This window comes from Mercenaria mercenaria, chromosome 4, assembly GCF_021730395.1.
Source record: "Mercenaria mercenaria strain notata chromosome 4, MADL_Memer_1, whole genome shotgun sequence".
NCBI lineage: Eukaryota > Metazoa > Mollusca > Bivalvia > Venerida > Veneridae > Mercenaria > Mercenaria mercenaria.
In genome coordinates this window covers 57,061,627-57,122,604 of record NC_069364.1, presented here as the reverse complement: position 1 = coordinate 57,122,604, position 60,978 = coordinate 57,061,627, and the positions used below count along the sequence as shown (strand labels likewise).

At 31.5% G+C, this 60,978-nt stretch overlaps 1 protein-coding gene and 1 long non-coding RNA gene across 2 annotated transcripts; one reads left to right on the top strand and one right to left on the bottom strand.

Annotated features, from left to right (window-relative positions):
- Positions 1-4,473: 4,473 nt before the first annotated feature.
- On the top strand, positions 4,474-49,340 carry LOC123565959 (uncharacterized). The gene is made up of 3 exons (XR_008370619.1): positions 4,474-4,566; positions 5,450-5,585; positions 49,247-49,340. It is a non-coding gene; the product is annotated as an uncharacterized LOC123565959 (long non-coding RNA).
- On the bottom strand, positions 7,199-52,417 carry LOC128556395 (uncharacterized). The gene is made up of 2 exons (XM_053541379.1): positions 52,325-52,417; positions 7,199-11,718 (listed from the first exon to the last, which is right to left on the bottom strand). The coding sequence occupies exon 2, from the start codon at positions 11,701-11,703 to the stop codon at positions 10,597-10,599; it is 1,107 nt and encodes a 368-aa protein (XP_053397354.1). The 5' UTR covers positions 11,704-11,718; positions 52,325-52,417; the 3' UTR covers positions 7,199-10,596.
- Positions 52,418-60,978: the final 8,561 nt, after the last annotated feature.

Genomic DNA, 60,978 nt, shown 5'->3' with positions numbered 1-60,978 from the left:
ACTGAGCTGAAGTCTTGCCTACATATGTAGACTATGGCAGTAAACAAGTGGCCAAAGTTTCAAAGCAATATGACAAACAGGTTAGGCAAAACATGGACTAGTATGAAAAAATTACTGATTTCAAAGTCCAAAAATGGCCATAATTCAGCAAAAAAGGTTGACATAGTTATGTTATCTTGCCTACAGAAGGAGATCATGACGACAAACAAGCTTCAAAGCAACATTTCAAATAGTTTTGACAAAACGTTGACATGAACGAAAAATGAGCCAATTTTCAAAGTACAAAAAGGGCCATAATTCAGCCAAATTAGTTGACAGAGTTATGTGCTCTTGTCTACAGATGGAAATCATGATGATAAACAAGTGTTTTAAAGCCACATGTCAAATAGTTTTGAAAAAAACATGGACTTGTACGAAAATTGTACCAATATCCAAGTAAAAAAAGGCCATAATTCAGCTAAAATAGTTGACAGAGTTATAGATTCTTGCCTACAGATAGAAATTATTATAATAAACAAGTGATAAAAGTTTCAAATCCATAGGTCAAACAGTTTAAACAAAATATGAACTGGTACGAAAAACTTAACCAGGATTTGTGAGTTAAAAGGCGGCATAATTCAGCCAAAATTATTGATGGAATTATGTACTCTTGCTTCGAATTTGATATGGTGATGTTACATCAGTTTTGAAAGTTTCAAAGCTTTATCTCAAAAGGTTTTGTCAAAATGTGGACTGGTACGAAAAACTTAACCAAGGTGTGACGCCGACGCCGACGCAGACGCCGTGGTGAGTAGGATAGCTCTATTTATTCTTCGAATAATCGAGCTAAAAATTAATTTATTAGTAATTAGAATCATCAAATATGATATCAGATGTAATGCTTAGCATTATATCAGATGTAATGCTTAGCATTATAATACGTCAGTTTGTTTTGATTCCTGCTTCACAGAATTTTGTGGAAAAATATGATAAAAAAATGTAAGAAATCATCATATTAAGGGAAAGTAATTCTTAAGAAAATACATCATTTTTACTTGGGTCCATATGACACATTAGCTTATATAAAATATTGTACAGATTGAACAGGAAAAGATCAATGTGGACTTTTGACCTTCAGGTGTTACCTTGACCTTTGCACTAGGGGTCTGGGTATTGCGTATGGCACATTGTTTCATTATGGTGAACATTATTGTCCAGTAATATTAAAATCCCTCCATTGATGACAGAGTTATCGACCAGAAAGAAAAAATATCCTATTGACCTTTGACAGAAAGCCATTTTCAGAAGCCATTCAAATGTTTATCTTCTTTAGTTACAGTGGTCCATGTGTGCTGTGGGCCGAAACCATTTCCTGGTTTTAGAAAGAGATCAATGTAAGGATGCTACAGACCAAGGTTGGTGGATATCTGGTTTGTAGTTTCTGAGAAGAAGACATCTAAATGAAATGTTCATGATGGATGATGCGCAATGGACGACGGACGATGGACGCCGGACAACCCACCGATACTAATTGCTAAAAAGCAGCATTTAACTGTATGTTTCCCTGAACTAATCCTCAATTCACTTATTAAGTTAAAATAGATACAAAACCAATGAACAATTATGTATGAAACAATGGATATTCTCTCTGACTTATCCAAACAGAGCAACGCTTTCTGCTGCTATGTGTCTGCATATAAACATGAATATGATTAAACACACAGTTCTTTTACATAAGAAGCCGTTAACACACGACTCATGTAACAGAAAAACATTTTGATAGGCTCTATATAGAGTTACCAATATATCATTAATTGTTAAAATTGTCACTGGTCCGTAGAAGTTCACAGCCAGTATAAATTTTAATCTAATATTTTAAGAATGACTAATGACAGCATCATGCACTACAAGAAATAAAATAGACCTTTTTACCCCAAGCTAATTCCTTAGCAATGGGAAACAATTTTCGCACATGCGCACTCTATGTAGGGCAAAAAGACATGACTGCACAATACAAATTACGTGAGAGTTATACTGTATTTCAATCTATTCGATCAATAATGGGTTTCTTTTATAGCAAATATCCGCTGAAAGACAAAGAAAAATATATTTAGATCTTTGCAAACCCACAGCTGATATATTTTAACAAGTGCGCATTAAGAAAATTGACAAAAAGCTGTTTTCCATGAATTAATAAAGTTTTTGTTCTATGTCCTTACATGATCTCACATAACTTGCAACCTGTCGCAATTAGCTTATATGGTACTTGAAATATAATTAAATGTCGCAGTTGAAAATAAAATGTTCAATTAACAAAGTTCAGCCTTTGATCTTTTTTATCCAATTGTACTGATCAGTTCATTCCGAATTTAAAGAAAAAATGAAATGAAATGAATAAATAGACCCCATAAGTATAATAAAAACTATCTTAAAACTGTTATTTTTTTGTTTCTATTGATTCTTCGAATTTGAAAGTTTTTATATGACAATATCGAATTGGTTCGGATGCGGTCAGATTTAATAGACATGTTGCGTGTGTTCATTCTAATTAAAACAATATTTGTTCAAATATTTTTTCCTTCTTTGTTTCTACTGGAAAATATCAACCAGATAAAAATCGATATCGCACAGCCAGGTGATTTCAAGGGGGATAATTTTACCGATAAGACGGCAAATTTTACCTAATTGTTGATCATGGAGGGGTGTTCTACATTTACATTCTTCATCTGTTCTACTTTTTGCGAAATTCAAGTTTATCATAAGTATTCTATCAAATTACAGATAATGACTTCTGCTCACGATACATTTTCGATATGAAAATGATCTAGCATGTAAACATAAGAAATAAAATAATTAGAGATTTTGTGTTTGTGTTTTCCTTCAGTGTGTAGTTATAGTCCTTGATTTGATTCATATCTTACGAATTTAGATATTTGTAACTACACTTTTACAGTTTTGAATGAAAATGTCCATTAATGTTCCAAAATGTATTTTTATTGAACTTGAAATACTAGGTACCTCGTAAAATGTTTATTTTTGAATCACAAAATGGCTACGCCACGTGATATATTAATCCGAGTGCGTTCTTATAATATGGCATTGATGACTGGATGCATTAATTTTGTTGAAGTACATCACACCAAAGCCATCTGATATGCCTTAGTAAATTTTATGATACGCTCTAATTAGGGGGCACCCCTGAAAGGATCCTGTGTCCTATGTTTTATTATGTCATTTGCATAATAGTTACGTAACGATTTCCGGTAGTACACTTGAAACAGCAACCTCAGTGACATGGAGCCGCGACCCCTGAATATGTAGATATCGGTTAGGTCGGAGAAAAATATATACAACAACTATTTGAAGTTATGGAAAAATAGATATAATGAAAAATATGACATTTCTAAATGTAAGGAACAAGTTTTTTGTGTGTATGATGTGTGGAAACGGACTGGAAATGCTTGTTCTTTTCTGACGAAAATATGAATAAAGCAGGCTTTGCAGGTAAGCGTACATGTCTTTAATCAAAGCATACTGTATGATAAATTACTTGACTGAAATCAACCATATAGTGGCAAAACAATTCGTAACAAAATGATGATTTTATGTAGGTTTCCTTATCGTTGAGAGTTCTTTTGCCACACGTAAAGAGCGCATGCGCGTTAAAATCAAAACATCGAGGAATTTGCATAGTTACCGTAGCTTGGGTAATAAGGTCTATAACATCCCAAGTTCATAATTTCACTCAACATCATTTAACACAATGCATACTAAGTTCAAAAATAAGTGCTACTCTCGACAAGTATAATTTTTTCTTGGGATTTTACGCCTGTTTCAACAGTATCTTTAATTTTGGTCTAACATCAAACAATGAAAGCTATTTCAAGTATATGTGGTCTGTCGCTAGCACTGTAACTTAACCCCTTATCCAAGATGGTTGTAGAGCTGCTTCTTTCCAGCATCACCTCGGATGCCTGGTAAGCAGAAGTGCCAGGTTGTGTGGACCCACCAGCCATAGTTGTCATGACAGTATTCGTGCTCCTGAGCTTGCTCAAACCCATGTCACGTAACTTTACCACATGGAAATTTTGTGAAACAAGTATATTTTCCGGCTTTATATCCCTGTGAATGATTATTGGATCTTGTGAGTGCACAGTGGCTTGTGATACCTTTAAGTAATAAGTAATAACAAATAAGTAATAACAAATAAGTCATAAGAAGTTACTAAAATGTCCCTCCATGGCTTCCGTATCTTTATCTCGAGTCGAAAGTTGCAATAATAAAAAAGTTACAAGACTTTTCTTACCTGAATTGGCGTAAATTTGTATGTGGTCAGCTCATTTGCGCCGGTTTTTCAAATTTGATGACGTTGCATTATTGGTTTCCCCACCGTAAATGTTTTGATAAAAAAAAAATCCGTTAAATCTCGTATAGTTCCGCTAATGTTTAATTATAGAATCGCGTCATCAGGGAAACCTCGTATCAATTTATTATAAATGCATAGTGAGTTCAGAGCATTTGAATTACTGCTCGGAAAAAAGTTATAGTTATCTAACACTGGAACTGCGAATTCATGTGATCATTAAGGTAATTTTACCTGATATGCGTGTGTCTGTAATGGAAAATAACACTAGGCCTATGTTTTTTTTGTTTTATTATTATTATTATTATTATTATTATTTTGTAATTTCCTATTATTTTCTTCAGTAAATCTATAGCTTCTTAAGGGGACGACAACACTAGAGTAGACCACTGGTAGCATACCTATGGTGGCATATTTCTGCCACGAGATAGCTAGGTAGCTATCGCGATACTTCAAAAAATTATCTTGATATTAAAGCCTAGTTTTCTGAAAAGATTATCTCAATAGCGGAAAGTTTCCTGGAAATATTTTTGCGATGATTTACATTATTTTCTCGATACTTTTTGTGTAAGTGCCCACAACTGCCATTTATTAGCTAGATTACTTTCTCGATACTTTCAGATATTATCTTGATATTTCGAACTTTTCTGAAAAGTTTATCGCAGTAGCCTAAAGTTTCCTGGAAATAAAAGTCGTATCGAGAAAAAATAATTTATTGCGATAATGTTTTCAGAAAAAATGCCTAACTTTGCTGGAAAGTTTGAAATATTATCGTGATAGTTACTGAGCATCTTATGGCAGTTCCAAGCGTTAACGCGAAATTTTGCGCTAAAACATTTTCAGGAAATGAATACCACTATCTAGAAAATATTATTTATTGCTGAAATGTTTTCAGAAAAAATACAAACATTTCCTGAAAAGTTATTCAAATTATTAAATTATCGTGATAGCTACCTAGCTATCATGTGGCAGAAATATGCCACCATACAGACCAGAAAGAAAATGCATGTTTAGGTGAATTGCGCGTTTGTATAAATTGACTGGATGGCCGTACGGGCCTCTCGGGGAATAATATGGACTTTTACTGCGTAATATCTAATATTGCAGCTTACGCAAACCAAGCACGTATAGATACCTTTACGCAAATACGCAGCTGCGTAGTGAAAATCTGACAACCATACACAATTAATTGGCTAGTGTCATGCAACGGCAACGGAGACGGCTTCATACATTATCATTGCAAGTAAGTGTGTTTTGTTATAACCTGAGTTTGTAATAAAAGTATAGCGAACATGTTTCTTATAGACATTATTTGTATAGCAAACTGATTTATATGATTAACTGATTTAACGTGCATTGAAATTCACCAATTGTCTTTGTAGTTTTATAACAATTTAGGTACAGTTTTGCAATTCATCTCATAATCCTACTATCTGATTGCTTATTTTGTAATAATCCTGACCATGTGAAATATTACAATCATACGCTGTCTAGGAGGAAATTTCTGTAACAAAATTATAATACAGTGTTAACAATTGATAAAATGCTTGTTGAGAAGTCGGAAAAATTACATTTTTCAAGCCTATATTAAAACTTTTGACTATGAATTTTTGTTTAACACTGCAGACGTAATTTGTCTCGCATAATGATCATTACTTTATCTTGAGCTCAGCGCGAAACTATTGTAAGGGTATATAAATAAAGAATAAGATATAATAGCTTCACGCTCAGCCTTCAATATCATAGATATATGTTATAACTGTACTTAAATGTATGAAATTATCAATTATTATTCCATAGAAAATAAAATCCAATAGAAATGCATTCATTATACCTAGTTAAATCTTACGCTATTGACACCGGCACAAGTCATACGATATTACAGTATTTGACAACCAATTCACGGTGAGATAAATATGCTCTTTCTATATAATTGGTGATTTAATATTTTCAATGCGTATTACGTAACTAAATTATATGTATAATATTTCGAAAGACCTTAAACAACACTTTTAAAATCATCAAAACAAGATTTCAGTGTAATACTTGGTTTTAGATGTCGTTTAGATAATATTATATCAACAATCCCGCTACGTTTAAATATTTGTTTTATGATTCAATATTGTTGGTACGAAATCTACCCAATGCTAATGTTAAAGCCTGAAATTTTCATAGTTTCGCACTTCGCCGTTGTGATCTCGCGCTTCGTCTTTCACGCTTCTCTGTCATGGGAAGGCGATACCCGAAGCGCGAGATCAAAATTACAAAGCACGAAATTGAGATTTTTTTTTTTCGAAATTTTCGCTTCACCATTGTGATGTTTAGCTTCACCATCGTGATTTCGCGCTTCACGCTTCACAATACGCAAAGTGCTCACAGCGCGAAGTCACGAGTAGTTAACCTCGTCTCTATAGCACAATTTTTTCTCTCTTTATCTATATAAACCGCCATTTTGTTTTTTGAGGAGTCAATTTTTGAAATCACTAGGGCGTGAACGGTATGTTTACGTATCTAGCAGACGATGACCTAACAATAGGGAGCTGTACCCTGAGGTGAGTCATCGAGAAACAATAGGGGGGTAGACGTGATCCAACACGTTCAGGGATAATAGTATAAACAATAGGTTGGATTCTATTAAAAACTGTTAAATATAAAAAAGGTAGTCCATTGTTAAACAATTAGTAAATCTCATTTTATATCCAAACGTTCAGATTACATATCATCTACCAAATCTATTCAATTTAAACAAAAAAGTCTATTATTATACCCAAGGTCAAAATACAATCGTTTGTACACAATTACAAAGCTTTTCGGCAATTTAGTTGAGAGGAATCAATAGGTCACAAGCTTAAAACGCAGGTAACTGATACATGCAGGTATGTCAGAATTCAAGGAAGTGTTCAACATTATGGTTCAGATACCAGTCAGACGGGTGCTTTCCAATGATGACGGTGCAAGCTCATATCTCCTCTTAGCGGTATATTTTGTAGCAGGACTATTTGACTTTTTCCTGTAAACATTCTATATTGCTCTAAGCTACAGAAAATTTAAAACGGACCACTTTATAGTTTTGATTACATTTATTCACTTTAATATATACACGCATAATTCAATATGATAGCACAATTGTATATGACAACTTAAGATACATGTCAAACAGAGTATTCAAAGTAAACAGATCTACAGTTAATGTGCAGTCATTGTTTTTCACTACATAATTAAAATCTGTAGGGATAAGAAACATATTTGTCTCTAATGACACGTTTGTCAAATACGAGTTTGTAGTCTTTTCGCTCAGATGTGGTCACCAGCTGTATATTGTCTCCGTCTCTTGTAATTTTATGGGCATCGACGACAGACACCGTGCCATTCTGTCGTTCTGTCACAAAGGTTTTCAAAACGTTAAAATTGACGTTGAGTTTGTTTTTGTAGTTAAGCGTGATGCCTTTAATCTTACAATGCGTTTTGTTACCATCTCTGTCCGCAGTCTTTAATTCGTACCCATAGTTTTTTGGCCCACCAGTAACAAAAGTCTCGATTTGATTGTACGGAACTTCGTTCGTCAAATCACCTAAATAGTCACCTAGTGGAGGCTTTGATTCTCCTGGTTTGGTAGTAAAAATAATGGAATCTGTGTCCGCATACAGAGCTCGTGGTCCTAGGTCATCTAAATACGAGTACAGTTTTAAGCGAGCTTGAGCAGTGGTATAAGCAGCAATGATGACACTGGTCTTTGAGCTGGATTCAACAAAGTCTTCTTTGTATTTCCACCGCATTTCTACGGTTTCTTCAGACACAAAGTTAATGGTAGTTACCTCTTCATAGTCTGATGTCAATTTGGCAAAATAAATCAAAGGTTCGTCTACAATATCCACTTGTTGCATATTGTTTTTTTTTTTGACCAAATTTACCCAAAAAGGAGTTCAACATGAATTTTGCTAAGGCTCTCAAACCTGGATTCTTTTTTATTTTGTTGTATTCTAACATAATACCCTCTCTCTCCTTGTAAAGGTCAATGTATTCCTGTTTTTGTTCTCGCGTTTGACACCAGTCTGGCCATCCACTAGCTTCTTGTTTCAATTTAAGGAACGTATTGACATATTCTGTAAACAGTCCACCTGTCTTTGTTTTCGGATCATATTGAGAAATTTGCTTAAAATGCCAAACTTCATAGATTTTTACAATACGATATCCTTTTTGAACAGCTACCTTTACTTCATCAGTTACCCATGTGCCTACGAAAGAACGTTCTTCGTCCGTATGATTACACGATTTCTGTTCAATTGTCTCTACACAAGTTCTACAGAGATGAAAAAGAAGCTTTCCATTGCTCTTGCATGGTAAAATAGGATGGAACAGACCTTTCGGTGGAATGACTTTACACTTGATGAGACCTTCATACTCATCTAACTCCTCAAAGTTTTCCGGGATAATATTGGGGTGACCTACGGGTATTTTCCCAGTTTTGTTAACCCAGGGGTACAGGGAAGTGACATCATAATAATTGATATGTTCAGTAGCAGAAGCCGCCTTGTACAAAGTATAGGCTTCAGTCCGTCCTCCGAAAAATGCATCACGTGGCTGTAATGGAGTGACCATATCTAGAGTTTCGATGTATGATCGCATGTCAGTATTTTCCTGAAACTGCTTATCAAACTCGGATTCCCAAATGGATCGGTATATGTAACCTTAACTTTCCAAGTACTTCTTCTTCTCTAATGTTTTGTCATAAAGTTCTCCCATGGTCATCTGATTTACTGGATTGACCGTTGACTTAGAATATTTATTTGGATTTCCATGCCAGAAATCGCCATGGAACTCCAGGACCACCTTTTGACCACTCTCCGTTTCATAATAGCCGTCTACTAAATATGGACCAATCGCTATTTCGTCACCATTTTTTGCATGCTGGATTCTGTGGTCTTCAATATGTGACAGATGCTTAATCCACTGAAGTGCCTTTATAGACTGATTTGGTTCTGGACGGTAACCATGGTGAGGAATCAGGGCAATAGTATCAGGCTGAAGAAAGTTGGTCCTAAACACTAAGTTACACACAGAAGCAATAGTAACAGATATTTGAAAAGGATCAATGCCAGTGACGTCAATGAAATCAGCTCTAAACTTCAAGCAACAACGTCTCAAAATGTCAACGTCAGACCTGCAGTAGGCTAAGAGTTCCTGTTGGAAGTCAAAGTGATCGTTTCTGTGGTCCTCGTACCATATCATAAATTGATCTCTGGCGTCCGTTTTCATACTGTCGGTGTGATAAAAAGTGATATCTGGCAAACTTTCTTGTACTACCGATTGATTTTCCTTCCGGTTGAACAGATGCGGAAAATACCCCTTTTTGAGTTCCTTTAACCCAAACATGGATGGTAATTTAGCGAGTGCCATAGGAAGAAAATTGATGGAATCGATCATTATTATTTTGCATGACTGCACAGACAGACACATGATCTTTGCGCCATTAGGTATTATATTAGGTACCATGGCGTGTCTGTACAGGTATTGTAGAATTGGGTATGAATCATACCCTTGAAAATTGTGACATATTACAGAACCATCATAGTTCTCTTCCGAAAATAACCATTCACAAAAATCGTTTAACGTAGTCGGACCCTGGAAAATGTTCTCACGCTGACCACACTCCTCATGACAAGAGTCCTTGTCCATACATGATGTACATACTTTCTGTGCAACGCACAAATTTGGTTTATGTTCGTAACTACCACAACTCGATTTGAAACAGTTTCGACATTCACCGTAAACGTCTGGCGTATAACCATTTTCACATTGTAACAAATCATCCTGTGTACATTCAAAATCAAAGAAAATGAATGTTTAAGCGTTTTCAATATCGTCCACAAGTTCTTCTTCGATGGACATCGGTTCTTCCTGTAGTTCTTTAACTTCCGGTATCATATAGCACTGGTGGCCTTTAGTGTAAAACTCTCTGCATGTATTGCAATAAATCTGTCCACACTTGTGCTTCTTATCTATATTTCTGTTTACGGTCTTGTCACAGCCACTACAGCGATAGATCTTTTGACATGTGGAGTTCCCCTTTGTTGTCGTTTTTTATGTAGCCTAAAACACTCTTGTCCACGAAAGAATCGATTACATATTTCACAATGAATCCAGTCTTCTTCTGCTTCGTCATGTACTTTTCGACAATGATAACACACATTGTTACATTTATGGTCTTCCTGGTGGTCATAACCTTTGTTACATTTTGTACAGAAGTGACTACTTTATAAGAAGGCTGCCATACTGGTAATGACGTCATAATGTTGGTCATGATAATACAAGTATATGTTTTTCTCAGTATCTGGTCCAGTGTAGATAATACTGTTGAAATGTTCTTGAGAAATAACATGAATCTGGCAGTCTGGTAGAATATCTTGAAATTTCTTTATTTTTGCCACCCCGCATCTTCCGGACGTAACTCCGGTTTCTTCATGGAGTTGTCGTGCCATCTCTTTTTGTATTTTATTACCATTTCTTATACTCCCCCATTTTTCATGTCCATCTAACTTGGCTTTGGCAGTGACAATAGCTGTAGCACAGCAGAGGTCATCATCATTTTGAATTTGGATGACGCATCTCTTGTCATGTAAAAATTTCTCTGTGTTCACGTGTTTACATCTTTTTCGAGTTCCCCCATCAGGCATGTCGACTACAGTGACTTCAAACAGCAGAGTTTCATCAATGGCAAAATCTTCGTTGGACTGCAGAACTCGTTCTAGTTCCGCCATAAACCTGTCTGTTTTCAGTTGAGTTATTGGTAGGAAAGGTATGACAATGGGGTAATCCAGCGAGGGAGTCTGCACCGTTAGTCTGACTAAATCCTTTGGCTTGGATTCTCTTGTTAAGTCCTCAAAGTTCGCTGAAAATAATTTTCTGAGAGTAGACAGTACATCTTCAGTTACTTCAGTATCTTGAAAGGTGAATTTATATGCAGACGCAGTCGTTCTAAATTTTGGAATACACTGTTCTTTCATCTTTGATATAGCGTAAAAATCCCTGGGATTATCATCTTTACGCAGTCGTTTTATGTAGCCATTGTCTGCTTTTTGATCTGAAGGTATTTTTTGTCCTCCACCCCCAATTTGATGTTTCTCTAGCCTATGTCGTTGTAGATTGTCGGGTCTACTAAAACAACGTCCACACTCGGAACAGTGGACGTTGCTCATTTTTCTATGTTTCTCCATATGACGATCCAAGTTGGCTTTTCGAGTAAATCTTGCATCGCAAATGTCACATCTGAAACATCGCCAATGATTTTCTACTCGTTGATGCTTCAGTAATTCACTCTTCTTGTCTGCAGTAAAATCGCACTCGGGACAATGGAACACCATATTGACTGGTTATGTCTGAAATTAAGAAGGAATAAATATCTTTAAAAGGAACTTATCTATTTTAGTAATACACATATTTCGTTCACTGTCCTGTCAGAATCTAAAACATGATACTAGGCGCGAGTAGTATAAGAATTGTTTGTGCGAAGTCAATCTAACCTCATTTGACCTTTTGACCCTTGGTCCGGACTGACCAATGCCGGACAATTTAAAATCCACAGGTTTTAAACCCAGTAAAAACCAACTAAGAAGTTTTAAATACATATGATATAGATGAGTTTACAAAATAAAATATATTGTTTGAAAGAAAGAAAATTTACAGATAATGTAAATCCTCACTTTGTTACAGCAAAAAACGGGAGGCTAATGATAAAAGCAAAATGTAAATCTTGCGGAAAAATGAAAGCAAAATTTGTTAAAAATACTATCAAAGCAGGTAATTTAGATATTCATAAAGCAATGTTACCTTTATTACCTAAAAAAGGTTTAACACTTCCAGGATATAACTATTGTGGACCAGGAAATCCTTTAGATAACGGACCTCCTGTCAACGAATTGGATGCAGTATGTATGGACCATGACTTTTGTTATGACAGTGGTGTAAAAAAAGGGTACATGCGACAAAAAAATGCTTTCCAATTTAAATAACACTAAATCAAAAACATTTGGAGAAAAGATTGCAAAACATTTAGTTGTAAAACCTGTAATTGAAACGAAATACAAACTTGGGTTGGGACAAAAACGAAAGTCAAAAAACGGGAAAAGGGGGTAGAGTATACCCCCGGAATCACATGGAGTGATGAATTAGCAGAAGAATTACACAAACCAATTAAAAGAAAATTTCAAAAACGAAGGGTAATAGTTAATGATATTGATGATACTTGGTCAGCTGATTTAGTTGACATGCAAGCTTTTTCAAAATATAATAAAGGAGTAAAGTACTTGTTAACCGTTATTGATATATTTAGTAAATATGCTTGGGTTATTCCATTAAAGAATAAAACCGGAGAATCTGTTACAGAAGCATTTGAAAAAATAATTTTAAAAGGGCGATTACCAATAAATTTATGGGTGGATGAAGGAAAAGAATTTTATAATAAAAAGTTTGAATCATTTTTGAATAAAAATAAAATTAACATGTACCATACATTTAATGAAGGAAAGGCTGTAGTTATTGAAAGATTTAATAGAACTTTAAAAAGAATAATGTGGAAATATTTTACAGCAAATAATACTTATACTTATTTAGATAAGTTGCAGGATATGGTTGGTAAATATAACAAAACAAAACATTCTAGTATAAAAATGACACCAACCGAAGCCAGTAAAAACTTAAATAAAGGTACTGTTTACTTTAATTTATATGGTGATTTAAAGATACCAAAGAGCAAAGCAAAATTTAAAATCGGTGATCGAGTTCGCTTAAGCAAACTTAAAAGACATTTCGAAAAAGGATATACACCAAACTGGACAGAGGAAATATTTATAATTTATAAAATTAATAATACAAATCCCAGAACATACTCTATTAAAGATTTAAATAATGAAATAGTTCAAGGTTCATTTTACGGACAAGAACTTTTACCTACTACACAAGAAGTTTTTAGAATTGAAAAAGTTATTAGACGAGACTATAAGAAAAAACAAGCTTTAGTAAAATGGAAAGGTTATAGTGAAAAATTTAATAGTTGGGTACCATTTAGTGAATTGAAAGAAATTTAATTTAGAAAATAAAAAAGTTTAATTATATAAATGAGCAATAAAAATCTAATTTCTAATAATAATGGAATAGAAACAATAGATCAATTAATTATTCACTTAACTAAACTAGCTGCTGCTTACAGAAAAAGTTATAAATTTTGTGGGAGAGTAAGTACTGGGTTATATATTACAGCAGGTGTCTTTGGTTGTTCAGCTGCATTAGCACTTGTTCCAGCTATTCCTGTATTTGTAGCAGTTGCTGGTGCTGTTCCATCAGTAATTACCATATTTACTAACAGACTAAAACTTGACGACAAGAAATTTATTTTAAAAACACATCATCACAAAATAAAACAACTTATAACAAAAGCACAGATTGGAAAAGTAAATAAAGAAGATCCAAATAAAGTTATTCAGGATATTTTTACAATACTATTAGAAATGCAGAAAGAAAAAAATTATTCAACACCTCTTGAAATGCATATGAAGGAATTTAAATTTAACGGATATAAAAGTAAAAAAGAAGAAGAGCTGTATTAACTTTAACTTTAATTAAAGATTTTTTCTATAAGTATTTTATATAAATGAGAAAAATTATATCAGTTGAAGGTAATATTGCATCAGGAAAAAGTACGTTTTTAGATATTATTAAAGAATATAATCCTAATTTTAATATAATTCCAGAACCAATTCACGAATGGCAAAATGTTATGGACTCTGATTATAATTCATATAACTTTTTTGAACTTGCTGCTCAAGAGCCTTCCAAATATTTATTTCCTTTTCAGCTAACAACTTTAAACAGTCATATAAAAATGTTAACTTTTGCTAAACAGTTTGATGGTATTTCTGTCCTTGAACGTTGTTATTTAACTAACAGTAACGTTTTTACAAAACAACATCACGACAACGGTGTTATAAATGACCCCGAGTGGGCAGTATACAATCTTTTCTTAACTGATCATATTATAAAACCATACGGAAAAAACCCAATTGATGGATTTGTTTATGTTAAAACCGACCCAGAAATATGTTTTAAAAGACTTCAAAAAGAAACAGAACGGAAGAAAACAAAGTTGGTTTAGATTATTTAGAAAAACTACACAAATTACACGAAGAATGGTTAAACAGAATGTTTCAAGAAGGTATTAAAATTTTAACAGTTGATAACAATTTAGAAAAAATGACTTTAAAATCTTATTCAAAAGATATAGATAATAGTAGTGTGTTTGTGAGAGATCCGCCACGACGGGAGTGGGAGCGGGGAGCAGGAGCAGGAGCGGAGCAGATTGCGTAATCAATTAATTAATTAATTAATTAGTTAATTAGATGCTTGGGGGAGATTGCATCATGCGGGTGTTGATTGCGCGATTTAATCTCATTTGCTGAGGGCAGAAAAAGTGTATTGAAAGGGATCAGGTGTTTTTGGCCACTGCTTATCTTGATCAATTAATTAATTATATATAATTAATAACGATTTTTTTATAAGGAGAAGGGGACACTTCGTCGGCTGTAGGGAGGGTTACAAAGAAAAAAAATGGTCCCGGAAAAAATTTCGAGATAGAAAAGGGAAGGGGGGGGCGCATCCTAGGGGTTTTCTTTTAAGGTTCACTATGCACAAGCTGTGGTAGATAACAAAAATTTACCCCAAGGGGGCCCTTGGGCTGCGGGTGCAAATGCACGAGAAGCGAACTTAAATTTTTAAATCAAATTTTTTATTTTTTTGGGCTTATTTTTGGGGGTGATGAATTCCAGAAAAAATTTGGTTTTTTTTGTGCGATTGTCTTGATATCATTAACAAATCTACAAAATGTAAAAATTAAAAAAGTGAATTTGGGATTTCAGAAAAAAAAAATGCACATGTTTTTTTAAAAGATTTTTTTTTAACAAACCAAATTATTCAAAATGAATTGATATCCCAAAATGAAGTTTTTGTTAAACTTTTGGGGTTTGTTATAAATGAAACTTAAGCTAGGGGCCCGTGGGGGATTTGTGCCCTAACCCTTTCCTCTCAAAAACAGTTTTTAAAGGGCCCACGGGTCAAAATTTATTTTGCGGGGTTTTCGTTCTATTTTCAAACTGGCCTTCTTATAGATTTTAATAAGGGGCTGATGGTTTGTTCACCATCATTATTTCCCCTTTTTCCGATGGGGTTTTTTTTGTTCCATCTTTAATGTTGCCCTTTTGGGGGGGGGGTGAAGTAAGTTAATATCAACATACAAAATCTTTAAAAACTTGCGCAGATGCACGGGCTTTTTTTCGCCATCTCGTCGTGCTTTTGGAAAAATTTTTTCTTTTGCTGCCGTTGTTCTATTGATGTTTTGGTCAATAATATTTTTAAAATTTAAAAAACACTTTTACCCACGCCAAACTAAAAAAAGACGCCCAAAAAAACCGCATAAAAATTGCTTCTTTCTTTTAAATGATTTTTTAAAACCGGGACTTACGTTTTTTTCCCCCTTCCTATAAAATATGTTAACAATATATTTTTTTCATTTTATGTTCGATTACATAAAACCCCCGACCCAATATTTTTGAATAAGCTTTTGTATTCAAAGCGGGCTTTTAAATTGGGATAACAAATTTAAAAATTTCATCTATCCCGGGAAAAAGACAAAAAAACAAATTTTAAAAGTGTTGTTAAAGTAACAGCATATTTTTTCCTTATTTTGCAAAAGATTTACACTGTTGAAAAATGTTTTTCAATAGGAAAAGTTTGTGAAACTAAAAACCCTTTGAGGTAATTTTTTTTAAAAAGTAGAAATTGTGGTCCTTTTGCAAAACCACCTTTTATAGGGAAAGTACTAAATTGGAAAATATTGCTTTTTATCAGGGCTGTACAGTTAGGGAAAACCCTTTAGGGGAAACAAACTTAGTCAGGGCCCATTAAATGCTTTTTTTTTTTTGGGGGCCCCAAAAATTTTTTTCCAAATAAAAAATAATCATATACAAAGGGAATAAAACATAATATTATACCCTTCAATTTTCCCCCAGCGTGAAGCCCCGTCAGGGAATCGAAAAACCCTTTTGCTTTTTAAAGTTTTAATACTTTAAAGCCCCCTTTCCCAAAATACTTTTATTTAAGCTACAAAATTATTTTTGAAAAAAAAGGGGCGAAATTGCAAAAGGTTTTTTCCCCTTTTGTGTCGTAAGGCTTTTTGGTACGTGAAAAATTCGTTGGGGGCACCTAATTTTAAAAGGGGAATTTTTAAATTTATCTCAGCACTTTTTTTTCTCGCCCACTTATCATCGTTAAACAAATTCGTCCCCCCTTGGGCCGCCAAGATAAAAAAAACCCCTCGTATTTTTTCAAAACCGTTTCTTTGTATACCCTTTAAAAAACAAAAACGCGTTTAAGCTCTTTTAGGGAAATCGAGTTTTCTTTTTTTTGTTATTAAAAAAACTTTCAAGATACCGGGAAAGGGAATACATAATTTAACCCAACATAAAATTTTGAAGAAACGGGGGCCCGGAAATTGCAAAGGCGTTTTTCCCCCTCTGTTTTACGAAGGAAATTTTGGGTTACGGGGAAAAATTCCCGCTGTGCACATAATTTTTAAAGAATGAAAAATTATTTTCAGCACTTTCTTTTTTCTCCCCCGCTTATCCCCCAAATAACCGAATTCATCCGCCGGGTTGCAAAGAATGGAAAAAATTTCGGATCAGTTCAAAAACCGTTTTTTTATTTTTTCGATTTTTTTTCCAGCCCCCCCTTTTGGTTTTCAAGTTTTTCCCATTGTGAAGGGGAAAAAGGGGGGCCGCAGGATTGTGTATTCAGTTTCCCCGAAGATATGTAAAAAAACGTAAAAATAAAAAAAAGGTCTGTCGTTTTAAACAGTCCCCGGCGACCCGTTGAGGATTCCCAAAAAGGGACCCAAATAGTGGCGGCAGATAAAAATGTGAAGTTTTATCAGATATATAAGATAAAAAATGTGCGGGTTATAAAGGTGCTTTTCTTTAACCGCAAGTATTTTAAAAAGTTTTTAAAATTTTGGCGCAAAACGTAGACATTTTCCCCTGGGGGGGCCCCGATGGGGAATCTCTCTCCCCCTCTCTCTCCCCCTTCCCCCTACCCCTCTCTCTCTCCCCTTCTTTTTTGAGTGTGCGAAAGGGCATTTAATTTTGTACGTGTAATATTGATTTTAGGGTTTGAACGCTGAAACAAAATTTTTAAAGTTTGCGTTTATCTATCACCGGTAAACAATCGATCCCGCAAAAGAATGGTTTCAGGGGCCTGGGCCCCACGAAAAAAAAAACACCGGGGGTTTTTTGGACGGCGTATTAAATTTGCGGGATAAATTTCTTGTCACTTTTTTAAATTTTGGGGGTTTGTTTTTTTTGTGTAAACCAAATCTGACATCACATTGGCGATTTTTTTTTCAAAAACTTTTCCCTAAAGCTTTTTGTAAAAATTTTATGCAAAGTTTTAAGCGCAAAAACGTTACAATCAATGGGTTTCAAGTCATCGTATATCGGGTAACTCTTTTTCGAGCGCATAGTCGCGGGGGAGGTTTGATTTTAAATTTTTTTTGGTTGTTTATTTTGTTAGAAAAAATATATTCTGTGACGCAAGCATTGTAGGAACAAAGTTTTTTCCCTTTAAATTTGGCAAGTATGTTTATTAGTGTTGGGGGTTCCAGAAAAAAAAGCAAAAACCGCTGTTTTTTCAAACAAAAATTAAAAAAAATATAAAAAGATCGGCCTTAATCTTTTGCAAGGATTATCGAAATTTCCGGCAAAACACTTTGGGGAAAAAAACCCCTTTAAAGAAAAATGGGCCAAAGAATTCAGTCTAAAAAAATCAAAAACCCGAACGTTTTTTTAAGAAAATTGATTCTGCGGGTTTATCGGAATGCTTGTTTAATAAGATATCAAATCCCAAAATTACCCAAGAAAAGTGATTGAGAATTATGGGGGAATCCAATAAAGAAACCCCAGTATTTACTGGGTTCTGCCCAAATGTCTCCCCGGGTATTTTTTTTTCCCTTTTTTCCCACTTTGAAAATTTCCAAATTTGAAAGAATTATGTAAAAAAATTTTGCTGTTGTTGAACTAAAACATGTTTTAATCGTTCAACAAATTTGGGCTTTTTTATTTTTAAAAAATATTAAAACCTAAAAACACATAATGGGATTTTCTTATTTTATATATAAAAAAATTTTTTAGAACTTTATTTGGGATTTTTAAAATGAAATTTTTAAATAAAAAAGGACATTTAAAAAGGGAAAATAAATAAGAAAAATTACATCAAAGTCCCCGAAAAACATCTTCCCCTTCAAAATTTTACTGAAAACATTCACAAAGACTTGGTAAAATTTTTATAAAAATAATAAAAGGGGGTATTGAAAATAAAAATTTAAAATAAAGAAATTAGTATAAAAAGTCACCGTAAAATCCCCCCCCCTTTACAATTTAGTGAAAAAGCCCATTAAAACTAAGAAAAATTTAAATAGCTCAAAATTTAAAAACTTTCATGCTAAAATTAAATTTTTGGGCGGGAAAAAAGCCCTTTTTTTAATTTTTCTTTTTTATTAAAGAAAAAAAAACCGTACTAAATTGGTTAAATTGGTTATTTAAAAAATATAACATAGCCCCATATTTTTTTTGTTTGGTTTACTTGGCCCAAGATCTTTCTAAAGCTTACCCCCTGCCCCGTTCCAAACCATTTATTAAATGCAAAAAGTGTTATTTTCAAAAAGGGACAGATTTAGAAATTCTCTTAAATTTTACAGTGTGCTTATTTTTCCCTGTTATTGCGTTCGAAACCTATGATTAATTTACGGAAAAATTTTTCATGCTCTCAATAGCATAATGTGCGATTATTACATAATGATGCTCATCAAAACAAATTTTTAAAAAAAAAAACACAAATAATGAATAAAAAAAAGAAAAAAAAGAAGAAGAAGAAAAAAACCCATTTCAAAAATAAATTTTTTCATGCCCATATTGTACATATCCTTTAATGCCAGAGCTGAACAACAAGTAGATAAAAAAAGCTATTAATTTTTAAACTTGTCGAATTGGAATATCTAAGCTTTTTTCCGATGTCTTGGGAAAACTGCTACGTGTTTATCTTTGGGTATTATTTCCTGTGTTTAAAAATTATAACAATTAATTAAAAAGGCAGTTTTATAAAATTTGAATTTGGGCCCGCCAAAATGGAGTTGTTTTTTATGTTTTTTCTAGAAAAACGGGAAATACCCTTTTTTTAAAACATTTTAGTTTTTTTTTTTGACTTTTTCATTTTCCCCGCCAGTTTCACATGTCATCAGTAGGGTGTAGCACTTCAAAGACGAACAGATGCCAAACGACAAAACTTTAAAAACCCAATTTTAAAAATTGCAAACGCACATCCTAAACCCCCATTCTCTATGTACCCTTTGCAACTTTTTAATCAGGGTTTTCGGGTACTAAAAAGGCTATGGAAATTTTAATTTTACTTAGAGTCTGACCCCAATAGGAAACATGGGCATTAGATTAAGACAGAAAATCTTGTCCCCTGATCATTTATTGATATCTTTTAAGTTATACAGTTTTGTGCTTTTCGGCCCGAGAAGGGGAGGGAAAGACCAAATATTGTGTTATTAAAGGCGGTTTAAAAACAAACCCCCGGGGTTCGATTTATCCCGTACTCCCCGTTTCGATGGAAGGTAAAAAAATTACTTCGCTGACATTTTAGGGCTTATCCCCCCCCCGTCTAAACGTCCCTGAAACGGGTGGGGAACAAACCGCTCTCTAAACCAAAATGTTGAAAAAATTTAAAAAAATTTAACGTTTTTCTGAAACCCGGGGTTATCCAAAAGAACTTGAAACACCCTAACCCCCTTTTGTGTACAACAAAAAGGTTCCCTGGGAAAGAAAAAACCAAGGAAGACGGGGACACTAGCGGGGAAAAGGTCAAAAGAAAAAGTTCGCTGACTTTATAGGGCTTATCCGCCCCCGTCAAAACTTTCCCTTAAAAAGGGTTTGCCCCTTACCGCTATCCGTGTTGGTAGAAAAACTGGTGTAAGTTTTAAAAAAGAAAAATTTTTGGATTCCTATTTAACACTTTTTTTATTCACTATCGGGCTCCAGGGTTTTTCGTTTTAATGTGCCAGTGGTTTTAAAAGGCTTTTTAAAAATTTTACTCACACCCCACCACCCAAAGGGCCCTTTCCCTTGTGTTTTTTTTAATGTATTTTATCTTTTTTTTATATTTTTTTAACAAAAGCTTAGTAATAAAAAACAATGAGCGTCGAGAAACATTCGACCCCTAAAAAAAAATTTTTTTTTTGAAACCCTTAACTGCATTTAAAAAACTATATTTTTTTTCCCCTAGGGTTTTTTTTACATTTTTTTTTAAATTTTTGAAATCGTTAAAAGTTGAAAACCCAAAACATTTTTATACCCTACATTTTCTTTTTAAAAAACTTGAATAGATTATTTTTTGGGGCACTTTAAATCTTGGTTCTTTTTCGAGAGATATACGGGACTTCTGCCTGGGGCATACCTCCATTGAAAAATTCTACTATAAATTTTATTGACACTCAAAAACGATGGTTTATTTATGTTTTAAACCCCTTTATTAAAAACAAATTAGTCTCAGATGTTAAAAAGGGAAAACTTAAAAGTAAAATCTATTCAAAAATTTCAATAAATTTTTAAAAAGCGAACTTCACTGACAATTATTTTTTCCCCCGGGGTATTTTGCGTGTATTTTTTTTTTCCCTGTCCCCCTTCTTTTTAAAACCCTTTGGGGCAATTCCATGACCCTGAACGACAGGGGTTTGAACGTGTTGAAAAATTTCATAAACCCTTTTCACTGTTTGGCCGGGAAACATTTTTTTTATCAAAATTTTGTAATTTGCATTGTTTAAGGAACAAAATGGTGAATTTTTTTTATTGTTTTCGCCGTCCTCGAAGACGTCCCCACAGTTTTTCTTCTAAGAAACTCTGGTAAATTTCAGGGGGTATCAGTGACTTACCCCATCTCATATACACCATTGTACATGGTATATCGCATGTCAAAAAGTCTGAGATCTTCTCTCCCCTTTCTCCCCCTTCTTTTCCCCCCTCCCCCTCTCTCTCTTTCCCCCAATTTTTTTTGGTTTTCAATGCGTTTCCCACCGATACGAAAACAAAAACATGACTAAAATCATCCATTTTCCCCCAATTAAATCAGGTTTTAAGGGTACCGAGAAGTTTATCCCTTATATAAATTAAAAAGGGTTTCCCATCCCATTAATTTTTAAAACCAAATTGACGAATCAAAACCCTTTATTCTCCCTGAAAAATTTTTTAATTTTTTTATCTTTTAAATAAAATTTTCGTTTGGATTGTTTGAACGGAGGAAACCGGGGTGTCAGGATTTTTGGTATTTTAAAGAAGATTTTTTGGCATTATGACAAAAAAAAAGGGTTTTTTTTAAGGAAAAAAGTAAAAAAAAACAAGTGAATTTCAATTGAAAATGAAGAAAAAAAAAAAATAAAAATTATTAATTTTTTGGGAAAACCTCAAACCCATCGCTTGAAAAAACTTTTTTTTTTCCTTTTTTTTCGATATCCCCCAGGGTCCCTTTTTTTTCCCGTTTTCATTTTGGGAAAGGGAAAATACTAAAATGTGGTAAATCTAGGATTTTTGCAGAATAAAATTCCTAAAAATGTTAATTAAAATTATTTCTTGATCAGATAAAACATTTTTTTTAAGGGGGTTTGGGAAAGGTAAATTGAAAAAAAAACTATTGTCAGAAGGAAAAATTTTTTTGGGACATTTTACTACAATTCAAAATAAGACTAAATGGGGCATAAAACATGAAATCAGATACGAATTTTCAAAAGTGTTTTTTTTTAAAAATTTTGACTTTTAGCCCAGTAAACATTTTTAAATTTATATTGGTCATACAGCAAAAAAACTTATATGGACCCGGAAAAAGGGGTGCTATGATATTTGATCTACATTTTATACAAAAAAATTTTGCCCCAAAAAATAATTGGTTTTCCCCCTCGTAAATTTTATTCCAATTTGCTTTGGAATGTTTCCGATATTTTTTAAATACTTTTATATATAAAAAAACCCTTTTTATTTTCGGCAAATAACAGTCAAACCTGTCCTTTAAGCCCCCCCTGGAAAACCCAAAATTTGTTTTTTATTGGGATTTGGTCTTTTTCCCCGGGTTAAATACACTGTAAATATTAAAAATGGGAAAAAAAACATGGGGTCTTTAGGCCAGGTGGTTTTTTCAGAGGTGGTCTTTAAACAATTTTTTAAAACGGGAGGTGTATTATTTCTAATTTTAAAATTTAAAATAACTTTTGTTTTGGGGATGAAACATTAGAAATTGTGTCAAAAAATTGTGATAATTTGAAAAAAATTTGTTAAAATACATGTACTAAAAATTTTAATTTTTCTTGTCCTTTTTCGGGGACGTAAAATTTTGGGTGAAACACGCATAATATAGAGGATTAAATTTTTGTTTCTGTGCGGGAAAAAAATAAAATGTCCTGTTGAATAAAGATTTATTTTAGAGAACTTTTTGCTCAAAAACCCGGGGCCCAATACGAGGGGAATCGTTTTTGATTTCCCAATGTAAAAAAAATTTTCTTTTATTTTTCGTTTTAAAAGGCCTACCTTCCGTCCCCGGGGGAAATGTTATCCCCCTTAAAAAATGATCCTTTTTTTCTAATTGGTCCCCTTTATTATGAAGTTAAAATTGTGCTTAGGCCCTTCATTATCCCCCCCAAAAAAAGAAAAAAACATATACCTTCCCTAAAAACCCAAACCCATCTATCAGATATTCACCCAAAACAGGGGGTTTTCATCATGCCAAGGGGATTATATTTTTTCTACAAAATATGGGGAGTTATTTTGAATAATGAGATTTAAAATTTTGTCAACAAAAAAAAAAAATTTAAAAAGAATTTTTATTTCAAAATAAAGTGTACTATGATTCTAAAAAAAAAATTTAAAGTTTAAAAAAAAATTCCCTTAGGGTGGCATCAAAGTTTTTGGGGGAAATTGTACTGTTTGCTACTGGGTTTTAAAACAAAAATTCAGGGCCCACAAAAATGAAAACAAAGGTGATAACTTTTCTCTGATTTTTTTCGATGACTTTTTTCCAAAAAAGGGGGTTTTCCCCACTTTTAACAGTGTCATTTTTAAAAACTTAAAAATTATGTATGGATACTTTTTGACATTTAAAATTCACTAACAGATAAAAAAAACGTTTATATTTTTCAGTAAATAAAATAGACAGGAGTTCGGATGGGGTTTTTTAAAAAATCCCGAGTACTTTGCACGGTGTTTTGATAAATCGCACCGGGAGGCACCGTGGTGTGGGGGTAGAGCGTCGGACTCCAAACCCCCTGGGTCGCGGGTTCGAATGCCGTCTGCAAAATTTTGCCCGCGACCTTCAAAATCCATTCTTTTTGAAGTGTATTTGGTCGAACTCAAAAAAAATAAAAAAATTGCATCCAACACGTTTGCCCATATTTTTTTTAAACCGATAAAATATAGGAACGATTTATTTTTCAAATTCAAAAATGCTTTTTTTAAATCAGTACCTCTTTAAATTTTGGAAAATTTTTTAAAAATAAAAAAAATTTGTGCAGGGGCCCCCTTTCTCACCGGTGTTAGTTGAATATAATTTTAAACCCACTTACTTTGCACATGTTATTCCAACACTAAAAAATTTTCTAAAATAAAAAACATTAAAAAAATACATTTTGAAAAACACAGCATTTCCAAAAATTTCCGGGAATTCTTTAATGGGGTTACCCTAGCTCCACTTTTGATTAGCTTTCAGAAAAAAATTTTTTGTCAATGTTCAAAACACGACCTGCAACATTGTATTTCTATAAAAACAAAAGGGGCAACCCCCCAAAAATTTTAAATTCTACGTTTAAAAATACTTAGCTTCTCCACGGGTAATGCGATCGGGGAAATATGACTTACGACAAACCCCCCTTTGTAAACCAAACGCGTCCAAAACCCCTTCTGTATTTTGGAAAAATTTGAATGAAAAGAGGGGGTTCAACTAATTCATGAATTTTTTAAAGAAGTTTTTGAATCGAAATAAAAATATGTTCCCTTTATTTTTTCAAGAATTTAAAAAATTTTGGCAATCGTTTGGGGGTGAGATTTATTAAAACACTCGTGGGTACTACTATTTTTAATTTCTATTCGTTTTGAAAAATTTCCCGCCTATGTTTTATTCCCCTGAAAAAATATAGCAAAATATTTTTATTGATATTAAAAGCAATACATTATAAGAAAAGCCCCTGCCCAAAGTATAGTATGCATCTATAAAAATTTTATTTTAAAAATGTTAAATGGGTGGAAAACTCTTGGGAAGTGGTTTTTTTTTCTTGGAAAAAAAGTTTCCCAACAATTGGTAAAGAAAATTATGGGGGTTTCTTTCAAATTTAAAGCGGCCACACATTTTGGGGTTTTGGGAAAAACTGAAGAAGACCCACAGGGCAGTTCTCCTGAACATTTTATAAAAGAGTGCCTAAAATTTAAATTTCTTACTTTTAAATTTCATTCTGTAAGAACTCTATTTTTCCCTTTTGTGCCCAAATGGGTTTCAAGTCAATTCCTTTAAATTAAAGTTTAATTTTTTAAAAATTATTTCCCCTTTTCCCTTACTGTTTTAATGACAATATTTTAAGAATTTTTTTGATTTTTCACCTTACCCCACCAAAGTGTTGTACAAAATAGTTAATAAAACATTTGGGCCCTAATGGACCCCTGTTGCAATATATTCTGATAGTGGGGGGGTTTGTAGGCAAAGGCCCAAAGTTTTTTCTTTTGGGTAATGTATACTAGAGTTCTGCTTAAACATAAGTACAATTTTTTTAAAATTTTAATTTGGTGATAATTTTTAAAATATTTTGGATCATTCAAGGTGATAAAACCCTTTCCCCCCGGGTTTTCAGAAGGTAGGAAACCCCTTTAAAACTGAAAATTTTTCCCCGAGTTGTATTTCTAGTTTTTTTTATTTTATTTTTTTCACAGGGGAAATTTTTTTTTTAACTGAAAAGGTTTTGGGGTTTTTATTTTTTAAAAAAAAAGTTATAGAGTATACAGTTTTAGGGTTTCCAAATCTTTTGGGGTTTCCTTTTCTTTAAAGCTTTCATCTATTTTTTTGGGAATTAAGGGAAGGTTAATTTTCATGGCCCCTAATTTTTTTCAAGTTTTGAACAGTCCCAAATTTCGACTATTGCAGATTTCCCCCCCTTTTTTAAAAATGATTTTCTTTAAAAAATTTACCCCCCCAGGTTTTTTCAAAAATTTTTCCACTGAAAAAAATAAAACTTGAAATTTATTTTTTACTCCCGGGGGTTTTATTTTTTTATTCGAGATGTTTGAAGGACGGAAAGTTTTTTAATTAAATTAATTTTTTATAATGAAACCCCCATAAAACCCGCTTTAAGACCTCCCGGACCGTTTTATTTAGTGTAAATATTAGTTTTCAAAACAGGATATTTTTTTTTTTTTAGTTTTTTTGTTCTTCTATAAATTTTAAATTTTTTATCATTGTAATAAATTAATATAAAAATTGATCTTTTTATTTCCCACTTACCACAGTTATTTTTTGGGACCAAAGGCATTTTCCCAATGAAAATTTTTAGTTCCAACCAAACGCCCAAAATTTTTCTTAAAATTTTAACAAAAAATCAGGTTGGGTTTGTTTAGGACATATTTTTTTTTAAAAATTGAAATATTTCATCGACCATTGTTTATTAAAAAATTATTTATTCAAAATTTTCCCAGCTTAATAAGAGTCAGGGTTTTAAAAACTCTATTAATACTTTTGATAATTTTCCCGGAAATTTTTAATTTGGTACAATATTTTTTTTTCCGTGAACATTTATTTTTTTATTTTCAGTTGTTTTTTTTTTTGCAAAACCCTTTTTTGACTTACCCTTTTTTGATTTAAACCAATTTTTTTTGCTAAATTTTTACAGAGCGAAACGTGGGTTTAAAACTTTAAAACCGCGTCATTAAAAATAAAACTTAATGGCAATTTCACAAACAGCAGGTGAAAAAGATACTAGTTTTGTGCTCACTGTTATCTCCCAAATACGGTTTATTCCTTTAACATGAAATGGCCCTAACTAAAATTTCTGACCACTTTTCTGACCCTTTTGGGGAAAAATAAATTTTCTACTTGACAAAAATGGCCAAATATATTTTGTTTGGGAAGGGGATTTAACTATAGTTTATTTAAATATTCAGTAATGTAAGAAAATCCCGTCAAAAATTTTTTACCCCAGTGGCACTATTCTTTAGAAAATTCGTCTATATTCATTGTCAATTTTAGGGTTTTAAAGTTAACCCTACATCTAGTTTCATAAAGTTAAGAAAATTGGTTTGTCCAGACTTGGACAGCCCTATTTGTCCCCCAGTCCGATGGCAAAATCAATCGAAAGGGCTTTTTTTGACAAAAGAAAGTTGCCAATTGAAAAAAATTTATAAGATTATTTATCAGAATCTGTCTGCTTTCAGCAAAGAAAATTTTTATGTTTCCCTTATTTATTTATTTATTATAGTGGGGGTTTTTTAAAGTTTGGAAAATATTTTCAAAAACAATTTAAAACGGGAGATATGCAAGGTTTACGAGACCAAGCCTAAGTGTCCCAAAAAATTTTAAAAGCAAAATTAAATTTGCGAAAACCCCTGTACGGTTTTTTTCCCTTTTTAATTTTCCCCCTTTCCCCCCCCGTGGAAAAAGTCCCATTTTTTTCAGCAAAATATATAATAAAATATTTACAAAGGCATGTGAAATTTTTGTTGCGTTTTCTGGGGGAAAGATGTTTTAAAAGTTAAAAGATTTAAAGTTCATATTTTTTAAAAGAAAAGAATGAAAAAAGTCCACAAAGTCATCTTTTTTGTTAACAAAAAAAGGGAAAAATTTTTCCCAATATATCAAGAAATGGTCCTTTAACTACTGTTTTATGCTTTTCAGACGCTAGCCCCTTTGGTTTAGTTTTTTTTCCATAATTTGTAGGGAATCTGAATAGGAAAAAAGTCCCAGGTCCTTAAAACCCGGTTTAAATACCAACATAATTTAATTTTAAAAGAAAAGGTGATACCCGGGCTGGTTTCACATTAAAAAAGGGTGTGATTAGGGCCCAAACAATTTAAATCCTTTCCCGGGAGAGAATGATTCCCAAAAACCCCGCTTTTAAAATTTCTTCTGTAATTAAAAAGAACCCAAAAATTGGGACACCTACGAATTTAAAAATGTTAAATTTTGGTGTTTAGTTTTGTATTTGCAAAAAAGATAGATGATAGATGTCCCAAAGACACAAATAAAATGAAACCTTATGTGTTTTTTGTCTTTTTCAACAATTCGACGACCATCTTTTTTAAAGTTTTTTTTTTTGTTTAAGATTTTTGTTTATGTAATTTTAGTTCCGCCTTCAAATTTCTGATTTTGGGACTTTTTTAAACGAATTTTTTTGGGATGATACCCCGACCTTGGTTTTAAAAGCCCTTTTTTTGATATACTTTCTGGGACTGTAACAGTTTTCACCAAATATTTTAATTTTAAACACATGTAAATTTTTAAACTGAGAAACCCAAAAAGGTGCGTGGGGTATACATTTTTGCATTTTTTTAGTTCATGGGGATTTAGATACTTTGATTTTTAAGCTTTAAAAAGAAACCCGCAATAATTGGGGGAAAATTTAAAAATTAAAATTATGTTGATAGGGGTTAAAGGGAACAGGGGTGCGGTTTTTTTTTTTTATTGCCCGTGTCAAAATATTGAAATTGAAGGCAGAAAGAAAAATTTAAAAACCATGCAAAAAGCGGGTCCTGTTTATTAAAAAACAAATGAAAATTAGTACTAAATTATCCCAAAAATATTGAACATATTTTTGGGTTAATTTTTTTCTGTGTGTAAAGCCCGTTCGCCTTTTTTCTGTCTGGTTTTTTTGTCCCGTCCTTATCCCCCCCCCATTGATCAAATAAGGGAAAAAACCCGCTGTTTAAATTTAAAAACCATTTTACTGGAAAAAATAGAACAAAGTAGAAGGGGTCTGAAAAAGAGCCGATCGTGGGAAATTTCCTACAGTTTCCGTAAGGAAGTTTGGTTTGGAAAAAAACATTACAGGCCCTATACCACTGTTTTAAAACCCCAAATTGGGCATAAATTTTTTCGAGTTTTTTAAAAAATAGTTCTTTTTTTTGTTTTTTTTTTCTCTATATGAATGGTCCCCTTTTTTCTTTTTTTTCAACTAATAGTTACAAAAAAATATTTTTTTAAATTATAAAAATTTTTTACTTTAAATTTTCCCTATTTAAATGGGAGAGTGGAAATGAACCCTGATATTTTACATAATAAAACACAAGAAAAGGCCATTCGGGGGGTGTGGTGTGAGTAAAATTTTAAAAAAGCTGAAAATCCCCCTTGGACATTAAAACGAAAAGCCCTGGGGCAGATAGTGAATAACTCAGTGTTAAGTATGGAAAACCAAACCCCTTTTTTTTTTAGACTTTCCCCCAGTTTTTAAATACCATTTTACCCCGTAGCGGTAAGTGTCCTACCCCTTTTCAGGGAAAGTTTAGACGGGGGGGGGTAAGCCCTATAAATGTCAGGAAAATTTCTTTTGTACCTTTCCCCATCGCTAGTGTTCCCCGTCTTCCTTCCTTGTTTTTTCTCCCCTTCCGCTCCCCCAGTTAACCTTTCCCTCCCGTTTTCACAAATTTTTTTGGGAAAAGTTTGGGTTTTACCCCCAAATTCTTGGAGTAACCCAAGGGTTTCCGAAACCGTTAAATTTAATGTAAAAATTTTTCAACATCCCGTTCAGATAGCGGTTAAAAAGGGGGGTCCCCCCCCGTTGTCCCCGGGACGTTTTTTAACCCGGGGCTGGGGTTTCCCCATTGTCCCGCCCAACCCCAAAAATTTTTTAAAACCCCCATTTTGCTAAAGGGAGTTTTCATAAATTAAATTTGTTTAGTTTTTAAACCCCGTTTTATTTTTAAAACCCCCCCAAAATTTTTTTTCGGGCCCTTGCCCTAAGTTTTCCACCAAAGGGCCCAAATTTTTATGGGGAATAAATTTTTTAAAAGAAAAAATTCAAATTTTTTAAATTTTTTTCCATTTTTGGGAAAAGGGGGGGAACAAGATCTTTTCCCCCCCCAATTTAAAAACTAACACCCTCCCCCCCGATGTCACCCCCTTTGCCCAATTTTAAATTCCAAGCCTTGTTGTTTTTCCCAAAATCAAAATTTACATGGTTTGAAAGGGGTTTTCATTAGAAAATGGTTTTTGGGATTCGTAGCCCCCCTTTGTTTTAATTTTTTTTAATGTCGCCCCCCCTGGTCCCATTGTTTCTTCCTTTAATGGGCCCCCCTTTTCTTTAAAAGTTAAAAATTTGTAAAACCCGTTTTTCAAAAATTGAAATTTTTCAAAGAAAAACTAAAAGGGGTTTTAAAAAATTCCATTAAGTATTTTTTTTTTTTCCCAAAAATAAAATATAAATTTTAAAAACTCCCCAATATTTTGGCTGCCCAATTTAATTTTATTAAAACGGTGGGGTTTTTAATTTTTTTTATAATTGTTTCTCAAGGGAAAAAATACCCAAAGGTAAAAACTATCAAGTTTCCCAAGCATCGAAGAATAAAATTTTGCCTTTTGGACAAAAAAAATTTATAATTCAAAAAATCTTATTTTTTTAAAATTTTTGGTTTTTCAAAAACCCGGCCCCCTTTAAAAATTCAATATTTCATGAAGTTTCTTTTACATTTTTTGGGGGGATTTCCCCCCTTTTCCCCCTTTTTTTTTCTTCCTTTTTTTAACAAATTTTGTTGGGTTTTCCTTTTTTTAAAAATTGTAAAAATGAGCAAACCAATTTAAAGTTAAAAAATTTTCCCCCCATTAGCAAACGCATTTATTTTAAAAAAATTCCCGTTTTTGAATTACCCTTCGGTTCAACCCGCATTAAAAAAAGGTTTAAAAAAGCACCCCCCCCCCAAATTTGCAATGCCCAAATCTTTTTCTTAATTTTTTTTCCCAACTCGCTTTTAAAATTTTGGTTTTTGGAAACAACCCCGGATTCCCCTTTTTAAATTAAAAGCCTGAACAAAGTTTAAACCCAAATAAATAAAAAGGGGATAGGTATATTTCTTTTAAAAAAAAACCAAGTGCAAAGGGCCAAATTTAAAAAAATTTTTCGGTTTTTTTTCTTAAAAAAAAAAACCGACATTTTTAAAAAAAGGGCTTTCCCGGTAATTAATTTTGCTGCAGCAGTTTTATTGGGGTAAAGCCAAAGAAAGGTTCCCCAGGTTTTTTTGAACCCCTTTTTCACCCCCCCCCTATTGCCGGGGAATTTTTTCCCTGTTTGACTTTGAACAAAAATTTCTTTCTAAAATTTTATTTTCATTTTTCAATTAAGGCCCCTTTAAAATTTTTTAAATTTAATATTAAATTTAACCCAATTCTATTGGGGATGGTTTTCAGTAAATTTTAAGGTTTTAAAAAAAAATGTTTGTCGGTGAAAAATTTGAATTTTAAGTTCTTTAAAAAAATTTTCCCTTTTTTAAAAGGGCCCAAAATTTCTTTTTAAAAAATCGGAAATAAACAAAAAATTTAAAAAGATATTTTTTTTTTATTTAAAATCCAAGGCTCATTTATGGTTTTTTTTTGAAAAAAAGGGGTTTAAATTTTAAATAATTTTAAAATTTTTTTTTTTAAGTTGAAAAGTTAAAAACCTTTTTTTTCAGTTTTTATTTTTAAAACCCAAATTTTAAATTTTCAATTTTTTGTTAAGGATATTTAAAAATTTTGGGGGACAGGCCAACCAAATTCCGGGTTTTTAAACAAAAAAGGGCCAAAATTTTTCCCCAAATAAACCTTTTTTTGGGGGGGTTTTTAAAAATTTTGGAAAATTTTTCATTAAAATTTTTCCCAAACACTTTTTTATAATTTTTTTTGGTTTTTTAAAAATTCCTATAACAAGGCAAAATCCAGTAATCCCAGGGAAACATTTCTTAAACCCCCTTTTGGTTTTTTGGAAATTTTTAAAACCTTGACTTTTTTTCTTAAAAATTTTTTTTTTGGGTTTTTTGCCGGGAAAAGTGTTTCCCTGGCCCCGGGAAATTTTTGATAAATTTCCCTTTCAAAATTAAAAGGGCCCATCTTTTATTTCATTTATTTTTTGTCTTGAAAAACAGCGGTTACTGCCCTTTTTTTTATCGGGGGAAACCCCCAACCTAAACACATACTTGCATTAACGGAACGCACTTCTTCATACAATCTTTCGTCACAGAAATATTTTATCTAACCAAAAAATCTTTCAAAACTTAAACCCTCCTTCCCCCGACCTTTTGCGCTCGCCCCAGGGTTCCCCCATATACAACTTTTAACCGATTTTATTGTAAACTTAGCGCTTAAAAAATTTTTCAAAAACTTTTTACAAAAAACTTTAAAGGATATGTTTTGAAAACTGATCCCCCAAAAAAAAAAAAAAAGGCTGGGCGATGGTGAAACAAAAAAACAAACAAAATTTAAAAAAGTGACAAGAATTGATCAGCAATTTTATAACGCCGTCCCAAAAATACCCCGAGATGTTTTTTTTTTTCGTACCCAGGCCTCGACCTATTTTTTTAGCGGGATCGATTCGTTTCCGGGATAGATAAAAAGCATATCTTTTTAAATTTTGTTTTTCCGCCTTCAAACATAAAATTAATTTTTACACGTACAAAAATTAAAATGCCCTTTCCAACACATCAGTAGACAAAGAGAGAGAGAGAGAGTTTCCCATCGGGGAAAATGTCTATCGTTTTACGCCAAAATAACACTATTTTCAAATACTTGCGGGTTTCGAAATGCCCCTTCATACCCCCCATTTTTTCTGATTAAAGTGAAAAACTTCACATTTTTATCTGCCCCCCACTATTTGCTCTAAGGGAATCCTCAAACCGGGGGGGCGTGGCCCCTGTTTTAAACGGGCCGACTGATTTTTTATCGCTATTTACATTACTTGCGGTAAAAAATGAATACACACTCCCGCGGCCCTCCCCCTTCACAGTTTGGGGAAAAATAAAAATCAACGGTCTGAAATGATCCGAGATATGTTTTCCATTTGGCCCCAGGCGGGTGAATTCTTTATTGATGATAAGCGGCGAGAAAAAAAGAAAGTGCTGAGATCATTTCATATCTTTAAACTATGGCAAAGCGAATTTTTCCCCTACAAATTTTGCCTTACGTACCAGAGAAATCGCCCTAGCAATGCGCCCCGTTTCTTCAAATTTTATGTTGCTTAAATCTTGTATTCTGCCAGGTATCTTGAAAGTATTATTATAAAAACCCAAACGCAAAGATTTTCTCGATTCCCTACGAGGGTTTAAAGCTGTTTAAAGTTTAGAGGGGTTTTACAAAGAAACGGTCTGAATAATACGGATGTTTTTCTTCCCTTTGGGCCCAGGCGGGAACGAATTTTTGTTTAACGATTTATAAGCGGCGATGAAAAAACAAAGTGCTGAGATACATTTAGAGCTTTTTTAAATTGGTGCGCAACGAAAATTTTTTACGTACAAATATGCCTTACGTACACCCAAAAAATTTCCCTTAAATGCGCGGTTTTTTCAATTTAAAAATTAGTGCTTATATTATGTTTTTTGTCAGGTATCTTGAAAATATTTCAATAACTTTAAACGCAAAGAATTCGATTCCAACGGGGCTTAAAGTTTGAAAGTTGGGGAGGGGATAATATTATTGTTTTTTTCTTAGTATTGTTATTTGTATTTGGATACATTTTTTGGGCGCAAAAGTAAAAAACCTGAACCCCATGACTAAAGTTTGCTTTCCCCCAAGGTTTTACGTAAATGTACAGCATGATAAATGTCAATATTTGCCATAAATTTCTTTCCCTTTAAAAAGGTTTTAACAAAAGGGGCCATCAAATTTTTACTTTTTAAAACCTACCTCAAAGGTTTTGAGGGTTTACAAACTTTACCTATTGTAAAAAATTGCAACAGTTTTAAATCTTTTTCAAAATGAGAAAAATTTTGCCCGTTTCTTTTAAAAAACACTTTTTAAAAAAATTTTTTTCTTGTCTTTTGCATTTTAGATGAAAAAATTTTTAAATTTGTTATCCGAAATTTTTTGCAGCCCTTGGGAATTTCAACGCTTATTCAAAGGTAGGGGCCGGGGTTGGGTGTAATTTGAACAATTAAAAAGAATAAAAAAATATTTTTAACATATTTATAGGAAAGGGGGGAGAAACCCGTAAGGGAAAAAGGTTCAAATATCAGTTCACGAAATGAAACATTTCAAAGCGGTTTTTTTGGGCGTCTTTTTTTTATTTTTGGCTGTGCTAAAGTGTTTTTACTTTTAAAAAATTTTTAGGGCAAAAACATTTAATAGAAAAATACGACAGCAAGAAAAACATTGCAACCACGACGAGAAAGGCGAAACAGCAGCTGCATCTGCGCAAGTTTAAAGATTTTGGGAGTTGATATTATCTGTACTTCACCGCAATAGGGGAACATTTTTAAAAATGGGAAAAAAAATCCCCATCCCGGGAAGAGGCATATAATGATGGTGAACAATTCCATCAGCCATTATTAAAATCTATAAGAAGGCCAGTTAGAAACATAGAACGCAACCAAGCAAAATAATTATAGACCGTGCCTTGAAATCTGTTTATGAGAGGTAGTGATATAGGTGCACAAATCCGCACGGCCCGTAGCTGAAGTTGCATTTATTAACAACCCGTAATGTTTAACAAAATCTTCATTATGCATATCTAACTTCATTGTGAATAATTAGTTCGTTTTAAAAAGCATCTTTTAAACAACATGTGCATTTTCTTTTCTGAAATCCAAATTCACATTTTAATTGTTTACATTCTGTCAGATTTGTTAATGATATCAGACATATCGCACAAAAAAACCATTGTCTCTGGAATTCATCACTCACAAAGTAAGCCAATAAAATAAAAATATGATAAAGTTGAAGTTCGCTTGCTCGTGCATTTCGCACCCGCAGCAAGCCGACCTTGCGGCGTATTCTATGTTATCTACCACAGCTTGTGCATAGTGAACCTTTAATGAAAACTCTAGCATGCGCACTCTCCTGCGTTGTCTGATCTCGAAATTCTTTCCGGCATCCATTTTTTTTTACTTTGTCTACGCTCCCTACAGCCGACGAAGTGTACACTTCTCCTTATAACAAAATCGTTATTAATTATATATAATTAATTAATTGATCAAGATAAGCAGTGGCCAAAAACACCTGATCCCTTTCAATACACTTTTTCTGCCCTCAGCAAATGAGATTAAATCGCGCAATCAACACCCGCATGATGCAATCTCCCCCAAGCATCTAATTAACTAATTAATTAATTAATTAATTGATTACGCAATCTGCTCCGCTCCTGCTCCTGCTCCCCGCTCCCACTCCCGTCGTGGCGGATCTCTCACAAACACACTACTGATAATATAAACAAATTTCTCAAATCAATATAATTTCATTAGGTGTGTTTTTAAAGATTTTTTTCTATAAGTATATTATATATAGATGGTTAATAGAAAGGTAGATAGAATGATTATGCCAAAATTATCTAGCACTTTAGGAGAAATAATGAATCCAGATAAAAATTCATATAAGAAAGTTCTTAAAAGAAGAAATGTTATTAAATCAAAACTTGATCAAATAGTTAGCGATGAATATAAAAATCATGTCATTGATAAATTACAAAATGTTATAGATCCTTATCTTTTAAAAAATAATTTATTTGAATGGGACTGTGGTTGTCTATTAACTGAAGAAGAAAATGCTGAAAGATTATGTGATTGTCCCAGACCAAATAATATTAGAAACAACCCTAAAAAGTTATTGTAACCGACTGTGATACTAATGAAGAAAAAACATATAAAAGCAATAATGCAGCGTCTAAAGACCTTGGTATTAATTCTGGGTTAATAACAATGTGCTGCAAAGGAGAAAACCGAGTAAAATGTGGAATATCAAAAACTAATGGAAAAGATATAGTTTAAATATTTAATTCTTCTTAAAGATAATTTAAAACTTTATTTATTTTATTATTTTTTTAATTATTTTTTTTTTAATTATTTTTTTAATCCTTTTTTGCTTAACGAATTTTATTTTCTAAATATAATATATAGATGGAAATCGAGAGATCTACAAAACAATATTATAAGAAATTTGAAATTAAAATTACATATAGACAAGATCCAAAGAATCAATTATATTTAACTATAAACGACTCTTATGAAATACTTAAATCTGAACTTAAAACTTTAAAAGGTATAAAAATAAACGTTGTTTTAAAAATAACTTTTGCAAAAATGGATAAAACTGATACAATATATAAATCAGCTTATTTTCAATCAAAGGCTTTAGAAATTATCAACACAAATGAAATAAAAAACTTTACATCAAGCTTTTGATGAAATAATAAATAGAATTGGTAATTGGATTTCTGAAGGAAGCGGCTGGAGAATAGAGTCAGTTGATGTTCATTATATAAATAGATATAAGTATAGTCCATTGGCTGCTTCAAGTTATTTAGAATTACCAAAACCATTACAAAATTCAATGAAAGGATTAATAAATATAAAGAACGATGATAATGAATGTTTTAGATGGTGTCATTTAGCTTATAAATTTCCTGTAACAAAACATTCTGAAAGAGTTTCAAATTATAAAAAACATATAAACGATCTTGATTATACTGGAATTAAATTTCCTGTTACATTAAATCAAATACCTAAAATAGAAGTTTTAAATGAAATATCATTTAATATATTTGGATATGAAGAACCTACGGGAATTTATCCATTGTACATATCAAAATATCAATACGAAGAACACTGTGACATGTTGCTAATTACTAATGATAAAATAAATGATAAAATAACTGATGATGACTGTAAGAGGGTTAAAACCACTGTAGTCCAACATTATGTTTGGATAAAAGACTTTAATAGATTAATGAATAACAAAACAAAAAATACAAACAAGAAACATTTTTGTAGATCTTGCCTGCAACATTTTACTCAAGAAAGAATATTAAATGAACATATTCCAAACTGTTTAGCTATTAATGGTACCCAAGGTGTAAAAATGCCAAAAGAGGGAAGTAAAGTACAATTTAAAAATTATCATAAAGGTTTAGCAGTACCTTTTGTAATTTATGCTGATTTTGAATCAATAACTAAAAAAGTTTTAACTGCTTTACCATCAACTGAATCTTCATTTACTGAAGCATATCAAAATCATATAGATTGTGGTTATGGCTATAAAGTTGTTTGTTGTTATGACGATAAATATACTAAACCAACCCAGATTTATAGAGGTCCTAATGCAGTTTATAAGTTTATTGAAAAAATGCTTGAGGAAGAGGAATATTGTAAAGAAATATTTAAAGAACATTTTAACAAAGAACTAAGAATGTCTAAAAAGATGAAAGTGAATTTAAAAAACAAAGTTTTGTCATATCTGTGAAAAAGAATATATAGAAGGTGAAGTGCCAGTCCGGGATCACTGTCATATAACAGGAAATTCAGAGGAAGTGCTCACTCAGAATGTAATATTAATTTTAGACTAACACACAAATTCCTGTTATTTTTCATAATTTAAGAGGTTATGACGGTCATTTTATTATGCAACAAATAGGAAAATTTAAAAAAGAAATTAATGTTATTCCTAACAATATGGAAAGATATATGGCATTTATGATTTCTGACTTGGTCTTTATTGATTCATTCCAATTTATGTCTCAATCATTGGATAACTTAGTAAAAAATATTCCAGAATTTAAATATTTATCTCAAGAATTTGATTACATAGAATTATTAAAAACAAAAGGTGTTTATCCATATGATTACATGGATTCATTTAAAAAATTCAAAGAAACAGAATTACCTTCTAAAGAAGAGTTTTATTCAATTTTAAATGAAACACATATATCTGACAACGAATATGAACATGCTAAAAATGTTTGGAATAAATTTAAAATTAAAACAATGGGAGAATATCATGATCTATATTTAAAAACTGACGTATTACTTTTAGCTGATGTATTCGAAAATTTTAGAAAATTATGTTTAGAGTACTACAAATTAGATCCTTGTCATTATTTTAGTAGTCCTGGGCTAGCTTGGGATGCAATGTTAAAAATGACTGGAATTAAGTTAGATTTAATAACTGATATTGATATGTATCTTTTTATTGAAAAGGGACTGAGAGGAGGAATAAGTTATATTTCAAACAGATACAGTAAAGCAAACAATAAATATATGAAAGATTATTATCCTAAACTTGACAGCAAATACATTATGTACCTCGACGCCAATAACCTTTACGGTTGGGCTATGTGTCAACCTTTGCCCTCTGGAAACTTTATAATTTATATCTAAAAAACAATTCAAAAAAATAATTGCAAAAGGTAAAAGAATTTTTTATAGTTGAATTTTCTTGAATACCCAAAAAGGATTACATAAAACCCAAAACGTTTTCCCTTTTCTCCAAAAAAAATTTAAAAATACCAAGAATGGCTTTCCAAATTATAGTAAAACTAAAAGAAGAATTTGAAATGGGAAAAAATGTAAAAAATTAGTTCCAATTTTAATGAAAAAAAAAAAATGATTCATTAAAAAAAATCTGAACATAACACAATTAGGGTTAAAAAGTAAAAAAATACCAAAATTTAACTTTTGACGAAAGTCCTTGTTAAAAAATATATTGATTTTAAACTCAAAAAAATCTAAAGAAAAAATTCATTAAAAAAGATTTTTTTTTTGTTAAGAACAATTTCTGTATTCGGTAAACAGGGAATTTCCAAGGGGTTTAATTTTAAATAACTCTGAAAAAACCTTTTTTTAAAAATAACCCAAAACCTTATTGTTATTCAACGATGTTTAACTCTAACCTTTTTGGGGAATTATAGAATAAAAGAAAGTTTGTTAAAAACAGCCCTTGTTATGTTATGTTTTTTAATTATCAAAATATTTAATGGTTTTTCTTTAAAAATTCATTAAGGAAAATACGGGGGAAATTGTAAATTATTATCACGCCCTGACATTATGTATGAAAAAAAAACCCAAAAAAGATGCTATGGGATTTTTATGGGAAAAGATTTATTTGAAATAGTGATTACATAAAAACCAAAATTTATTTCGAAAATAATAAAAAAGAAATTTGGGAAAAAATTTTAAGATGAAGCTCCGGCATTCCTTTTTTGAATTTGTGGGATTAAAAAAAATGTATTCATATTTATTAGAAAACGAAATTAATATTAAAAAAAAGGAAAAAAAAAATTGTTTTAAGAAAACAATATTTAAAAATTCAAAGATATTTTGTTTTATTCAACCCAAAACTAATCCCCCTTTTAAAGTTATTCGTCGATAAGCATAATCTTTCCAGTTATTTATAAATAAAATTTTATCATTTAGAGATAAAAATAGATTCTTGATAAGGGTATTGATACTTTTAGTTATTTTTAAAATTAAATTTTCTTAAATTAACTCTTAAATTAAAATACAAAAATTTGTTCTGAAATTTTTAACTTTTAAAGAATTAAATTTTAAATAACATCATTTTTTTTAAATTTATTAGCAAAATTTAATAAAATAGATTCATTTTTCTTTTATTTTTTACATCGTAACTTTAAAGAATTCATTTCTTTATTTTTTTAGTTGAATTTTTTCTCCTTATCAATTTAATTGCTCAACAAGAATATTTAAAAAGCAATTAAAACTAATTTCTTCATTATTGCCATTTTGAACAAAACCCGGGACTACTTTTACATTTTTCCATTGAAATAACCACTATCATATCTTATATAACATGTTAAAAAAAGGGAGGTTTTCTTTTTTTTTCTTTCTATTTTTTTTTCTTTTTTATTACTTTTTCATTTTATTTTAAAATTTTCCCTTTAAATTTTAATTTTTCCAGTTAAATAAATTTTTTGAAAAAAAAAATTTTTTATAAATTTGTTCATTTTGTTTTACATTTTTAAATTTTAGTATTTTATACAATAAAATAAAGTTTAACCATTTGTAACTTTTTTTGAAAAAAAACATAATACCCAAAAAAGCTTACTTGTTTGTCTTGATATTGAACATTGTTGTATTTTTACTTTTGGGGTAAAACTGAATTACTTTTTTTTGCGGGGGAAGTCCAAAGGACGAAATAAATTTTTAAAAAACAGCCCCAAATGGTTCCAGGACCTGAGTCGCCAAATTTAAAATTTCCACACTCGTCCTTTATTTTTTAATTTTAAAAAAATTATTTCTACTAAAACACTCCCCAAAATTTTAATTTTTTAAATTTGGGTTTTCCCCCTTTTGTTAAATTTCAAAGTTAATATTGGTTTGTTTATAAATTTTATTTTTTTTTACTATGGGAATTCGTCTGAAAAGGTTTTTTCTGAGAATCAATCGTAGACCAAACCTTTTGGTTCCGGGGGAATTTAAATTCCCCACCCGGGCCATGCCCTTTCCCTAACAAAGATGTAACAAAGTATCCCTAGACTACCCAACATCCCTAAAAACCCCCTTTGTTTCTGTTTTTGTGTTAAATTTTTAATCACCCAGACCTACAAAAATTTTTTCTTTGATTAGGTTAAAAAGGTGTACATATTTCTCTTATCTTTACTCTAAATCATCCTTCCCAAGTAACTTACTAACACCTACGGGCCGCCCAAAGGGCCCCGATCCTAGGGGGGCAATATTTTTGAGTTTTTTTTGCTGCCTTTGGGAAAAATTTTGTTTTTCCTAAAAAACCACCCAAAGCCCTAAAAACCCGCCTTTTGCCCTTTAAACGGGAATTTGTTTTTTTAAAATTTTTAATTTCTAACCCCTTTCTTATTTCAACAGTTTTTTTTAATTGATTAATTTGTGTTTTTGTTAAAGAAAAGGGAAAAGTTTCCATGTAATTGTTCCTTTTTTAATCTAAAATATTGGAATTTTATTTTTTAAAACTTGGCTAAATTTTTTTTTTGGCCATCGTTGGTTAACTTTATTAAAAAATTTGATACCTTTATATAAATTTATATTCATTTTTTTTAAAACAATAAAAAGTTCATTTCCAATAGTATTTATTTCAACTGTTTCCTCTTAATACAAGGTAAATAGATTCTTCAGGGGGAAGTGTGTTAACAAATTTGTAATGAATCTGTTTAAATTTTCTGTATTATTCCTTTTTTATTCCAATTTAAAATGAACAAACCCAAAATAACTATTAAAGTTTGATTATTTAGAAACCCCCGGGTAGTCTTATTTTTTTGTTTATAATAAAAATTAATTACATCATCATTATTCTTGTAACTTGTATTTTTCTTTTTTGGAAAAAAAACACCATTCCAATTCAAGACGAAAGACTCAAAGTCAATTAAAATCCATTTGCGCATTAAGTTTAAATGTAAAATAAATGTGGTTTTGTATTTGGCATTATTTTTTCAGGTCGTTTAATAAACAAATACATGTTGGGGTTTTTGTTACCCACTGTTATTCTAAAAGTTGTATTAATCGGGTTGTGTTCACTTGATTGCTCATTTTTCCCCCGAAGTAGACCATCTTGTTTTTTAAAATCTTTCATAGTAATTAGATAAAACCCCAAATTCTTAAAAAATTTAAAAACGTGGAAACCCATAAATTAATTTTTTTAAAATTTCCCACCTGGACGCGCATAACTCAAAAAATTAAAATCACATTCCTGTCAGCTGTAGTGTTTTTAGAATTTGATTGGGGGAAAATATTAGTTTCTAAACCCAAAAAAATGAATTTTATTTAATGGAATTTTATGTTTACCCCACCCCCTTTGGGATTAATTTCTTTTAAACGAAAACCACTTTTTTATCCATTTGGGTCATCCCTTTTTTTCAGCAAACAGCATAGAACAAAAGAGAAAAAATTCATTTGTTCCAGTTGATTTGCAAAAACTTCAATGTTAAACCCAAAAACTCTTTACTTTTTACTCCTTTAAAATAAATTTTTACAATCAAAAAACAATTTTTCCATTTTTTTTAACCACAAACTGATAAATTAATAAGCTGCTTTATTTTTAAAAAGAAATTTTGATCTCCATCACATAATTATTCCTTACAAGTTTATTAATTTTAAAAACTTACTTCAAAAAAACCCATTAAACCAATAAAATTAAAAAACTTCTATTTAATTGTAAAGTGTTATCCTTTTTTTTTTTTGTTGCTTAACATTATTTCCCCGGGACAAATTTTTAAGGCTTATCTAATTGAATAGGATTAAATTCATATTTTTTCACAAATTGTTTTGTTCTAAACGTTTTTAAATTTTATATTTTATTTTTTATTTATTTTTTATTTTAGTTTTTATTAAAGTTAAAATTTTATTTTTTATTTTTTTTTTTTATAAAAAATTGAAATATTTTTTTGTTAGTTGAAGTTCCCCAGTCCACAATTTTCTATTTATTTCTATGAATACCTCCCTTTATTTTTAAATTATTTTTATTTTTTTTACTTTTACTTTCTTGAATTCCTTAGAATTAAATTACCAACTCCCGGGAGCGGGTTTTTTTTTAAAATTTTTTTAAACAATTTTAGCTGCAGCTAAATTCCAAACTTCTTTTTCCAACCTTTTTTGTTCCCTTCTAACGCAGTTTTCCGCTTTTTCCAAAGTTTTTTTTCCACTGTGAATTAAAGATGCACCCCGCTTAAAACAATTTCGTTAAAGGTCAAAGATACCTGACCTTATGTTTTCTTCTTCATCTGAGCATCAACTAAATAAATATTCCTTTATTTTTGCAAAAACTTTTTTGTACATAAAAAAACAAAATTACAATTTCATAATTAATTTAATTTTTTTTAAAATAGTGAAACTTTTTTCAACCTCAAAAAATTTAAATTATTCTACCAAATACATCTGTATATTTTTTCTATTAAATTTTTAAATAATTTTTAATTTCAGAATATCCAACCTTTTTTTTCTTTTGTAATGGTAACTCTTGTTAAATCTGCGTAAAAAGCTAGAAAATATCACTGAAATTACCTCAAAAAGTGAATTTATCAATAAATCCAATAAATGTAAATTGTATCCACAGAGTTGTTATATTTGGTGTTGTAGTTCCCCAATCATATTTTCCAATTTTTTTTTTTTTAAAAACCAAGCTTAAAAATTGACATTCTTAAAATCCAACATAAAATTACTGAAATTGAAATCAAAATTTAAAACTACTTAAATCAAATTCCAAATTATTGGGCAATGTCTGATTTATAAAATTCATAATCATCATTTTTATTAATGTTTCCCTAATTAATTTTTAATATCTGGTAACTGAAGAACCTTTTGTAATATGAACTTTCCAACCTTTCCATTATTATAAAAGAAACTTTTTTTTTATCATACATCACTAATATTTTGCCAAGGTAGGGCATATGTTAAATATCCCCAAAACCAACAACTAATTTTGTTTTTTCAAAATTTTTTGAACGACTAAAATTTAAATTTTAAAATCACTCGGGGTATTTTATTTTCTTTAACTGTTTCAGAACGTAATCATTTTTTGTTCCATTTAAAATTCAAAAAAAAATTTTTTATAAACATTTAAGTTTTTGGGGAAAAAATTTTATTTTAAAATTCTCAATTATTTAATACCTTCATTTTTTAGTTTCTTAATTTTTTTTTCCAGCACAATTGAACCCAAATTAACTCCAATCATTAAACCAATTTTTTGGATTACATGGGCAAACTCATAAACCTTTTCCTCTAAATTTTTTTTTAAATTCATGATCTTTTATTGATAGGTAATCCGACTGTTCTTTAATTCTTTGAATTTTTTATAGAAAGAATTGAAATTTTTTTTTTATTGTTTTATCTTTTATTAATCAAATCAAAACAAACATCACTACTTCATATTAATTACTTCTTTTCCGTTCTTTGATTCCTTAAAAATTAATTTTTTTTGACCATAAAGTTTATTTTAAATTTAAAAATTAAATTACCATATTGTCCATTTTGGGGAACTTTTTATGGGGTTTTGATTCTTTTTTCTTGTCCTATGTAAAACAAACCCAAAATTTGATTAAGTTCTTTTACTTTAATAAATTTGCCCTTTTTCATATTTTTAAATTTTTTGTTCTTTTTTTTTTATCTGGATCTTTGATCTTGTTTTTCCATTTTGGGCCTTTTTTTTGAAATCTTCAGTAACACCTTTATTAACCCTCAAGATCTTTTTTATTATTTTATTAGGATCAAGATATTTCATTTTAAAAAGGGCAAAAGTTTTAGACGGGTTTTTAATATTTATATTTTTCTATAACATTTAAAATCCGAAAACATCTAAATCTACTTAGGGATTTTCTTTTTTTTTTTTGGGCTTTCTCCCCAAATTTTTTTTCTAATTCTTCTGATTCTTCAGGAAATTTTCTGTTTTCAAACTCACCTCTCACACCAAACCCCTTTATCCTTTGATGGTAAAAAAACGTATTGGGTTTTTGGAAAAGCTCTTCCAACCCTTTTAGATTTTCTGCTTCTTGTTCTTTTCGAAACTGTTCTGGAAATTTAAAGCCAGTTGTTCTTTAATTCCAGGGGAAAAGCTTTTAACGACTTGACAATTCTTCTTTTTTATTTTTATTCCTTCAGTAATTGGCTTATAAAAATTTTAGTATACATGCCCATTTGTACTTTTTTTTAAATTTTTTCTTCATTATTTCTTCTCTAAGATCTCCATCTTTTTCCCCACTAATTTTTTTTTATTTTTTTTTCATTTAAATTTTGATTGCATTTTATAATAAGAAGTAATTAAAATAATGTAAAGGGAATGTAAGATAATGTATTATTTTTTATATAAATGGAAATTCCAATTATGATACAAAAAAATGATAAATCCAAAACTTTAAACAAAGTTATCCTTTTTTGCCGGGATTCATGTTTTAGAAGTTAAATGTTTTTATCTTCTGGATCTGGGAAAAACAAATACATTAATGCATTACCCGAAAACCTCTTATTAATTTTGATAAAAAATACTTATAGCTAAAAACCTAAACAATCTAAATTCAAGATTTAATTAACCAATTAAGTCAAATTGCAAAAAAAATTTTAAAAAATCCAAATGAAAACTTGAATATCAGCTGATCCTTAAAAAAATTGAACCGTGAATCTTGAATCAGAAAAACAAAAAAATATAAAATTTGATGATTTTGTAGTGAAGATAAAAAGTTCAAAATGAATAACAAAATACTTTTTTCAAGGACGTCACAAAAAATTTTTTTGTTTTATTTAAGCCCGTTTACTAAAAACACCAAAAGATATCCGAATTAACTGTTCACTTATATTTTAAAAAAAATTTAAATCCCGGTAAACGAGAAAATAAAATATTTGTAATACAAAAAATTAACCCAAATGTTTTGCTAAGCAACAAACAAAAAAAATTTTTCTTATATATTGAAAACCCAAAGGGAAATTTTTTAGAAAAAACTTTACTGGTAAATATTAATTTTATAAAGGGGTTTTTAATAATATAGAACTAATAACCTGGGAGTTAAGTTAAAAAATTTAAAATTTTATAGGGGTTTAAGTGATTTTGCTACTAAAAAACAAATTTAAAAAAAAAAAAAAGGAAAAAGGAATCGTTTCACAAAATAAGGAACTGATAACACAATGAACGAGCTTTGAAAGGGGTAAAAATCTTATAAAATAGGGGATCCAGATAAACCCCCCCGATGCTTTCAAACATTTTGTTTAAAAAAGTTCAAAGTGTAATAAAACTAAACTTGAAGACATCAATCTATAAACAAACCTAAAGCAGAAGTAAAGAATATTGAAAATTAACAAAGATTAAAAAACAATTCATTATTTAAAAGTTTTAATTAAAGATAAAAAAAGAAAAAAAAATGAAAGCATGGTTGGTTCTATTAAAGAAATTGAAGAGAAAACTGATTTGACAGATGAAAAACATAAAAAAAGTATTTCGGTTTAATTTAAAATTTTATTCACTAAATTTAAGAATTAAAAGATAGTAGATTAAACATGAAGAACAAAAAAACAAAATTTTTGAGGCTGAGAAAAAGTTTCAAAATTTTGTATATTAAAATCAGAACGAAATAAATAAACTAAATACTGAAACGAAATAAAACCCAAAAAATTTTTTAGAATTAAATTTTTAATAAACTTCAGAAAATAAATCTGAACTGGAAAAGGGGCTTCAAAAAGATTATGACATGACAAGCATTAGATAAACCTTTAAAAAAAAAATTTAATTTTAAAATAGATGACTTTAAAAAAAAAATTCGAAATTGGATTTGTATTGTTGAAAACGTCATAATTTAAAGTATGCGCTTAAGTAATATTTTCAAAAAAATTTCCCAAAAAGATATTTAAAGAATTGAATGCAAATTTAAAAACATAAAAATAACTGGACTTTTTAGTTGAAAAATCATTAAAAAAAGAATCAAACACTGCTAAAGCTAAAGCAAATTTTCACAATTAAAGGACGTTTGAAAATTTTTAAAAAACAACTTCGGGAACTTGATTGTACTGTTTACACACGTCACAATTTAAAGTACCGGAATTAAGTACCCTTAAGGGTTTTTTACAAAAAAATTTAAGAAATTTTTAAAATAAATTTAATAAATTAAAAAGATGAAATTAAAAAAAAAATAAAAAAACTGGACCTGTAGTTGAAAACAGTAAACAAGGGGAAAACTTACTGCTAAAACTCAAAAAATTTCTACTAAACCCCAAGAAAATTTCAAAGAAAAAAAAGTTTTTCTAAAACAAAAAACACAATTTCTAGAAAAAAAGGCGTTTTTTTTACAATTTATCTGCTTCTGAAGTTTCACAACAAAACATTGATGATTTACTAAAAAAATCTCAATTAAAAAGAATGTAAAAAAAATAGAAAAAAGGAGGGAAGTGGGGCAAATGTTTCTCTTCGAAACTATAAAAACAGTTTTTTGTTACATAAAAAATAAAAAGTATTTTTTCCCTCTGGTCCTGGATTAAATTAAAATATGAAAATTAAACGGGCGAACTTAATAAAAATTTTTTGAATTAAAACCTGGAATTATTGTGATTATAAAGAATTTTTTTTTGCAAAAAAAACCCAAAAAAAAAATAGCTGTACAATGTGCTTTTTTAGAGGTTTTTTTGTGGTCGAAAAAACCGGAATTTATATAATAAATATTAAATTTTTTTAACGTTCGAGCCCTGAGGTGAACCGTATAAACCCACTAAAAGCCCAATTTCACATTTTATATTAGGTGGTGGGATGATAATATGATCTAAAATTTAGTACAATTATCAATACTGAAATATAGCACAGGACTAAACCGACGTTATAAAAATTTTTAAAAAAAAAAAAATTATTTTAAACAAGGGACAATTTTGATATTCACCTTTTAAGATTCAGCATTACAAATAACTTTACCTTAGAAGGTAGTACATCAGATTTTACAATCGGTGAAATATATTAAAGAACCCGAATTTGTAAAAAAACTTTTAAATTATCCCCAAACTTGCGTATTTTCACAAATAAAAGTATTTTGATATTTAAAATGGGAACCTATAGCATACCCAAAAGGTTGAGTGATTTCAGTTTTTTTACTTTAAATCTTTAAAACTTGTTTAAAAGTTTAAAAAAAAAGCAAAAACCTGTTTTGTACAATTATTTTTTCCCCCCACGCCAGGTAGAATTTATTACTGCACAACCCCCCGCCGGGTGAACCATTTTTCTTTCCTAAGAGACCTCATTTAGGCTCACCCAAAACCCGTTTTTCCTAAATCATCAAAAACCCGCCCGTTTTTCAGCCAGAACACCTTCAACCCCATTTTTCTTGCCCCCAAAACCCTTTGAAATTAAAACAAAACGAATAAGCAATCAGTCTATTACAACATGACGGAAAAATTTTTTTTGCCAACCATCAATTCATAACAGCAGGGTGTAAACCCTTTTAAAAACAAGGGGATCCAGTACACAAACCAACTGCAAACTTCCTTTAAAGACAAGGAAACGTCAGACGACTTCCGGAACTACATAACAGAAACGATTTAATGAATAAAGTTTAAAACCCGGGTTTTTTAGTGTATATTCTTTTTTTAATAGTGTTTTTGGTTTTGAATTTTTAAATTTTATTTTTTTGTTTAAATTTATTCAATTACTTTTTTTTTTTTAAATAATAAAACTCCTAAAGTAATTTTATTCTTCTAAAAATTAATTAAATAATTTTTATGAATTTCAATTATCAAAGGGATATTTTTGTTTTTTTAAAAAAAGAGGGGTTTAAATTGTAAATAACCTGACCTTTTTAATTTGTTAATTTTTGCATTTGGTTTTCCGGTTAAGTTTTTTTAGTTTTAAATTTTCTTTTTTCATGATAAAATTATTAAGTATTTTTTTGGTATTTTTCCCTTTTGTGCCTTTTCTAATGCTTTAACATTGTTTTATCTTTTAAAGGGTTACAAAACAAAAGTAAAAGGTAATTTAAACAGAAAAAAATTGGTTAAATTCAACCACATTATATTTTACTCCGTATGTTTTTATTTGGCCCAAAATTTTTCTTCATTTTGGGCTCCGGTGTTGTTTAAAAATTTTTTAAATGGAACTATTTTTAAATAAAACATTTTTGTTTTCTTCATTTTAAATATCTTTAATTTTAAAACATCTTTTTTAAAACAGGGTTTTTTATTGGGTTTTTAAAACCCGTGGGTTTTTAAATTTTCCGCATTTTGGGCATCCCCGGGCCCGGGGCAAAAGGTCAAATGGTTGGGTTGACTTTGCACAAACATTCTTTTAAAACTGGCGCGTGCCCTACAGGTAAAAAAAGATAGCGTTTAAAAAGAAATACAAGGGATATTATCTGAATTTTCACTTTTAAAAAACCTTGACAATTTTTCTATTCAAAACCCCCCTGTGGGAAAAACCCTTTTTCTAATTTATCTTAAAAAAAACACCGCTAATAATATTAAATTCAAAAAAAATGTTATATATTTAAGGGGAATCTTACTTTATTTATTTTTTTTTTTTTATTTTCTTGTTTTTTTATTAATCAATCTATCGATCCCCCAATCGGGCGCCTAAGGTATTATGATTTATTAATGTACAATCTGACACTAAATAATCCTTTTGTCTAAACTCACGCATGCGTATTGCTTAAAATAATCTTAAGACGAAAAGTGTAAACATTTACCTGTAACTCGCTGTGCCGTGACAAAATGTATCGTCTGCTTACAGTTTATGAAAAAAAAAGTTTATTGTGTCCGTTGTCACTATTATTCTGAAATGATAATTGTTTTAATGATCTGTTATTTTTATTGACATTACAAAAAACGTTTGAAGGCATGGAAGTTAGGGCATAAAAATTAGGACATGAAAGTTAAGGGACATGAAAGTTGGGGCATGAAAGTTAAGCATGAAAGTTTTAAAAGAAACTTCTTCAGCAATTTCTCATTTCTGTTTTGAGCCTCAGAGGTGTACGTATCGTTAAAAATGACTCACTAATGTCAATTTTGTTACAAAAACTATGTATGGCTTCAAGACTTGAAAGACATTAAAGTTAACATACAAGTTCATACGCAGAACAAAGTACTATCAGTCAGCAGCAGCAGCAGGAATATGGGTTCTATAAGCAGCAGCAGCAGCAGGAATATGGGTTCTATAAGCAGCAACAGCAGCAGCAGCAGCAGCAGCAGAATATGGGTTCTATAAGCAGCAGCAGCAGCAGCTTCCACCTCAGGAAACATTACAAGAGGATCCTAAGAACATTGCGGTTCTCCAACACCCCTTTACCATGATGGTTCTGGTCCAACATGTATATTTGAATTAATCACGAATTTTAAATAAATATAAATGACTGTCATTATTGAAAATAAATGTAAGTTTGGTTAAACCTAACATAATTTTATAACTTTTCAGCTTGTGGAAAAACCACTTTTAAGAAGGACTTGCTGTTGAACCATACAACTAGAATCAGCCAACAATACAGAGAATAGTGTGGCTTTACAAAAGGTGGCACCCTGTATTCAGTAATTCAAAGATCCGTGTTACCGCAGGTTGAATTCGTTCAAGGCATTCCATCAGACCTCGAGGACGTACGATTTCTTTGATCCTAGACTCAACAACTTGTCATTTTGGACAGACCTGTTTAGTGAAGCCGGAAAGGATAGGAGGATTACCGATTTATTCACTGTGGGATCGCACCATAGATCTCTATCTGTGATTTCCATCAACCAAAATTTATTTGCCAACAAGGATCCTACTCAAAGGAGGAATTGTCATTATTTAGTCCTGTTTTAATAACCCGGTTGATCGCCAATCTGTAATGACATTAGCTCGACAGATGTACCGGGTAATACTGAGAAATTCCAGAAAGCTTTCGCAAAAGCTACAAAGAATCCTTATGGGTATTTGCTCGTGGACTGAAACCTTTTACGTCAGAAAATGACAGATTGAATATGCCACAGAATGGTCAGCAGACAATTTGAATCAAGACATAAACGCATTGACCAATCAGATGCAAGAGCGTAAGGAAGGCGGTATAAAAGACCAAACGTTGGAGGCATGGATCATTTGTCAGTTGGAGCTCAAACTGTTCGCATCGAGGATACTTCGGAAACTGAAGACGAAATGGCTGAAATGGGACATGCTTGTGACGACTGCGGTTACTTTTTTTATAGCCCCTATGACATTCATAGGCACGTGAAAAGTGGCTGGTGTCCAGAAAACAGTGAGCCTCCCTCTAAAAGGGCAAAATTAGAAGATGAAATTGATGATGACGTGGAAGATAATGAGGGTTATAAACATCTATGGCACCTTGCTCAAACCTGTAACAAAGACAGGTTCAGTAAATTATATGACCAATATGTTGACGATGGAGAAAACAAAGATGACGCAACAGACAGGCAACACAAAGGGCACAACCATACGCAGAGAAAAAATTCTTTGAAAGATACAGATCGTTGCTCGAAATATAATTGGTTTCCACTGTTGACAAATATACCCATCGTGCCATAGTTGAACAAATAAAGGATTTCCGCAGTAAAAGGAGCAGCTTGACATCTGCAGTAAAAGGTCTTGAAGAAAAACAAAAATGCCTTTGAAGACCTGTTTGAGACGGAGGATAATGATGAAAGTGATGAAGATGGAAGCGAAAAGATGAAGACACAGATAGGGAGGATTTCGCGGATAGTGAGGATTAAAACGTTCGGCATTAAACGTCTCATTCATTTATTGTTTGAACACTGTACTGTGAAGACATGGCTCCGTGGGAGGATTATTTAAAGCAAATCTATTTTAATCCTAAACACCCTGGTAGTTTTTCTGGCCCACAGAAACTTTATAAAGTGGTGAAACAGGAAACGGAAAAATTTGACATCAGGATGCGCAGAATATGAAACTTCCTGCAAAATCAGAAATCCTACAGCTTACATAAACCCGTGAGAAGACGGTTTAAAAGAAATCATGTGGTGAGCGCTGGAATAGATGACCTACGGATGGCTGATTTGTTCGACATGCAGAAATACGCAAAGTGAACGAAGGATATAAATTATCTTACTGGTTATTGATACGTTCTCCAAGTACGTTTGGCTACGTCAGGAGACGATGTAGCGGATGCATTCAAGGACATTTTGTCTAAATCTGGCCGAACTCCTAAAAGACTGATCCAAGATAAGGTGAGAATAGATAATCAAATGTATTCCTATAAAGCCAACGTAGTATTACTTTATAATCAGAATAGTTTATCTACATCATGAAGTATTTGAAAACGTTTTGAATTGTCAATGTATACTTTAACCCCCGACTTATCATATTTAGGTCAGGAGTTCAGAGCCAAATCAGTACAAAATCTGATGAAAAAACACAATGTCTTTACTCACCTACATAGAATGAGACTAAGGCGAGCACGAGTGAACGTGCAATATTAAGCTTAAAATCAAGAATAATGCGCTACTTAACTTACAAGGATACCTGTTTTTATCAGACATTTCAATATCATACAATAACTCATACCATAGAACAATTGGAACACACCGCCCAGTGTAAAAGACACTAACCAGGAGAAGTGAGATTAGCCACATATTTTGCACAAAATCCGAGGAAAGGCAAAATTGACACGAAACTTAAAAGGTTCAGATATAAATTGGTGACTAGTTAAGGATTACGTACTTGAGAAATGTGTTTTACTCGTGCGTAGATCAAACGTACAGTGGGAAGTGTTCCGAGTTTCCAAACGTAATTACAGAGGAAATTTACCTGTTACAGACTGAACGATTTACAAGATGAAGAAATTAAAGGACATTTTATGAGAGTGAATTGCAGAAGATGACTATGATCCCGAGCAGGCATTTAAAATAGAACAAATCCTCAAAACGAGAGGCAAAGGACAAATAGACAATACCTTGTGAAATGGAAAACTATCGAAGAAATTTAATAGTTGGTCAAGCTAATGCTTGTTGAATACATGTATGATAGTGTAGTTAACTTTTGGTTATTCAACATTTGTGAAATACCCGTTGGAAGTATGTAAATAATTTTGAAATAAAATGTAAAAATGTAACGTGTACTTTTTTAAATTCAAAACTTCAATTTTATGGCGTACGCCACTGTCACATAAATACAAAACCGGTTAAAAACGGTACAATTTCACACCTTTGATTATGAAGTATTAAACTACCAGTTTAACCTTAAAGGGAAGGTAGACGGATTGTCCGTTATCTAATTGAAACGCGTTGGTATCATCTAGTTTAAAACTGTTTAAGATTTCAGTTAAGGTCACTTTGATAGTCGTCTTATTTAAATGTTTGTAAACATCTACCCTTTATCTAGAGGTGACCTGTCGCTCAATTATTTAAACAGCTGTATTTTTGAAATCATTTCCTTAAATGTTACTGTACGATTTGATTGCGCGAATGGATTATAAACATATCTAGTTTACTGTAGGATTTTCAGAATATTGGCTCCCCATATACATTTAGAATAATTATTTTGAATTACCTAGTTTTCACCCCGTAAAATATAAGACCACTTTGGAAAATAGAAGAGGTTGACTCGCACTGACGGGTACCGCTTCGTGTTCGTAGGTAGACTGATTTTAATTGACTGTATAGCAGTATAAATGGCTTTAGAAAAATTCTTTTATCTGATTGGTTAATTATCCCCGCGTATTGCACAACGTTTGGGTTTATAGATAAAGATTGTCCAGAGCATGTCCAAACGCGTTATTCTATTGTCACCCCCTTACTGAGTAATAACTGATTGTGTTCAAACACGCAGACTCCGTTTTATATGAATAACCTTAATATTAATAAAAGACAAAAAACGGATAAAAAATCTAATTCATAAATTTTTATATAATTGAAAAATAAAGCCTTTAGAAACTGTATTGGTGTAAGCCCAAGGGATGGTATCATTTTACACTAACTCGGTGAACCTTTATAATGGTTCTATAGAAATTTGTTTAACAATAGATCCTCTACTATTTGTGAAAAGAGATATGGTTTCATTTTGAATGTTTAAAAATATTGAAATAAATAAGGTAAATCGAGTTTATTTTTAAAACACCGTTGAATATAATATTTAGGAGTGGCCCTTTTGTTTAAAAAAAACAAAAGAAATAAAATATCGTTTCATAATTGAATAGTAATATAAAGCGAAACTGAGCTTAGATCGGGAAACGAATCCTTTTCTATTGTTTAAAATAAAGGATCTGTATTGTTATCCTTGAACGTGTTGGATCACGTCTACCCCCCTATTGTTTCTCGATGACTCACCTCGGGGTACAGCTCCCTATTGTCAGGTCATCGTTGCTAGATACGTAAACATACCGTTCAGCCCTAGTGATTTCAAAAACTGACTCCTCAAAAAACAAAATGGCGGTTTATTTAGATAGGTAGCAGGGTACCTTTCGAATTTTGGCCCCCGTCAAAATTTGTTATAAAGAGAACATCGTGATTTTGGATGTCTGTAAAAAAAGGTGAGAGTTTAAAGATTATTAATTCTTTTGAAATTTATAAAAGGGCCCATACATGTAAATTCTGATGTCAGTTGGAAAAATAACTGCTGTAGCTTTGTATGATCAATGGGACACCATTTCGCGGAAAAATTCAATTCACGGAAGGGTTCTGTGCTTGTTTATTGATACTCAGGAACATACATTTTCGTTATTTCCGAAAAACGAGCTGGATGGGCCCCCATTCCGTTTATGTCCTGACGTTCAGTAAGGACTATTAAATTAAGACATGCAATAAAATTTGGGCCCGTGTTCTTGCAGCGGGATCATTGTTTGACTGTTCAAAAGGTGCAAAATGGGTGATTTTGGCATGCTATTTTTCTTTGGGTGATGTAAACCTTTCGCTTTGATAACTTTCTTTATTTTGTATGAGATCCTGATTTTGCCATTAATTAAAAGCACAAAACATGCACGCAATTTATAAAATAGCCACCAAATTTTGCTCATATGGAAGTGCATATTGCGACCGCTACATGTAAGACCGTCCGTGCCCAAATTTTCGCATCTAAGGTACCTTGCTACCTTAAGGAAGTCTGCAAAATTTAAATTTGAAAGAACTCTTAAATTTGTGCGTTTCAAATAGTTTAGAACCTCTTCTTCGATATTCTAAACTTTCTGGGCACTTAAAACGCTACCTGACGGTACAGCAGCTCAAAAATGTTACGGTGAGGACACATAAAAGCATAAAAGTCAATATACACGCATACGATTTTTTTGGATTCTAGCTCCAGTAACAAGGTTCTGGTACAATAAAAACATCATTTTTATTTTTATTACCCACACAGCGCATATTTGGCCCACCAGCTATGCAGTTCGTCAATCAGGGGGATGGTCGGACGGTGGGGACCCCATGAAATAAGAAAATAAGGGTGGAGACATTTTTATTTTCGCAAAATGGTGCAAAATTGCCCTTATATCATTCCTAATGACAAAATACGTTAAATCATGTCAGAAAATGGTAAAAACGGATGTATTGTACGCTCTTTGTTTTTTTCGTAGCGCGATTTTTTAAAATTTTGCTAAATTTTTTGCATTAGGGGGTGGGAAATTTAAAAGCCTATAAGCTCTTTTTATGCTTTGAAAACATTTTTTTTGGTTGAATTTTGGGAAAGCAAATTTTTAAGTTAAAAACAAGTAAAAACCCCTTTTTGTTCAAAAAAATCTTTAAAATAGCTAACTTCAAATTTTCCCCCGTAAATTTTTTTAAAAAACACCGTATTTTGGGTGCGTAAAATTTAAATTTTAATATTAAATTCTTTAAAAAAAATTATAAGCCGAAAATGAAAAATTTTATGTCAGTTGGAAAATAAATGTGGGAGCTTTGTTGAAAGAGACACCCTTTCGCGGAAAATTCAATTTACGGAAGGGGTTTTGTGCTTGTTTATTTTACCAGGAACATTTTTCGTTTTTTTCCGAAAAAAAAAAACCCGGTGGGCCCCCATTTCCTTTTTGTCCCTGACGTTCAGTAAGACTATTTAAATTAAAAAAGCAAAAAGGACGTGTTCTTGGGGGATCATTGAGATGTTTTAAAAGGTCAAAATTGATTTTTGGCAGCATTTTTCGATGATGTAACTTTCGCTTTGATAACTTCTTTATTCTTGGATGAGAACTGATCTTGCATAATTAAAGCACAAAACATGCCGGCAATTATTAAAATAGCCACCAAATTTTGCTCATATGGGAAGTGCAATATTTCGATCCAATAAAAACCCTCCCTTTTGCATCTAATGAAAACCCTTTGGAAAATCTGCAAAAATTAATTTGAAGAAATCTTAATTTGTGCGTTTTCAAATAGTTTGAACTCTTCTCGATATTCAAACTTCTGGGCACTTAAAACGCTCCTACGGACAGCACCAAAAAGTTACGGGAGGGCACATAAAGCATAAAATTTAATACACGCATAGATTTTTTTTTGGTTTTTTTCCCAGTAACAAGGTTCTGGTACAGTAAAAACATTTTTTATTGTTATTAAACCCCCAAAAGGCATATTGGCCCCCCACTATGGCATTCGCAAAAAGGGGGGTGTCGGACGGTGGGGACCCCTAAATAAAAAATAAGGGGGGAGACATTTTATTTTTCCAAATGGCAGAATTGCCCATATCACCCTAATGACAAAAAAACGTTAAATCCCTGCGAAAAAGGTAAAAACGGTGTATTTACTTCTTGTCTCGTAGCGACGATTTAAAATTTGGCTAATTTTTGCATTTGGGGGGGGGGAAGTTTAAAAAGGGCCCTCATACGACTTCTTTTCATGCAATTTAAAACTTTTTTTTGGGGTTTAATTGGCGAAAGCAAAAAAAGTTAGAACAAATAAAACCCTCTTTTGTTCATTAACGAAAATCTTAAAAGGTAGGGGTCACTTTCAATTTTGGCCCCCGCAATATTTGTTAAAAAAGAGAAAATCGTGATTTTGGATGTCTGTAAATTAAGTGAAGATTTGTTATTTAACTTAAAAAAAATTATAAGCCAACTGTAAAATTTGATGTCATTGGAAAAATAAAATGTGGTAGTTTTTAGACCCCAAGAACACCATTTCGCGGAAAAATTTTAATTCACGGAAGGGTTCTGGCTTTTTTATGATACCAGGAAAAAATTTCGTTATTTTCCGAAAAAAAACAGGATGGGCCCCCCCTTCCCTTTATGTCCTGACGTTTAGTAAACTATTTTAAAATTTAAAAAAAGCAATAAAAGGACAGGTTTTTGCGGGGGTCATTGAGACTGTTTAAAAGGTGCAAAAATTTATGATTTGGATCTTTTTTTCGGGTGATGAAAAACCCTTTCGCTTTGATAACTTCTTATTCTTTATAGAACCTGACTTCCCCTTAAATTTAAAAACACAAAACAGCCGCAATTATAAAAACCCCCAAATTTTCCAAGTTACACTGCAACTAAAGCGCAAAACATATTTACTAGTTAGTGAAATATCAAAAGTAGCCAGAAATGATATACCCTGTGCCTATTAAATTAAGTGCTATACAAAGAGTTATTTAAGCTGAATATAACATTTATCTTCAAGCATGTATGTAACTTATATAACACTCAATAAAAAGTTACCGTTAACATGAAGATTTTAGGTACATCAGTATGCAAACTACAATTAATTGGCTTATTTGAATTCCTTAATAAAGAATGCTCTAAATTTTATGCTACCTATTACAATACAATACATTGTATTTCAATATTTGTCTTTCTATGAAACAGTTAAAGCTTGAGACTACTAAGATAAAAGTTATAATTAATTTATTTTGATAAGGTAAGGTTATTCATATCGGGTACCAATACGTCTCATTTCAAACTATTAAAGGTGGATAATCAGATTTTGGCCATGTAACGGATTTGTTCGAAACTTTAGCATATGATCATTTACACTCATTTATGTTCACTTAACACTTAATACAAATTAGATTTTCACTGGAGGTATTTTTAAAATTTCATTTTCCTATCCTGGTTGCCCAACCAAGATAGAGTTATTTTATCATAAGTATAAATTTGATAAACATACTTTGCCTAAGGAAATGTATAAATATTAGACATATTGTAATATATTTGTAAAATATTTGCATTAAAAATTATGTATTTAGATGGAATTCATTAGAAACGCAAGTTTGAAAAATTATTATTACCTCCCTTTGCCTATCTTGGTGTTGCGCAACCAAGATAGATTGGAAATAAATGAATTCAGAAGCTACACACAGCTTTAAAACTTGCATTTGGTTCAGATTGTTCAATAGTTGATATGTCTATCAAATGCAAATGTAAAACTAGACATTGTATCGAAATAAAAAGAAATACCCAGCTTTTTATATACTTTCATATTAAAGGGGAGTAATTACAAAATTTTATAAAAATAATAAAATATACATTTCAAATAGGAATCTAACTCTATGTAATCGGTCTTTTTATTCCTTAAATAATTCTCTACCAGAATATACAAAAAGTAAAAAATGTCATTAAATGTTGATTAAATGTGACTGACCACCTTTAACTATGGCATGTAAAACGTTGCTAAATTATATGTGTATGTTATTACTATTTGTATGTTTGTTATTCAATGTCTTATCATTCACATTCTAATAGTAATTACTGTTATTCTATATTTCGTTATTCTTATTGTATCTTTGATATTGTTATTCAATGTCGTGTCATTCATATTCTAAGTCTTACCATTGTTATTCTATATGTCGTTATTCTTATTGTATGTTCGATATTCTTATGGTAAAAGTCATTATTGTTATTCTATATTTCGTGCAGTGATGATCGATCTGCATGTGTATGCTTCCAACATAGCTTCTATTTGTTTAGGTTCTAACAGAACGGCGGTCTTGTTATTCGCTTTCTGACCAACGAATTTTACACTTACAAACTGGGAAAATACGGATCAATTTGCGATTGATACATAATAATTTAAAATACGAAGATGCATTTAGTTTGGAGGTGATGTCAAATGCGTAGATTGCGTTTACGAGTGCGTACATTACAGCGGTCTTTACTTTTGTAACAACACTGGGTTCGCATTATTGAACCAATGGATGTGAAAGCACCATTTATTGTTTTTTATAAAAACAAAATAAGATGGCCGGACTAGACTTTGCATGGAAAAACATGTGCCAAGATCGACAGAGGCCTATGAAGTTGGACATTGTGCTCATAGATACCGTCATATTATTTCATTTTTTAAATTAATATACATACTTAGGTTTGTGATTTAAAGAGATTTTAATGTTAGCATTGTTTACATCCCATATGAAAACTTGCGTAATGTCCAGTCTTTTCAAATCAGTCTAGCAGAAAACTTTCATAGCTGCTGAGCACCTGTGCACACTTACAAAGACGAAAGCAATAATGGATACCAAACACGAAAAAACATAAACAAACAAGCATGATTAAAGAACATAGCAGGACATCCCCTTGCACAGGAATCTAACACTAACACCAATGGAGGAGTTTATGAGAGTTTACGGGCAGCTAACCTTTACCATATTCTTAGGCTACAATGTAAATAAAATTAAATTTCGCTAGGCGAATCTCTACACGCAAAATTCTTAGCCCCGAATTATTAGATCTGGATTTTAAGAGCATTAAATAGTCACAACTTAATGCTATTAAATTCATAAACAAGAAGTGTTTCCCATCAGGTATTGAACTTCATTGTGTACAAAGTTTGAACTTAGTGAATTGGTACGAATTATGTTATAACATTTAGTTACAGTGACCATGAACTTGCTTCGACTAGTCCCAAAGCAATTTCGCTTTTAATAGGCTATCCATTTGATTTTCATAGTTATAAAGCGAACAATATTTTGCTATTTCTAAATAGTCTTTGGCATTGGACAAACATACTTTGAACATGGGCATATAGTCTTGGATAGCCGTTAAGATATCCTTCAAAGGTTTCAGAAGATCTAGGCTCAAATACATGACCTTCCGTTCATATCATGACTTCTTATTGCTAATACGCTTTTAACAGGTTCGTCTTTATGTGATGAGCATTCCAACTATTTTTAATAAAAATCTTTCATGAATTTAAGAATTCAGACACGAAATTGAATGGCTGTCGGACGGAAGAATTAATAAGTATTATATGTCTAGGTTTTGCCCCAAGACTGCGCGTGCGCGGCGGCCATCTTAGATCTATGACGTCATGCGCGTCGGCCATCTTGGATTTTATAAATGGTAACTTATTTGCATATAAGAAATTAACTCAGTACACATGCGCGGCGGACATATTGCATCTTTTTAAAATGACATAAAATATTTAATTTAAGAACAACATCAGTGGTTTATTTTAAGCTGGTTCTATAAATAGAAATTTCTCCCAAAAGTAGTCTATACGGAGCTTATTCGTATACCCATCTAGGGCGTGGTCGCGCACATTGAGAGGGTCAGGTGCTCAGCCCTAGACGGGGAGATAACATAAAAACAAAATATATTACAATAAAATAAATAAAATATTAATTACATTTAACAATATAGATTAATCTCTGACCTTAATGAACAAATACATTTTCTAATTAAAACCGATTATATTAAGAAGCAAAAGGATATTACTTACCTAAAAACGAAATATTTATCACTTTTTTTGTAAACTAAAACATAAAGCATTGTTTAAGATAAATACATGTTTAAAAAAAGCAAAATTTACTGAAAATAAAATATTTTTTTATCGGCGATGTTTCCTTCTTGACGTCCACTGACAAAATGACTCCAGTCGTAAGTGTATTATCCCTAAATGCGCATGCTCGGACCTATATTTAAAATGACTTCATAAGCTAAATTTAGAGTGCATCATGGTAACAATATTTAGCGTGTATTGATTTAAGGCCTGATGGACGGACAATGAAAGGTAAACATGTGAAAGTTAATCCCTTTAAAGTCACTACTTTGTCTGGCGTGTATTTATTTAAGAGCAGATGCATGAACAATAGCCTATTCAACTGTCAAAGTTAATCCCTCTTAAAGTCGCCCTAATGTCTACCGTTGCTTTTTCTTTTTTGCAATTCATTCACAATTTAAACTAGAAATGATTCCTTTAAAGTTTCATGAGCTAAAAGGTCAAGTACCATTATTACGTCAATTATTTTTTTCTTGATATCAGCTTAAGATAGTGCTCAAAAGAAACTGGCCAGTATTTTCAATCACTGTAGCAGAGGAATAAATTTCGATCAATGATTTCACTTTTAGGAGAAACTTATAGAAACGAGTAAATTCTGTTATTAAACTTTCGAAGTCCTTTAGGATTCTGTCTAAAGTGCATATAGGCTCTACAATGCCTATTATGACCATTCTAGGAAATCGTCAAGTTTTTCAATGAACAGAAATACAGTTAATATTGAACAGTCAGTGTTCCTCATTCCGTGACACACTTTTTATTTATCAATTCTGAAAACTTAATTTCATGTGATAGAAAACCAATAAACTCTTGAAACAGGTACCATTTGAAAGATCTCGTCGCGTAGGTTCACAAAATGTATACAGATATGTCTCTATTATGATCCGTTCTCGAGATATTGGCGTTAAAAAAAGATTTGTGACGCACTGTAAACTTTTTTTCAGGCGCCAAGTTCAAATTTCGCAACCAAAATTTTCAAAACGTAATTTCTCATCTATTTGTAGACCGATTTTAATGATCTTTGATTTAAACAAATGGTCACAATGAGTGCTATTTGAATCAAATGTGAACCGTAAGTTTAGCCGGAAATGAAATAACTCATGCGTAAAATATCAATTTTCTTCTTTATTATTTAACCGAATATACTCGTGTTTAGTATCCTACGAAATAGTTTGACAACGTCTATCAGCTCACCGTGTAAAAGAGGAAGTGAAATCACTCATGCAAAACATATAAAATATCTCCATTCTTCTTTGAACGACAATAGCGTAGTTTAGTATCCTACGAAAGGTTTTGATGAATACTATTTCATTGTTTACATTAAAAGAATATAGGGTTACTCAAGCGTAAAATGCGTCAAAGTAAGTTTACCTGGTCCTTACACTTTAATAACCAAACAGACACTGAATAAATTCACAGCAAAACAATGTTCTCATTAGTAAGTACAGCATATAGCAATGCTCTTATCGGTTAGTGATATGACGCATTATAATTGGTTCAAAAAATTTAATCTTCTAAGAAAGCCTAGCT

Coding starts and splice junctions, on each gene's coding strand:
- LOC128556395 (XM_053541379.1), bottom strand. CDS start 11,703: ATGGTGTTCCATTGTCCCGAGTGCGATTTTACTGCAGACAAGAAGAGT.